The 67248-nt window shown below is 34.3% G+C and overlaps 2 protein-coding genes and 1 long non-coding RNA gene across 7 annotated transcripts; 1 reads left to right on the top strand and 2 right to left on the bottom strand.

Moving 5' to 3' along the window:
* Nucleotides 1-7095: 7095 nt before the first annotated feature.
* Nucleotides 7096-12075, top strand: LOC132059852 (uncharacterized). 2 transcript variants are annotated; one of them, XR_009415750.1, is made up of 2 exons: nt 7096-7454; nt 11723-12075. It is a non-coding gene; the product is annotated as an uncharacterized LOC132059852 (long non-coding RNA). The 2 variants fall into 2 exon arrangements; XR_009415751.1 differs by having other exon boundaries at nt 11533-12075.
* Nucleotides 12076-13033: 958 nt separating this feature from the next.
* On the bottom strand, nt 13034-26692 carry LOC132059850 (truncated transcription factor CAULIFLOWER A-like). 4 transcript variants are annotated; one of them, XM_059452660.1, is made up of 8 exons: nt 26319-26692; nt 17981-18062; nt 17469-17533; nt 17285-17384; nt 16177-16218; nt 15897-15938; nt 15654-15766; nt 13034-13517 (listed from the first exon to the last, which is right to left on the bottom strand). In XM_059452660.1, the coding sequence occupies exons 1-8, from the start codon at nt 26501-26503 to the stop codon at nt 13424-13426; spliced, it is 723 nt and encodes a 240-aa protein (XP_059308643.1). In that variant the 5' UTR covers nt 26504-26692; the 3' UTR covers nt 13034-13423. The 4 variants fall into 4 exon arrangements, with proteins under 4 accessions (XP_059308643.1, XP_059308642.1, XP_059308645.1 ...); XM_059452659.1 differs by lacking the exon at nt 13034-13517 and adding an exon at nt 14476-14844 and having other exon boundaries at nt 26319-26690; XM_059452662.1 differs by lacking the exons at nt 13034-13517; nt 26319-26692 and adding exons at nt 14476-14844; nt 19268-19465.
* A 9358-nt stretch (nt 26693-36050) lies between these two features.
* LOC132059851 (MADS-box protein 04g005320-like) lies at nt 36051-48407 on the bottom strand. The gene is made up of 8 exons (XM_059452664.1): nt 48019-48407; nt 39316-39394; nt 39026-39087; nt 38538-38637; nt 37669-37710; nt 37534-37575; nt 36882-37012; nt 36051-36339 (listed from the first exon to the last, which is right to left on the bottom strand). The coding sequence occupies exons 1-8, from the start codon at nt 48201-48203 to the stop codon at nt 36261-36263; spliced, it is 720 nt and encodes a 239-aa protein (XP_059308647.1). The 5' UTR covers nt 48204-48407; the 3' UTR covers nt 36051-36260.
* Between the last annotated feature and the right edge of the window lie 18841 nt (nt 48408-67248).

Here is a 67248-nt window from a genome sequence, read left to right as displayed (position 1 = left end):
ATGAAATTGATCAATAATTGAGCTACATTAGCAATTGGAGAGTAGAATTGAACTTCTAGAACGTTGGGTTACCTATTCCATCTTTGAAATACCCGTTTTACCCTTGTGGGCCCCATTTTCCCCTTTTACTTAGTTGAATTTCGTTTCGAACAAATGTATAGCAATATGGGTACTGTTATTCCCTATTTCTAATTGAGATTTCGATAATGAATAGACTTTGAGTAGTCAGAGGCTCTTCGGAAGGACAAGACTCACTTTTGACGGTTCGTCGCACCAGCTCGACATCGAGGTAGGTTACGACTTACTTTTTGGTTAGACTTCAGTTAGCGAAGCATAAGAAGAAGTAAATCATTGACGGAGAAAGCATTTTAAGCTTTCGGGTATGAAGTTGGGATAGATATTGACTAGGTTGGTATTGTTGATGTCTTTGGGGCGTGTCACCTCGTTTATTGTGATTTGGCTTGTTGCCTTGTGTGTGGTGTTGATCTTGTCGCTCACTTGCTATGCTGTGGTTGTGATACGTTCGTCTCTCACTTATCTTGTCATTTATCATTGATAAAGTAGGAACTTGATTCGGTATTGATATAGTGATATGTGCTCTTATAGAGGCACGACTGAGATTTGACACGATTATGATTGAGATTGATATTATGCATATCATTCATACACATTCTACATGATTCAATGATATGAACTATGATTTAATATTAATAATGATAAGAGGGAAAGTGAAACATCCGAGGCTTCTTATTATGGTGTTTGCTATATACATATTTCATAGGGCATCTCTTGCATATATTAATTGGTGTTACCTATGTGGTCCGAAGGGAAATTGTTCCGGACATGGCATTGCACAGATTTAGGAATAAGTTTGTATTGGTAGTTGATTTACGGATGTTGTTATGTTTATTCACCCTCATGATTATTGTTGAATTTGATATTCATGCATGCATTTCATCCTGCATTTCTCATGATAATGTGATGTGGTTCCCACGGAGAAAGTGAAGGATGAAAGTCATCCCTGGGTTGTGTAGAAGTGACTATGGACAGATTTGATATAGTAGCCATCTCTGGGCTGTGTGTGGAATGGCTAGTGATGTGGAAGGCACCTCTGGGCTGTGTACGGAGTGGCTAGTGTTGTGGAAGTCATCTCTAGGCTGTGTGCGGAGTGACCGGTACATGGACTTCACGGATCCCCCATGGGTCATGACTATCGAGACGTGGAGGTTTCGTCCGTAGCATGTGTGTACGGTATGAGACAGTTGGCTAGTGCATTGCATTGCATCGCACATGCATTCATATTACATCCACTCATATCTCTGATTCTGGTTTTTCCATTTATTGTATTGCAGGGTGCATTTTGGCATTGATTCCTTGGTTGATGATTCATTTGAGATGTTACTTGCTTGTTAATCACTTACCTAGACACTTGATGGATTCGAGGACTAGAGGTTTCCGCCTAGGCTATGACTGTAGATTACTGAGATCTAGTGTGGTTCACATTACTGCAAGTCTTACATGGATGTGCTTATTGACTGCATTTGACTGCTTATATGCCTATCTTTCAGTTTCTTTCTTTTATATATGTTATCTAATTGTTGTCGGCCTATAATACCTACAAGTACTTGTTGTTTGTACTGATGCTACCTTGCTGCATTCTTTTCTGAGTGCAAAGTTTGTTACAGATTCCACTTCAGGCCATCGTGGGTGAGTTCTCGAGGCAGTCAGTTGGAGTTTCCACGGTGAGCCATGTTCAGATCCGCTGCGCGGAGATTCTTCTATCCCTCTGTCGTTATTTCCAACCTGAGACAGATGTTTTATTTTCAAACTTGAATGTACTTAGTTGCTCTTGTACTATTCAGACCAGATTCCTTGGGTAGTTATTGTAATTCTGCATGATTATCTATCATTTGAGACCTTTACCCTCCTATTTACTTATTATATTGATTTGGATGTTGAGTAAGGGATGGATTCGCCTACCAGGTGGGAAAAGGTAGGTGCTCAATGTTTTGGGTCGTGACACATATATTCTTTGGAACTAAAAAATTGTGCCGTAGTATTTCCTGGAACTTTCCATCCAGTACCATACTATCATGTTTATTTGCACAAATAATTAAGAAATTGAATCTTGTATTAGGTGGACGTCAGTAACGATGCCAATGTAATAACATTATTTTGTCATTTAGATGATTGTTACATCTATTTTAACGGACATTGCTATTTTACTTAATTTATTTATTATGTAGAATTTTTTATTTATTGACACGTGCAATGCACGTACGCTAAAACTAGTTTCAAAATAAGTGGTGTTTCACATAATCTACAAGGCATTAATTATGTTCTTTCAATTTTATCCTTATTTAAATAAAGACAATCTTACATAACCAACAAATTACTATAGAGCTACATCTAAAGTATTTCTTAAGGATAAGTTTGTAAAAATAAATCTTACTTTCTAAGAACGGAAAAGGATCAGATATACCCTGTACTATTGGAAAAGTGCCAAATATACCCTCGTTATACTTGCGCTCCAAATATATCATTGCCGTTACACTATTGGTTCAAATATACCACTCCTCCATTAAAGTTATACAAGGTGGACATCAATTCTACGTGGCACTGCCATTTGATGAGGTGAATGCCACGTAGCAAATATCGAAGGCTTGTTTTGGTCCACAAATTCCAAAAGTCCTCCTTTGGTGCCAAGTCACTAAAAAATTTCTTAGTTGTGCAATCACTAAAAATTTCTTGAACTTGTCAACCCAGTATTGAATAAGAAGGGCAAAATAGGTATGAAATGGTAAATTATCTTTTGGTTTCTTAAACTGGACAATAAAAAATGGACAAATTTTTTAGTATACATGACAAGTAAAAATGAACGGAGGGAGTATATAACAAGGCTAGATACTTGATACTCTCTATATATATGTTCTCGAGTGCTTGTTTGTGATAAAGTATTATTATTAGCAAAATTTAGTACCAAGTGATGGGGAAAGAGGAAGTAGATTGGGTTGCCATAGCCGTTGTAGCATTCGGTGGATGGTTATTGTACAAGCTTTTTGGGTGGATGGGAAAAAGTGACAAGAAAAAAATGAAAGCTCCGGGAAGAGATTATTATATTTATAGGGATGACTTTGAGCGTGATCCTGCTACCTATTTTCGCAGCCATCGTTATTAAACTAGTAAGGGATTATTGTGTAATAAATAAAAAGGACTATGTGATGGATATGAAGTGGTTACTGTATTGGATTTGCTCGTATAGTTGATTTCTTGGATTGTCATCTTTTTCTTTGCCAGAGATCACGAGGTATTGTTAGGCCATTATGATCTGGTATATGTTATTTATGGAATATATATATATATATATATTAAATTCAGTAACTTGTCTCTTGTGATTAGTTATTCATTGGTTTCTTTTGTTTATGATTCTCTCATAAACAAAAGTAATTCTTATTTTTTCACAAGGAGCTCTAATAATCCTCTTCGTTTGTGAAATTAATTAGTGCGCTTTTTAGTGATCTCTTCCTTAATAGATGTTATTAACGTTAACTTGTACTCCTTTTCCCCCATATTCTAGCAGCACTTTCATCTAATCTAGCATAATACCAGCAGTCCAGCACCATTACAGCAATTGAAGCACCAATTCTAGCAATTCCAATTTCAGAAATTTGGTGTTGAGCAACAAATTATTAGGATATAATCAAGGACTCAGAAACATCACCTTTCTACGACGGTATGTTACGATTTCAGCTTTCAAAACAATTTTGGTAAAAAATAAAAAGTATGTAGAAGATTAAAAAGTGAAGGCGACACATTATGTTCATTTTGTAACTTCGTGATCAAAAATGTGAAATATTGTCATAGAGTTACACACTTTCCTTGCACTTTTGCACAAAGGTGACGCTACTATGCTATTCACAATAATTGAAAAAGATAAAAAAAATTGTTCACACGGACTTGGAAAACTTGAATTACAGCAGAAATAGATGTTCTTATGAAAATCATAAGCATCCAAGATGGGTTGGATATAAAGAATCATGATTTAGATCAAGCTCATTTCTCAGTTGGTAATAATTACCTCTGCAACCGCAATTTAACAAAATCTCCCAAATAACACACGCTCCAAAATACTCTTACACTGAAAAGTATTGCCAATATTTAGTGGGATAAAAAAGGAGGGTTGCATTAAGTTGCTGGCAATGTAAACATAGTCTAACTATGACAATTACAAGTAGCAATATTTATCCAATATTTAAAGAGTACCAATATCATTCAACAAAAAAATTTATAATTGTGGTGTCTTGGTCAGCTTGTGTGCAGCTCTACTAGTACACCAGGTACATTATACCTCCGGGCAAGCTTAGATATTGAATGACTCTATCCAACAAGACTTTATATGTGAAGACATCACCTAATATTTATAGTCTTTCTGGTATTTGCACTCTGGTCTCTCGTGAACATTTCAAATTCACTAACGAAACAAGTTGATGTTGCCTATATGAATCCTTACTTGACGTGTTTCTCCATTTAAATTCATCTCAAGCGAACACAATACAAGAATTTTTTTTAAAAAAAATAGAGAAAGAACGAGAATAAACAAAAAATAGAAAGCACTAGAAGAATAAAAAGTACATAAGATAAAAAGGTACTAGAAGAATAAGATAAAAAGTATGATACTAATCTAATTGATTGACAATCAAGAATAATAGGTCCATCAAATATGCTTATTCGTTTATGTATTTTATCAGATAATGATAGTTACCCGATGTTTAGGATTGGAATTTGTTGTGGAAAGAGGAAAGATGTCGAAGTAGGGACTTGATTTTGCTCTTGCCATTCAGTTTGATGTCCTATTCTCTTCTCCTTATTCTTGATCTGTTCAACAAATAGTTGTACAAACAATGCAAATAAGATCAGCTAACTAACAATTTAGAGATAATGAAGTTGAAAATATAAAATGCTGATCATGAGAAATTTACATAAAATAACAAGAAGGAATTTCTTTTCTGGTGATAAGGATACATTTACAACAACAACATACCCACTGTAATCCCACAAGTGCGGTCTGGGGTGATGAGGATACATTTATATTAGAAAATATGTTACATACTGCTGGGATTAGCTCCAATGCCTATATAACAAGAAGCAATTTCACCTTCTTTGTTAACATGTTATTTTCCTCTTGTATTGCCTTTCTCTGTGAAAGAGCACAACAAAAAATTGTACTTAGGTGTAATGACTGTTTGGTCGTTATTGCATTTTGACCCATTTGCCCCTGTTGACCCTTCCCCGAGCCCTGTTAGTATGATTTTGACCCGCGGGATGGCCGACATGGCTCCCGAGATAATCCGGCGAGTTTTATGGTGACTTATGAGAATTACAACCTTAAAGTGAAAAACCTTTGACCGATAGTTGACTTTTGAGTAAACGAACCTTTTTAAAAAATCTGTCAATTTCGTGAGGTCCGGAGAGTCTGTTATGACTTGGTGAAGTATTCAATTCGATTCTCGAGGCACTCGGAAGCATTTTGGGCTATTGGTTGGCAAGTTGGTTTTTGGTCGTTTGGGGGTTGACCCGGTCAAATAGACCTTAGATGGAAATTTCGAGACCATGAGTGAGTCCGTAGCATGTTTTTATGTAGGCGTGCATATCTGTTTTGTATCCGGGAGGTCTCGGGTGGATCTAGGGATTTGGGGTGAACTTGGTAAAAAACCAGAATTTCATTAGTTTCTGGTGTCTCCCTCGAGCGAGACTCGGTGCCCCCCATGAGACCCTCCTCAGCGAGGCTTGGTCCGCGGGTGCTGAAGTTTTGTCATTTTACTAGAATCCACCCCACGGATGGGCCTCCGCCAAGGCGAGTCTGCGGCAGAGGGCCTCTTTTCGCTGAAGCGAAAGATGATGAATAAGATTCATTAAATGCCTAATTCAAACCATTCATTTCCCATTCCTAGAATTTATTCTCCAAGTGACTCAAGGGTGATTTGAAGTGTCTTCTAAGTGGATTCATCTTGGGGTAAATTTCTCCCACCTTTTGTTGACACCTACTTTTGGCCCTCCAATGATTTTTATTTAATTGCCCAGGGTTCTTGGATCTCAAACGGAGTGAAGTATGTATTTTATGAACCAAAATGATTTTTAAAAACTATTTCGATAATATTTTTCCATTTCATTTGGCAAAATAATTTCAAATATATATTGTGAGTCATTTAAGAATATTTTACATCTTTTACCGTTAATATTAAAGTATTTGTCAAATTAATTTGAATTAATTTAAAACAATTAATCACTTGGTTGTTTAAATTGTTAAATATCAAATTGAAACGTATTTTACTCCGTTAATTTAAGAAAATTGGCTAGTTAAATAAAATAGTCAATTTGCATCTCAAGTTTACAGTTTATTTGACTAAATGGCATTTTCGTTCAAATTAACTACAATTAGTTATTCATTAATTGTAGCTACAATTGAGATAGTCAATTAATTGTTATATGTTAACTACGGCTTTATTTGAAATAGCCAATTGGTTGTTATGTGTTAATTATGGCTATAATTGAACTAGTGAAATTGCGTGTTAAAGGTAATTTAGGTTACGATTGCCATAAGTAGTCATTTCATGCATATGACCGTATTTTAAAGGGAATTAATTAATTAGTTTTAATTTGATCATAATTGGAATGTATAATTAATTGCCACTTTTTTAATCGGCTATTTAAGTAATTGCATATATATATATATATATATATATATATATATATATATACACACACACACCTATACACATGTATAACGTGTATATATATGCGTGTATCGTGGCCCCTTACCTTTTCTTTTAAATTAGGGCCAAGCCCAGTCCATTTTAAGGACCAGACCCGACCCACTTCCGCTTCAAATACTCCGAAACAGAGCACTAAGGTCTCGTTTGATCGAGAAACATGGGTTGAAACCCTAGCTGTCACCCCTTTTCTTTTCCTCTCTCCTTGCGTCATCTCGGCTAAAAATGGCAAAAAGGCAGAGTATGTTGCTTTTCTCAGGCGTTACATGGCCGTCTGTGGCAAGCATTAATTGCTTCCACCATGTATCAACCAAACACGGTATAACTCTTTCATTTTGCTTATTCTGCATTTTATACAGTCAAAGACTGAAATCCCTTCATGGATTTTGTTGTATTCAATTTTGATTGGCTAATATCAGTTTGAGGTGGAAATTCAAGAGAATCCCCCCCAAAACTACAAGTCCCATATCGAAAATTAGGTTTCCAATTCTCAGATTTGGGGTTCTATCAGATTCCACTATTTCACACACCACACAAGTCTGAAAAAATCAGATAATAATTTGCTGGAACCTTTGATTTTGCTGAGTTTTTAGTTTAAAAAATTAATCTTTCTTTTGGTTTGTGTCTGAGGGGTTTGAAGGATCTCCAAATTCCATTACTCGACCTAGGCTGCACATAGAGGAGGTAAATTTCTTTCCTTTTAGTTTAATATTCAATACTCTTTATTTGTATGTGTTCTTGTATGTTTTGATTAGCCTTAATGGTCTGTTTAGGGTTCATTGTAGCATAAATATGGTTTAATCTCAGAAACTAATCACCATTTGTTTTGTTTTAGCTTAAGTCAATTAGAGCTCAATATTAGTGTTAAAATCTGGATGTATATGATGATTAGTTTAGTATGTAATGCTTCATGTTATTTTTCCCCTTAATCAGTATAAGTAATTCTTTCTCTATACTCAACCCTTTATGTTTAGGAGATAAGAATGGCAGTATAAAACTACTTTATAGGCTTGTAGTCCATTTACTGTGAAATATATGTCTATGCTTAGCATGCTTGCCTTAGTTTTGTCTAATTTTGGATATGTCAATACCTATATTAGCTCTAATGGTCTTTGTTATGTGTTAGTAGTATAATATGACTATATTCAGGATTCATCTTAGGGTTTAGATGTTGCATATAGGAATTTGACAACAAAAAATGCTCCGTTCTGCAGTTTGTCAATATTTGGTCCTATTTGCCTAATCCCATCATTAGCATGTTTTAGAAGCATATTTGGTCATGATTTATTTAAGTATCTAACTGTCTGCCCTCTTAATGAATTCATGAGAGTTTTAAACTCAAAGAAAGGTGTTCAATATGTTTTTTCAAACTAACTGTAAAGAGTCCTACATGTAAAATGAACTTGAAGTATTATTTTAGGGCTTCAATATGACTGTCCAAGCTTATCATTTGCCTAGTTTAACATTATGACTGCCTTGAGTTGCTTAATACTGAGTTAACATGCCTAGGTCTTCTATTGAACATTCTCTATTTGTTTTCTCCTGTTAGTCTGAAGTCTCCTATGGTCTATGGCATATCAGTAATGGTATGGGATGTTTAAGTTTTTCATATGTGTTTGTTTTGCATCTGTTGAGATAGTCCATAACTCATTTGAAGTAAAAGCATGATTTGTTGTCATTTTGACCTATTATGCCTCTTCCTCCTTTTGCTATGCTGTGAAGTAATGGATATAAACCATAAAAAGGCTCACCATATTAAATATGAATTCTTTTCCCTGAAAGTGGAAACTTGTTTGGTTAGGTGTTGCACAACCTTGAACCTGTTCAGTTTTATTGTGATTTAGTATGTGTTTGATTAAGTCAGTTCAGTCCCTATTCTGTTCAATATTTTTTGTCTCTGTTCATGCTCTACTATTATGCCATATCTGTTTTGAAGTTAATAAATGAAGTCATGCTAGTACCAGTTGAAAGGATCGTAGCCTGTGTTTATTCTTATTTTAGAACAAAGCACTGTTGGTTTAACTCAGAATTATGAAATGCACATCTATGATGATTATCTGTTGACATCAACACGTTGTGAACTCAATAGGAACCAAGCAAGATCTATGTGTAGTGTGATACATGCTTAACACGTCATACGTCACGTTCATTTCTATCCTCTGCCTTGTACTGAGTTGTTAGTTATGCTGATATACACTCTGGTGTATACAGGAAAGTATACCCTATATATTTAACGAGTTCATTTGTAAGTTTGACAAAGACATGATACTGATTGGGCTTGTTCCTTTAATTGGTTTCATTTGGCGATTATGGGCTGTGGCTAACTTGAGATGTAAAAGATATACAATGAACTTATATGGTGTATACACTTAGAAGCATACAGGAAAGCATATATAGTGTGTATATTAGTGGATCTAGGTGGAAACATTTAACTTAACTATGTTTAGAATAATATTGTTGCGCTTGCTCTTTCCCCTTTACTACTTTGTCACTAAAAATGGGTCTGTCCTCTACCTTAGCTGATTCGCATTGCTGTTAGAATTGGGCCTTGCCCCGTGTGTTATTCTTTGCTTTAATTGGGCTTGTCTGCGATCTTTCTATTTATTTGGTCCTCTGTTTCTTTTGTTTATTCACCCAGTCATGTTAAACATGTTTACCCTACATACCTGTATACGTGAGTTATTTGTATTTTTCTACTTAAGTCCTTATTAGTTTAATGACTAAGTATAGATACCCTCTAACCGCATTTCCCCTTTTCCCACCTTCTTTATTTGCATGAAAATTCGACACGGGCCATTTGGGTCACATTCTTCCGATAAACCTGTTGGGCCAGAGGCCTAACCCTCTTTTCTTAATCGAGTCTGAATTAAAGAAAGATAATTGAAGACCCAACCATGGGTGAAAATGGCAACTGGTGGGCTTAGGTAGGCCCACTAGCCTAACTCTTCCTCATTTTTATTTTATTTTTGTCATGTATACTATTTGTATAGCTGTTGTATATATAAATAACACTTGAATGTATATTGAAACCCAAATACGTTAGAAACTTAGGAAACTCGTGTAGTTGCTAAACAATTTCTCAAAATTAAATGACTTTCAAAGTATGTCACGGTCTATTATAATTGCATGTAATCGGTAAACTTTAGATTTTTACACAGTATTTCAAGTGATAAAATCGAAAATCAATAACATATACAAGTTTAACGGATTGGGATTAGATAATGGAACTATTTGGGGCCATAAGCCCTTCGAAACTGAAAAATAAAAATGGACTGCTTTTGGACCAAAAATGATCTGTTTTGGGCCATAAGCCCCTTTCAAGGAAATAATACAGACTTTTGTTGGACTTAAACATACTTTTTGGGCCTCAGCTTTTAAAGATAGAAACTTGGACTGATTTGGACAAGTAAAAAACTGATTTCCAGAAAATTCGAAGTATGGGGGAACAGACTTTTTAACTTGTTTGAACTTAAGGTATTTTTAAAACCTTTTGGGCCCAAAGCCCAAACCTTAAGGCAATAAACAAGAGGAAATACACTTGATGACTTGAACCTATATTTGAAGTAAGATGACTTTGGTATAAAATATGGTTGACCCAATGAGCTAAAATGGAATAATATAAATAAAATCCTTTTTCTCTATTTGTACTTATAAAAAACCTATGCTATTTTCTAAAAGAGATACTCCCCTTTTTTTTTCCTAAATGTATATAAACTTTTAAGGATTCAAATCATGACATTGGACCAAATTAGTAGAAACTCTACTTAAGAGAAAATCTTAAGTGTGTTTTGGTCCGAAAATGAAATGACTTCAACCCTTATAAACGTTTTTTGAAACCAATTCTTTTCCTTAAAGATTTTGCCAAAAAGGGAGTTATGATATTAGCATGACAGTTTTTTACATGAAAGAAAACATTTTTTTAGCAAGTAATAACAATTATTCACACATTGAATTTCGAAAGTTAACCGTATTCTACGGATACTTAATACTAGGGTGCTTAAAAACTTCCTTAGGAGATCACCAGAACCCTTACCTCGAACTCTTTAAAAAGGATTTTTCTCTTATTTGAATAAACCTTTTTAACTTGGTTTTCCTAATTTCTCTTATAAATTAGGTGGCGACTCTAAAAAATATAAAATTCGAATAGAGTCCACAACCTCTTAGTAGCTTTTATGCACCTGCGTAAAAGTGAACCGTAACAGATGGTGACTCTGTTGGGAATTTTCTAGGTTCTAACCATAAGGGTTTCAATGTAATGTGATTTAATTGTGAATATTTGCTTACTTGTTTATTTTCTTGCAAACATAACTATCATGTATTCATATCATAAACTCCGCCACCACTGGCAAAAAACATGGTTTCAAAGGGGATATGCGGGCTCGTGGTCTAGCCTTCACTAATAAACCGTAACATTCTTTCTTTGGAACACGTTAAATGCGGAGTTGGTACGCGGTCGTCCAACAGCCAACAACGGTTCACCCTGGATAGTCCGCTCGGGTCCCTGTCAATTTGAAAAGCCCACTCTAGCATTGACTAGGATAGAGCCAAGTCAAATCCTAATGGACTAGCACATGCTGACCTAGACGGGTTTGGGATATACGATACGTATCTAAAACCCACTAAGGAGACTACCCTGTGTCAAGACGGTCTATGACCCGAAAGACACCACATCCCACTATGTGCTAAATGAAAACATTTTGTGTGCCTATGTGCTAAACCATTGTCCTTGGGGGTAGGGAATTAACCGTGTTTTATTTTATAGATGCATACAAATCTGAAATTCAACATGGTTCTTGAGGCCCAAAGATATGCTAAAAATTAATACCGAGGAACAAAGGAAAGTGACCAAGTGTTTAGAAAACCTTCCTTCTTGATAACATGCTTGAGTTTCAAGTCATTGGTATCCTTGTCTTTCAATGTGCAAGTTATCAAGTCCCTGTTGAATGCACCAGGTGATACCATACTTAGCAGCAATTGCTTCAGCCTGATTGTTACTGCTGCGTTCAATTGGGACTGAATAAGCAAAAATGAAATCTCCATTGTATGATCTCACAACAGCTCCCATACCTTTTTGGTGTCATTGAAGAAGCTCCCGTCAGTATTGAGTTTCACCATACTAGTGCAGGGTTCTTCCCAAGCAACTGGAGTATATCTCACCATGGGACAAAGTCTTTCCACTTTGTTGCATAAGTTTGGCCAATATTCTTCTGTTGTAAAAGAGAGAAATGCTTCTTATATCACTGCTTTGATATTTCAAGTGCACTGAGTAACCATCTTGTATTGATAAAATCTGCTTTTATCTCCATATCTACATGCAGTTCAAGATTTCTAGATTTCCCATCATATCAGCACTGGAGTAGCTTGCAGAATCAACTTATGAACTTTGTTCTTAGGCTTGAGATTCCACCAGTTGCTAATGACAGTTCTAATTGGCATATGATGATGAGTAATACCAAGAGGAGTACCCATAGCTTTCTAAAAGCATTCTGCAGCCTTACCTTCCACCTTTACATATTGCATATTTTCAGCCTGAGGAATATAACAACAATCACAGTCAATTCTGTCTTGAGTGCTAATATTAGCATTATTCCAAGCTCTAGGAAAAGGCAATTTATCCACAAACATTCTCCAAAGGAATTTCTCTATGCCAAATTCTGTTGATATAAGTGTCAATATTTCTGTGCTTTCTGATCAGTTCCCAGGCTGAACCATTTGAATAATTACCATCCTCTGTAAGGTCCCAAACTGCATAATCCCCATTGTCATCACTTCCAATTTCAATACATATAAGGGAAAAGGGTAAAAAATACCCCTCTACTTTGAAAAAAGGGCTAAAAATATCCTCCGAACTTATTTTGGGTCAAAAATACCCCTCTCATCCTTAAAGTTTTCAAATATACCCCTGTCTTGAATGAAATTATCCTCCAAAATAACCCGAAATCAGTATTTAAACACGTTCCATCATTTAAACCCCATCCAATTAAATAATAACCCATAAGATCCCCTTATTCTCCCAATTCCCTCAAACTTCAAACCTACGTATTGGGGAATAGGGGGATCTTATGGGTTATTATTTAGTTGGGTCAAATGATGGAGCGGGTTTCAAAAATGATTTCGGGTTATTTTGGGAGATAATTTCCATCAAGACAAGGGTATATTTGAAAACTTTAAGGATGGGAGGGGTATTTTTGACCCAAAATAAGTTTGGAGGATATTTTTAGCCCTTTTTCCAAAGTAGAGGGGTATTTTTTGACCCTTTTCCCTACATATAATGTGCAGAGCTACCTGACTTGGTAGTGTTCTGTACAATTTATGACCATTACACCTATTATCCGCCATGAAATCCTGCACTTTGGCTCTATAGTTGCTTTTATTGATGTAGTTTTGACAAATATGAGCAATAGGGCCAATCTTTGTCCAATTGTCCCACCAGAAACTACAAGTACCTGAATTGATGGGCCGCTGTATGTATTTCTCACTCTTGTCTCTGGCCCAAAGTAAATGTTTCCAAGCTTGTGAATTACCAGGTTGCCATTTCTTACCAACTGAGTGCATTCTGGGGCAATACTTTGCATTGAGAAAATCAACCCATATGGTTTTTTTGGTTTTGAATTGCCACCATCTTTTTACAGCAACAGTATTAGCAATATCACTCAGACTTCTTGTGCCAATTCCAGTTTCATTTTTAGGGTAACATAATTTCTCCCAAGCACTCCAATAATATTTGTTCTTTCCATTGACAACATCCTAGAAAAAATTGACAGTGTGTTTCTCTATTAGCTCCAAAGTATCTTTAGGAGGGTTAATAGCAGACAAAATATATATAGGCAAAGATTGTATGACACTTTAATTAAAACTTATCTACCACCACAAGATAACATGTTACCTTGCCAGGCATTAAGTCTCTTAACAACTTTGAAACCATGCAGTCAAAGTAGGAGATTCTTTTTCTACCTATGGAAATGGGACAACCAAGATATGTGAAAGCGAAATTTTTTTCAATAAAACTAGTACAATTCCTTACTCTATTAATACTGTAAGCACAGCTTTTGGGGCTGGTAAGAAAGAAGCTTTTATCCTTGTTTACCATTTGGCCAGAAACCTTCTCATACCTCTAATCTGCCTCATGATTAGTTTAATAAAGATGGAATTACCACTATTAAAAATAACTATATCATCAGCATAAGCAAGGTGAGTAATTTGAGGACCATTTTTATGCATACAAAAAGGAGTAAAGGTTGGATTATTCAACAGATTATTTAAGGCTCTGGACAGAACCTTAGCAGCAATGATAAAAAGTGAAGGGGATAATGGATCACCTTGTTTAAGACTTTGGGAAGATTTGAAAAAACCTTGTCTAGTTCCATTAATAATGATGGAGTACCAAACATTAGATATGCTTCTCCATATAAGGTTGATCCAGTCATCATTGAAACCAACTTTAGTTAAAACTTTAATAAGAAAGGACCAAGAAAGCCTATCATAGGCTTTGGCCATATCCAATTTCAAAATAACATTGCAGATATGGCCAAAGCCTATGATAGGCTTTCTTGGTCCTTTCTTATTAAAGTGATGTTTAGTAACCTAACATGTTATGATTTCAGCTCTTAACCTAACATCCAATCTAAAGGCAATTTTGTTAAGAGAAACCAGTTTGGAGAAGAATAAATAGCACAGCATTATAAGATAAAAAAATTCGTAGACATAAGACAATACATTATGCTACATTTTATAAATTCGTAATCAAATTAAGAAGTCAAATATTGCCAATAGAGTTACACTTCCTATGCACTATGCGCAAAGGTGACGCGACTAGCTAGCTCTCTTCACACATTAAAAGAAAAAAAAAGAATATTTATGCACTAGTAAGAGTATCTTCTTACACTCAGACAAATTCCAGATGTTAACATATAATACTTGATAAACTTGAATTCCAGCAGAACAGTTCTTATGAAAATAAGCATTTATTCCTTATACAGCAAAGTTTCCAAGATGGCTAGGATATAGAGAATCAAGATTTAGATCAAGCTCATTCCTCCGTGCCTCTACATCTCCATCATGGTAATAATTACCTCTGCACTCAATTAGCAACCATAATCTAATTATATCTTCTAAATAGCACTCTTTCAATCAACCGAATAACCAATCTGCTCTCTTTATGTAAGTTTTGAAAAGCATTGCCAATATTTTGTGGGATAAAAATGGAGGCTTGCATTAAGTTGATAGCAATTTAAACATAGTCTAATTATGAAAAATAAATAGCAATCATCCAACATTTTAAAAGAATCCAATGTCATTCAACAAAAAAAAAATTAAAATGGTTGTATTCTGGTCAGCTTATTTGCAGCTCGACTAGTCCATCAATAGATAGCTCTATCCAACGAGACTTGGATAGATGAGAAGACATCACCTAATATTTCTAGTCTCTTTTTGGTTTTGAACCTTGATTTCTTGGTCGTTTTATTTTCATTGACCACTTGATCTCGTCCTAGTATGCCAATATCCCATTCAAATTTCAATCGAAAGTGTGACTCGCTTGGGTCGCCTGTATGAATCCTCACTTGTTGTATTTCTTCATTTAAATTCAACTCAAGCGACATTAGACAAAATAACAATACATAGTACTAGACTAATTTATATAGGCGACACCAGCTTGTTTGGTAGTTATTGTTGTAGCACTAGACTAATTAATAAATATAAACTACTAGAAGAATAAAAAGTAGAAAACAAAACGCATAAAGAGGAATAAAAAGTACAATTAGAACATAAAAAGTATGATACATTCTAATTGAGATAGAGGGAGTATTTATTTTGACTTTTAAGAATAAAAGTTTTATCAGATTTGTTTATTCATATGTTGATTTTGGCAGATTATATAATTACCCGATGTTTAGGCATGGAATTTGTTGTGGGAAGAGGAAAGATGTCGAACTAGAGACTTGATTTTGCTCTTGCCATTCAGCCTGCTGTCCTATTGTCTTCTCCTTATCCTTCATCTGTTCACCAAATAGTGGAACAAACAATACAAATAAAATCAGCTAACTTAACAATTTAGAGATAATTAAGTTGAAAATGTAAATTGCTCATCATGAGAAATTTATAGAAAATAACAAGAAGCAATTTCACCTTCTTTGACAACATGTTATTTTCCTCTTGTATTGCCTTTCCCTGTGAAAGAGCACAATATATAACTGTACTTAAGACATTCATGATGCTTGCCATTTGCTACCTATGTTGCTTGAACTCTTCAATAATGTTGTCACACCTATGTCAGATCCTCCAAAATGCATACTTTTGGAGGATCCAAAACATTTCCGTCGACATTTTTGAAAAGTCCAAGGAACATAGTCTGCTACAAGCTATTTTTCTGCAACAACAAATGCGATGTTCCCACGAGGAACCAAACCTTCTTATGAAGCTCAGATATAGACTCATGCATGAGCTGATTCTGCAAGAGAGATCCAACACAAGCAGAAGTTGCATTTTAGGGAAGGTCAAAATTTGAATGGAGAAACAAGGGTTAATTTCAGGTATAACCACATAATTTTATTCACTAAAACAATATAATCATCTAACTATTTTGTTCCATATTAAAGTGATAGAACACTTTTCACTATAATAATAAAGTCATAGAACTATACCCAATGTAACAATGGGTAGAGTTGTTATATTGGGTAAAGAGTGAAGTGACTTTGTTATGATAAAGAGTAAAACTCAGTTATTATTAAGGGATAATTGCAGTCCAATACCGATGATCTAGTTTACAAAATAGCTAGCAGATGTATATTTTTGTATAATTGTCCTTCACTATACATATAATATACATATACTATACGTATAATATACATATCAGTGTATATATTTTGAATATATTTGGGCTACTGCAGGTAATTAAGTTTGGCCGTGTTGGAAATAATGATCGCACACAGGAATAATACCCACATTAAATAATAAGAATAAGAGAGTAACAACGACACCAAATCTTTTAACGTGGAGAAAATATAATATTCGAGCGGAGCAATATAATAACACTTATTACAACTTGGTAGTGTCAAAAGACTACTACACCTTCAAAAAGAAACAACACTCTTTAATTCACACTACTCACTACAATATTACTCCCACTCTCTATTTTCTCACAAACTATTTTTCTCAATAGTCTGTGTTACTCTCTCTACACTCAATAATTCTCTCTGATTTTGGTGTGAAGAAATGAAAGTATTAATGCTCCCTTTTATAGGAAATTTCTTGCTCCTCTTAACTAATTAACTGCAATGTAACTTTGCCAATTTGACAACTTGAATATGCAAACTGCTTTGCAACTTGTTCCACCTTTCATATCTTTTTTTTTTTCTTTTATTTCTTGTTGCCCATGTTTACTTTTTCATTTTCTTTTATTTGTTTTTTTATTGGTCCCACAGGCCAGAGGGATCTAAACGAAAGAATCCCTTATTTTAGTGACAAACTAATTCTGTGACTATACTGTTATACTGAATAAAGTTCAGATACCGTACTTTTCTGGATCGGATAAGTTTTAGAGAGCTATCAAGCTGTTGCTCCAAGTTTTGGAGGTCCTTCAAGCTCAATGACTCCAGATCTTCTCCCATGTAATGCCTTGAAGTGTTAAGAGGAAAAATTAATGAACAAATTGAATTCTTTTTAAGTTTTACAAAAATATTCATGGAAGCAATCTCTTACTTCTGATTTCTTTGCAGAAGAACAATCTTAGCCTTGAGTTTTGTGTATTCCAAGCTCCAATTCTCCTGCAATCAAAAGGATTGAGGATTTGAAATTTATGGACTCGATCGAGTTCATAATTCTACCGCAATACATTTGATATACTAAGGTTCGAAATCTATCATATTTGTACTTATTTACTGATCTACATTTTTTATTGAGTTTTAAGTATTATATAGGATCTAAACTAAAGTTACTAGACCAGATGAACCTGTAACTAAAGTATCTGCCTCTGCCTGCATTGAATAGTTCAACATGGCACATTTGATACTATATATACACAATATTGTTCAGATTCTCCAGAAATGCTGTTGTATCTATGTTGGATCCTCCAAAACTAGTGCAAAGATCCTTCAAAATGCAGTATTTTGGAGGATCCAACACACACCTATCGCTATTTTTGAAGAATCCGAGCAACATGGATTATAAACATCATATTCATGAAGAGGTAAAGAAAAAGATGATAGTCATACTACGGATGCTTCAGAATTGCTTGCAAGAAAACGTCTCTCTGCATATGAGTATCTTTCATATCGATCAAGAATCCTCTCCATACTGTTGCAACAAAATAGTATAACAAATTACTTCTACTTTTTTCCAAGTAAAATATAATATCCTTGGAACAAATAATTATGTCAACACATTTACGTAGAGTACTTGCAACGTAACTAATTTAATTTAATATTATCATTTTACCCTTAATAGACATGCTTTATAAATCATAAATCTCATGGCATATTTAAGATTATAAATTTCAAAAGTCTTTATTCTTTTGTAAATGCCGCATATACACCGAAAAAAAAAGGATATTATATGCTTTTTTTGCTTCCCACCAGGTGCCTGAGCCCTGATATCCGCATTAGGACCTGACTAAAGTCGGACTCGGGCGAGGAGTCCTACATAGGGGGGAAAAACCGCTTCGTAACAAATAATGTTTGTTACTTCCTCTGATTCAATTAATGTATGTCTTTCTTTCTTTTTTACCCCGTAACACAAAAAATGTCACATTTTTTTTTGACAATGGTAACATAAATAATGTCACTTTTTATATTTAATAACTTTTAAATTCTAATATCCCAATGGCATGTTTGAGACTACAAGATTCAAAAGACATTTCAATATATTATACACATTTTTAGTTTAACACCACGGTATTTAAAAGTCTTCTTTTAAAGGACTTCATACTCAGTCAAGCTAATTAAGACGCATAAAAGTTAATCGAAGGAGTATATAGTAACTGAAAACTATGTTTAATCCCCAGTTAATGGAGCTATGGATATGTAGGTGTAACCTTCCTAGCTCGTTAACTTACGGACTCCTCCCTCCGATCCAAAATAATTGAGGTTTTAGCCTTTAAAAATTGGTCCAAAATAATTGATGTTTTATAAAATCAAGAACTATTTAGCTCTCTTTTTAAAATCTGCCCCTGTCACATTCTCATATCATCATAATAATTATGCCAACCTAAAAAGCAAAGAAAAGGGTATCTTAGCCAAAAGCCCCCTTAACTTTTAGGAGTTAGTGAATTTCTTAATCCATGTGCCTAAGGTGAAAACCTCAATTATGTTGGACCAGAGGAAGTATTTTGCTAGGGTAGTCTTTACACGATGTATAAAAATTCTCTTGCCCTTTAAGGCTTTACCATCTATGAGGTATCTTAAATGATTCTGATGAGATTCTTAAAAGAAAAAGGGAAGATTGATGGGAGTATACATGTTCTCTTGTAATTAGGTTTCACAGTTTTCCCCAAGTTTCCGTACCTCCTGGAAATGTAATCTGTTGGAAATCTTACGGAAAATACTTGATCACGAATCTTGTCAGAAATACTTGATCACGAACCCTTGTAGAGAAACTCTTGAAAGCTTGAGGCATGTCAATTAAGATACTGTCTTTAAGGATATTTCACCCGGTATGGGTGTATCCCCCAGGATTCAACAAGCCTTTCTAGTATAAAACTAGGAGCCAGAATCTAACAAAGATTTCATAGAGGTAGATAAACCAGCAAAAAGAAAATGAGAAGAAGGATTTGATTCTTGGTATTTTCTATATCCGATATGATGATACAAGATCATAGATATACTCCAAAGAAAGAGATGATTTCAAATAGTATTTGCTATCGGCCAACGTTCCAAATATTTAATAGGAATTAACAGCCATAAAGATAATTAGCCATAAACACAACAAATTGAATTGTAAGATACGTTGGGCAACAAATACATTTGACCAAATTAAATGAAGGACATTAAGGATGTTAATGAAAATATTATTATTCTTTTGAGATATAATATTTTTCAACAATCCCCCATATATCTCAAAAGAATAATAAGGAATAAAATGGAATTTTGCTGGGTTTCCACATATGAGTACAATGCATCGAATCTGGTGTCGCGTAGACAATGAACCAGACCTAGATCAAATAAGATTAAACGTACAGAACAATTGGGGAAGGTTAGAACTTCTATGAACCAATAATTCTTTTGTAATCTCAGGGACTTATTCTATCATATTATATTCGCACAATCTTTATCGTTATCACGGTTTTGCGCTAAGAGGCCATACGCGTGTCCTGGAATTCATGAGTACTCTAAAAATCCGTTACAATTTCATAGGAGCGGCATCACTCCACACTCATATAGGTCCACCCGCCAAGTGTATTCTGCAGAGCAATACACCGCCTATAAAGGATATGGTAATGGATTAAGAGTTTTTAACTCAGCCTCACTTTGCCTTGCAGAACTGCACTATATTCACACATCATAGGAAGGAACATAATCTAATAGTGCACTTTTGATCAACTAATGACTTGTTATTACCCATATGAACCTAATTCATGGGATCTCCAATCACATAAGTTAGATTACCATGATTATTAATCTTCTCAAATGACAAAAAGCTCATTCCCCTTGATGTTTCTTTTCGTCCTGTGAATCAGTCAAATTCATCTCAGACTTCACACAGTTATAAAAATCATCACAACTCAGAACAACTGCTCTTATCACAATATGTCGATACAAAGAAATGTTGCTTTTGTTCAAATTTAAATACTTGCTAAGTAGCTTTTTAACCACTCAGTCTCATAACCAACAAACTCCAAAGCCTCAATTTAGATATCATTATCTATATAATTATGCTTTGTTTGGTTATTTCACCTCCACGAAAGGTGAACACACCTCATCAGAATCGAAGATCCAGTTATCATCATTGTATCTCTCTAATACAACGGATAATCCATTGAATACTATGATTCATGGTATCTCTCAAATATTATTTTTTCAAAACTAGAATTGATCCCATCATCAATGGCTTCTTTACAGAACATTATTTTAAAAACCCTTTGAATTATAATACCAAGAAAAATATTATCACTTTTAAAAAATTCTCTCAATATAATTCCAGTAAGACACATAACCCCCACATTTTTAAAAGTTTTAAGATAAGGGAACAATATTTTCATAACTCATAAGACATCGTAACCCCACATTTTCAAATATTTTATAAGGGAATAATACTTTCATAATCATAAGAAGTATTACTAATTTCTCATAAGACATTTCATCTTATAAATAACAAGTTAATAATATAACTTACACTCAAGTAATAATGTAAAATTTAGTCACACTATGTCATCATCAACAAAACAATTGAAGAAAGCAATATGAGAAAAGTAAGCATTAAAAATAAATATTTTCGTTATTTATTTGAAAATAGTAAGCACAAATAAACTATGATTACAATATTCATTGCTCATAGAAATATTATTTTGGTTTAGACAACCTTATCATACTCAAATAAAACCTTCAATTTTTTTAAAAAAAAATTTCAAATGTGAGTTTAAGAAAGAACTTTTTCTTTTCAAGTACTATCCAAGTTCTTGAATTACCAAGATAAATAAATCACTCTTCTTCTTCAACTTTGACTTGAATGACACAAAATATTTTGTAATTAGCACAAAGTAGCTTAGTAACACCAAAGTCATCTAACATCCAATGTCTCCCCCACAAGATTCTATTGAGGAATGACCACAATATTTATGTCATCCGCTTAGTCAAGTTTATTTTTACTTAGCGGGATTATCATTTCTCCGAATCTCTTTTCTACATCTAGGAGCATAGATGGCTTAGCTTGCCACACACAAAACTATTTTCCACGGTTTTGATTATTAGCTTTACACAATCTAAAAGCCACATTATTTGGCATATGGATCTATTTTGTCAAGCACAACCTCGTGATAAAATTCTCGCGTTAGTGTCAAGTTCACTTTCATATACAAATACTAATATAAAATTTTCTGAATAAAAAAGCTAGACAACGAAGAGCTTGGCTTCCACATAAACATTTCATAAGTACGAGAGGAAATTTGTCATCATTCAAACATCTCTTTACCCAAATAATCAAGCAAGATAATTTTCAAAGCCAAAATTAAATTTACCAAAAACTCATTAATGTGCAAAGAACACAACTTATACATCAAATTCAAACAGAGTCTCATAAGATAGGTCTTCAAATTCTTGCACTGTCATTAATCCATTAAGAGAAACATTAATTCCAAGCCAACTTTTCAAAAATGTCATTATAATAGATGTGTATTAATATATTTATTTGTGCTCATCTTACCATCTCAAATATAAATTATCCAGAAATACTCAAACGACTTGGACATTATTCAGGAGTTATTTAAAATAATATTACAACAACACAAATTCGTTACAGCTCCAAAACCAACGAAGTATATTCAGATAAAACTAACTGTAATTCAAGTTAGATTCCTACTCATAAGTTAAAAGTTACATCCTTTTTTTAAAAATAATGTAAAACACCATAAAGATTTTAGTAATTGAACTTAAAATTTATGCAAATCCCAAATCTAAAAACTAACCGGGGCATCACTTTAGAAAAGGAAAGGCAAAGAGTGTCAAAGTACGTTTAACTTTCATGTTTGGCAGAACCATACCTGAAACTTAGACAGATTATACTAAGTTATTTTCTATTAATTTTCCATAAGAATAGAGCGTGAGAAATATCCTTAAGATTGTTGGAAATCTTATGGAAAACACTTGATCACGAACCTTATCGGAAATACTTGATCACAAACCCTTGTAGAGAAACTCTTGAAAGCTTGAGGCATGTCAATTAAGACACTGTCCTTAAGGATATTTCACTCGGTATGGGTGTATCCCCAGAATTCAACAAGCCCTTCTAGTATAAAACTAGGAGCAAGAATCTAACAAAAATTTCACAGAGGTAGATAAATAAACCAGCAAAAAGAAAATGAGAAGAAGGATTTGATTCTTGGTATTTTCTATATCCGATATGATGACACAAGATCATAGATATACTCTAAAGAAAGAGATGATTTCTAATAGTATTTGTTATCTGCCAACGTTCCAAATATTTAATAGGAATTAACAGCCATAAAGATAATTAGCCGTAAACACAACAAATTGAATTGTAAGATACTTTGGGCAACATATACATTTGACCAAATTAAATGAAGGACATTAAGGATGTTAATGAAAATATTATTATTCTTTTGAGATATAATATATTTTCAACATAATCATGGGTAAAATGCAAATCAGAACTTGAAATAAAAGTTGATATGGACCAATATGAACAAAACGACTATTATTAAGGGCAATAGCATCCACATCCTGCGTGTAAAACCTTTCTGAATCACCAAAGTGAAGCAATTCAGTATGATTCAGAAGTTATCACCAAACGGAATAGCTCTCTTCTGCACTATTGCGTGTACCTCGACAATTAAGTAGCTTACGGTATTATTTAAGTTATCACAATTAAGTAGCTTAGGGCTCGTTTGGTTGGAAACAACTTATCCCGGGATAACTAATCCCGAGATAAGTTAACCCGGGATTAGTTATTCCACCCTCAAGGTGGGATAAAAAAAATACTCTAATCCCAGGATAACTAATCCCGGGATTAGTTATCCCGAGTTTTTTTTCCAACTAAACGTGAAATAAGGCGGTACTAATTTTTATCCCAGGACTATTTTTCTCTATCCATCATACCAAACGAGCCCTTACAGTATTATTTAAGTTGCTCGAATTCTTCACTTTCGAGGCCGCAACCGTGCATATATATATATATATATATATAAATGAGGATACGATGTGGCTGTGGGATTCGTATAGGATATGTCAACTGATTTCGGATAGACACTCGAGATAAATACAATGATTTTTGTAACCAAAAAAAAAAAAAAAAAAAAACCTAAGGTGAAATTGAAGAAAATGCAATACCTTGTATATAGAAACTTCTATGTTAGTCATTTTCCTTATATCTCCTTTTGGTATTCTCCTCTTGATCAATATTTTCTCCTTGTAAGTTTTTCACATAATTTTATTTTTAGATATTTGAATTATTTTTAGCCTAATCTCCACATCCGTATCCGTATCTGGATCCATATCCCGAATCTGAAAATTTAGATCATGAAGAATCTGACTTCTAGATCAGTACTTGAGTCGCTAATTGAAGGAAGGGAATTGAATCCCCTTAAGAAATTGTATCCCATAAATAGGGCAAAAACTAGCCTTTTTTAGTTACTGTTGAATCACGGTGACATAAAAGAAAGTTCTAACAAAGTGACCAAGAAAGTTTAAAAATGGCTTTGGGTCATAAATTCAAGCCACATTAGTTAAATTTCTAGCTCTAGCACAGATTGTTATCTCCTGTCAATATAAGCATTGTGCAAGTGACTCTGCTCCCCAGAGTTAGATAAATGGGAAGAAATTATTCCTTGTTTCAGTTAGACATTAAACTCTATCTTCCATTGGTTTCACTGAATTCGCTGGTGCTGGTAAAACTTAGTACTTCCTTTTGTCCTATTTTATATGGTGTATTTTTTTAATCAGCCAAAAATATTGATATTTTTTATATTTAAATAATAGAGCTTTAAGTCTTTTATTTTATCTTTAATGAGCTGATTTATGTCACACAAATATTTTTGTCTTTTTTAGATCACAGGTTTCAAAAATCTTTCTCACTTAAATTTTGTGCCTAGAGTACGTCGTGTACTATATTTATATACACATTCTCTTACACCAAGTTGGTATTTACTAATAAAATCCCCTTCAAGACCTTCAGCCACTTTGAAGCTCCACTCATCAGGTAATAGAAATATGTTATATTAGTTAGCGTCTGATGGATTATAGTTTTTGAGAAGACAAGATTTGTTATTTTTGGAATAATAAAAGTATTTATTTAATACGTTTATTTTAAATTAAAAAGGTTTTCGGATTTAAAGAGATGATTGTTAATAAGTGCTTATTGGTGGATAAGCATATGATGCCTGTCATCACTAAAAAATATTTATTTTCCCACTGATTTCCCATTAACAATATTTAGTGGCTATTTCTCACTAAATGTCAGTGAGAAAAATCAAAATAGTAGTGTTTTACATGGAAAAATGAGAAAGTTTCTCTGTGCTACAATGGTAACCAATTTCACACCATGCGTTTTCCCAGTGAGCTGAGTTCAGCAGGAATAAGGTGGGAAAATAATGTTTTATAGCACAAATTTCCCATTGAATGTATATGGGAAAAACGTCTATTTCTAGTACTGTATTGGGAATGTATAGATATAGGGGTGTCAAATGGGCGGGTTGGGCTGAAATTAGCCCAATCAAAATGGGCTGAAGTGATAAATGGGTTGGGCTAACATTGACCCCAAAAGTTACTTGGGCTGAAATGGGCTAAAAATGGGTTGGGTCATGACCCGCCCAACTTGACCCATTTTTTTTGAAGGGTCTATTTTCTAGAAAAACATTTTCGTGGAAAATATTTTCTAGAAATACATTTTTTGCGAAAAATATTTTCGCGGATTTTTCGAAAATATTTTTGAGGAAAACATTTTCCGTGGTATATTTTCGAGCAAAACATTTTTCGTGAAAAATATTTCCCTTCATATCAAACACACTACAAACTTATAAGATACATGATACAAGAAAAGTGTATACATAAAAAAAAATAGAGTAAACTCAAGCAATAAACCCAAATTTAAGTAAATCTTAAAACGAGCTAGAATTGGGCTAAGTTGGAGATCACTTTTAAATGGGCTATGTTGGGTTGGGCTAAAATCAGCCCAATATAAAATTATCTTGAGCCCAACCCATAAAATTTTGGGCTGGTTGGGCGGGCAATTACCTTTTGGGCCAAATTTGACACCCTATATATATAGGTCTATTAATATGAACAGACACTTAAAGGTACTTTAAATACCTATTCCTCCCCAAAAAAGAATGTAACGATCGTTCAGACTTCCTCTTTTACTGCTCTCTACAATCACAAACTGTGTTCTTGTGCGAAATTCAAATTTAATGCTAAAACTTGAATTTCATTAACTTTGTAAATCTGGAGGAATTCTGCCACAAAATTCATGCAACAACATCATGGGGGCTTAAATTACTTAAGGATAGAGATTACTATATATCTAAGACGATTTTCTTGGGAAAAAACAATTTAATTTGTGAATAGAAGCTAGAATTAATTACTAACAGAGGCAGAATCGTATTGGTCTTGGATTTTGGAAAATATAACTTATTGGGTTCTTGATAAATTATTAAGACATATTACGTAAGTCTTTAAGTATAAATACAAGATTTGAGCTAAAATTACTTAATCCTGCGGAACTCGTAGACGAAGCTCTAGCTTGACCCTCCAATTACTACGACAAGCAATAAAAGGAAACACGAATCATGCAACAAGAAACCCTAAAAGAGAGACAATTTCTTAAATAATACTCCACTTAAATAAAGTTGAATTCTAAGCATGAGTAAAAATGAAAAAGCTAGCTTACCAAGAATCAGAAGAGAAGTCAAAGAGTTTGCCATTGTTAGAGAAAATAATCAAAGCGACATCAGCATCACAAAGCACTGAGATCTCATTAGCTTTCTTCACCAAACCACCTCTTCTCTTAGAGAAAGTCACTTGTCTGTTTATCTTATTTTCTATACGCCTCACATCCACTTTCCCTCTTCCCATCTTTAGTTTCCCCAATATGACCTAAAAATGGAAACCCTGGCTTTATTTCCCTCAGCTGGCTCAACCAAAAGAAGAGATATCTCTTCTTCTTTTTCCCTTTTTAGAAAAATGAACAAAACCTCATTTTTATATAAGAAAAAAGAAAATAATCTTAGTGGTCTTGTTCGACTGAAAGACTAAATTTAAGAAAAAAAGAAAGCGAGATTTTTGAAATTTGTGATCTAAAACATATCATATTATTTGTGTGGTTATATATAAAATTTTAGAAACTTATGGTGTTAAACTGATAAATCTATCATAACATTTGCGTAGCTATAAAAACATCTCATTAAAAACAATAATTATTTTTAAATAATATCCCCTTCATCCCAATCTATGTGTAGTGTTTAATTAGACACGAAGTCTAAGATAAAAAAGAAAGGTTTTTGAAACTTATGCATGGTCTAAATAAGCCATAAAAACTTCTGTAGCTACAAATGTTTTATTAAGGATAAAATGAGAAGTTTGAAATTAACAACAACAACAATAACATACCCAGCATATTCCCACAAATAGGGTTTGGAGAGGTTGGGTGTACGCAGACCTTATTTGTACCTTTGTTGGGTAGATAGTTTGTTTCCTAGGTATCCTCAACTCAAGAAAATCATTTTTCAAACAAAAAATATTAAATTATTATTACTCCCTCCGTTCCAATTTAAGTGTCATAGTTTGACCGGGCACGAAATTCAAGAAATAAATTAATAGAGATTTTTGAATCTTATGGTCTTAAATTAAAGATGTGTGTAGCCTTTTAAATCTTGTAGTCTTAAACTTGCCTCGATATTAAAAAACTTGCTAAATATTAGAAAGAGACACTCTTTTTAGGATAAAGGGTCAAAAATGCCCCTCTACTTTGGGAAAAGGGCTCAAAATATCTTACGTAATAAATTTGAATAAAAAATACCCCTCCCGTCATAAAGTTTTCAAATATACCCCTGTATTAACTGAAAGTTTCAACATAACCCGATTTCATTTTTAAACCCGCTCCATTTAGTATTCCCTCCGTTTCAATATAAGTGTCATACTTTTCTTTTTCGTATATCCTAAAAAGAGAGGGAAAGGGTCAAAAATGCCCCTCTACTTTGGGAAAGGGTTAAAAATATCCCCCATTACAAATTTGAATAGAAAATACCCCTCCGGTCATAAAGTTTTCAAATATATCCCTGTCATATGCGGCCAACTTGTTCCCGAGTCCTACATCTGGAGCCACTAGGCACAGGAGCGGGTAACCCATATGCGTTTTTTATTTAGTTGGATTGGGTTTAAATGGAGCAAGTTTAAAAATGAAATCGGGTTACATTGGGAATTTCCGTTAAGACAAGGGTATATTTGAAAACTTTAATGACGGGAGGGGTATTTTTGACTCAAATTTGTAATGGGGATATTTTTAACCCTTTTCCCAAAGTAAATGGGCATTTTTGACCCTTTCCCCCTCTTTTTAGGACATACTAAAACGAAAAGTAAGACACTTATATTGAAACGGAGGGAGTACTAAATATGAAAACATACATATTTTTTAGACTATTTAAAAGATGTTACATAAATTGACACACATAAAATATTACACAAATTGAAACTAATAGAGGAATATTAGGTCTGGAAGGGAAAGGAGAGGTTGTCTGAAAAAGCAAGTACATAAAAAGGATAAGACAGGATATGTGAGGTGACAAATGAAACCACAATAACTAATGCACATAAGGGGAAGACGGGGTATTGAGGAACTAACTAATGTGTATTAAGGATTTGTTGTCTACTACTGATTGGCTGGACAACTTGTTTCCGTTAGTGGCTGCTGGATATAATATGAACCCTCACAGCTATTAATACAAGCTTCTGTATATCTGTGCTCTTTACACTTAAACAGTTCTTTTCTGCCTTCTCAGTGCTGTGTGTGTGCCTCGTTATTACAGTAGAGGAGTAATTTTCTATTCTCTCTTGACAAGGTCTTACTGCTCCTTTCGTCTCAATTTATGTGATCTAATTTAATTAGTCACCGAGTTTATGAAAGAAACTTTTAAAATAGGTCTAAAAGAAACTATCGGTATTTATGTGCCTGTAAAAAAATTCATTAAGGGTAAAAGAGAAATTTTAAATTAAATTATTTCTAAATATAGAAATATATCATTCTTTTTTTACATATTAAAAAGAAAAATATATCACATAAAGTCAGAGGAAAGAATTACAGTTCGTTTTTACTCTCACTTCCCTTGACTTCTTTCTCATTAAACTTTGACAGCTAGCTAGTGAACTACTCTATCTGTTTATTTTGTTGTTATGGTACAATTATTCAATTAAAGGTGTTTTGTTTAATCAGTTAAATTTACATAATTATACACTTTAACGTGGTAATAGAAAAGCCTTGGGTTCAAATCTCCCCACTACTCAAAAAATAAAAATAAAAAAAATACATTTTGAAGTGTTCGGTTCATGAAAAAGAACTAGAACTACACGCCAGGGGCGTGTGGAAAAATTAAATATAAGTAGTTGAAAGTGTGTTCTCTCTCACAACTTAAATCTTTAAATGATATGTTTATACACTTCAACATATTTTATATATTGAAAAATCAAGCTCAAAAGTAACAATATAAAGATGAAAATAAGAGAACAATATAAGATAACTTTCTTCTTTCTTTCAAGTCTATTTATGTGTGTATAATGTGAGTTCTTATGCCTTTGTTTATAGTGTTACATAGATGCATACAAAAGGTAGTCATAAACATGGCATGTCCCATGAAACTCGAGAGGAAAGATCACAGGGGAAGATCACGGGGGAGATTATGAAAGTATGAGAGTTAACTGTTATTTTATGCTGCCCCCTAATGAAGTGAAGATCGGGTTCTTCCGCCTAAGCAAGAATTAGTAAAGTGTTGAATGTAAATCACCAGAAATTTTACTGTGGAAAACGCTTTGCTTAAAGAAGTAAAAAACCACAACTTACATCAGTAGGATTTGCCCCAAATTTTCACTAACAACTCAAATAGTTTTAAGGTTACAACTCCATAACCCAAGGAACTACCAACTAAGTACTTTTCCCCTACAATGCTTCCTAATTGTAGCAACCCTTTCAAGACTCTTCCCTAGCTTGAAAGTCTTTACAACTTAATCAACAAAAACCTATTGCAAAACTTCCAATAAACTAAATAGGTTACAAATCAAGAACTAAGAACAACTTATCAACTCAAGAACTAAAGCAGCACCTTCTTCTGAAACGAGTTCTTTCGTTGATGGTTTTGACTCTCTCAAGCACTCTACACCTTCAAACAAGCACATAAACACCTCGAGTAGCAAAATTCGATGAAATCAGAGTTTGATGCTTCACCAACTAACCATACTTGGAACTTGTTCCACATGATTCATCTAAAAATATTGTATCATGTAAGTTGTTTTTTAGGACCAAAAGGAATGTTGATGGGTCTATTGACATATACAAAGTGTGCCTAGTTACAAAATGCTTCACTCAGAGGCCAGGTGTTGATTTTCACTTGATACTTAGCCCTGTCATCAAGCCTACCACAGTATGCATGGTCCTTTATGTGACATTTCTCTTCAACTGGACCCTATATCAACTTCTTGTCAACAACGCGTTCCTTTATGGTGACCTTGATGAGGAGGTGTACATGACACAATCTCTGGGACTTGCTTGTGATGATAAGCCAACTTACATATGCCAGTTGGGTAAAACGATCCATGGATTGTTACAAGCCAACAAGCTGGGTTCAATGCACTCACATGTCATCTCTCTTCCACGTGTTTTGTCAAGACTAAATTAAATCAGATAACTCATTACTTGTAAGGCATGGTCTTGCTGACACTTTGTGATAGCATCCACGGTGGCATACATTCATTAAAGGTGACAGGCTTCAACGGAAAATCAAAAAAGATGTTTTTCTGGAAAAAGAGCCCAAGAATTATGACGAAGAGTGGACTAAGTGCTACACGTATTTCTAAGTCCAAGTCCAAGAAGGAAAAGATTCGCCTCACATGATGCCCAAAAAACTGGGGCTCGCATGGAGCCCATAAAGAGCCCAAGATGGACTACTTTACACGTGAGAATCATGCCCAAAGGGGGCTGAAATTCTCACTCCCAAACATGCAGATATGGCATGTATTTAGATGCCAACATTATCCCATTATTCCCTTATTTTCTTGTTAGTTAATTTTAGGAAGAATTTTGGTATTATTTTACATGCTTTCCTAGTTTAAAGCTTCCTAGTTTAATCCTAATTAGGTTTATTAGTTATTATTTCCATAAAAGTAGAATTCGAATCCCATTCTATTTGGGATAGTTTTCCCTATAAATGGGGTGGATTTTGTTATTTTCATTATACAAATATTATTATTATTGAGAGTTTCTCTACTTTACACCTTTGTGTGTGGCTACTTTAGATTTATCTTGCAACCTTATAAGAACGATTCTTTTTAAGAGGTAAGATTAATTCGTCCTTGATATCTTTGGTTCTTATTCGTAAATTAAAGAAGGTAATAAGTCTTATACTAATTATTGTCTCTAATTTCTTCGAAATAGGGGTCTAGATCACTTTTTGATATAAGTTCTTGAATTGACTCTATTAGTATCTTAATTAGTCTTAATCCGCTAATTTTGACTACTAAGACCAATTAGGGTTCTTATCACTTAATCTTGAAATTTGGGGATTTTGTTCTTGAATTTCGCCTATCTTTATATTCTTGTCTTTAATCTTCATATTTTCGCTTCCGCATTATAATTTTGTTTTGTTCAAGTAACCTGATTCTTATCAAGTGGTATCAGAGCGATGCTATCAAGGTTCCGTTCTTGATAATCTTGGGAGTTTCGTAAAAAAATGAAAATTTCTTTTTTTATTTTAATTGTAGTTGCTTAAAGGTAAGCTACATAGCAAGAAAAAGAAAAAAAAAACGAAAATTTCTTTTTTTATTTTAATTGTAGTTGCTTAAAGGTAAGCCACATAGCAAGAAGAAAAAAAAATCTTGCAAATTAAGAAACTCCATAGTTATTGTGTTTCTTGTTTTCCCAACATCAAGAAGGAAAACCAAGAAGAGGGGAAATTTGGGATTTTTTTTTTCATACAAATTGGTCTTTTTTCTTGTTTCATCAATCCCAATTCGTCTGGGAGTTGGTAAATTATTTTTCTTTCTAAATCTTACTTCTAAAAGGTTGTTACTAATAGGGTTTATATATAAATCCTAAAAGGATTCAACCAAAGGTAGTGATTTGAGTGGAAAAAGGCAAGAGAGGGTAAGATCAATAGAGAGAGAAAAAGAGCCAAATTGAGAGATACTTGTTTCTTTGATATTTTCTTGAGATGTCTCAAACAGGTAAGGAAATTGAAGCTGGAACTCAAAACGACACCAACTTAGCTAAAGTGTCCCGTATGTTGACCACACGATTGGAGGATATGAATGTCAATGTAGCTGATTTAAGGAGGGAAAATATTTTTCATACAAGGTGTGGGATAAATGGTAGACTTTGCTCTATGATTATTGATAATGCAAGTGGTGCTAATGTGGTGAGTTCATACGTGGTGGAGAAGTTGGAACTTACATGCATCAAGCACACTACTCCTTATAAGCGGCAATGGTTGAATGATTTTGGTGAACTTAAGGTGACAAAGCAATGCGTAATTTCTTTCTCCATTGGAAAGTATTCTGATAATGTTCTTTGTGATGTAATTCCAATGCAAGATTGTCATATCATGCTTGGACGCCCATGGTTGTTTAATAGGAATGCAATTCATGACAGGGAGAAGAATAGAGTTTTTCTTGAGCTAAATAGAAGAAAACATATACTTGCACCTTTACCTCCATCAGAAGTTTATGAAGATCAGAAACGTGTTAGGGAAGCAATGAAAAATTTTGAGAGAGAAAAGAATGAGAGAAGTAAGGGAGTGCATGTTGACATCTCAAGAGAGGAAAAAGGAGAGGTTGTGTTTAGTGAAGAGAATGAGATGTCAAGTGAGAAAAAAAGTGAGAATGAGAGTGAAAAAGAAAAAGAAGGGAGTTTGAATGAGATTATTTCTTATTCTAACTCAAATCCTCTTACTTCTACTTCTAGTTGTTTTGACTCTCTTGTAGGCACTCATGGGAAATTTTGCATTGTAGAACCATCATTGGATGAAATTAATCCTAAAGTGGTCGAAACTACACATCTCATAGGGCGAGTGCATGTTGATGAGAAGGATAAAGTTGTGAACCTAACACCAATGAACAAGGAGAAACGAGGTGATATTATTTCTTTGCTGCATAAGACCAAATACGGTATGTATAATTGGTTTATTCACATTCTTGGAATTCCTAGAACACTTGAGTTCTTTCTAGAGGTAATGAACTACACTCTTATTTCTTATGTTGGTGACTTTATTAATTTTGAGGATGATGCTATGTTGCTATATAATAAGTCATTAACTAGAACCTCTAAGTTCAAGCGTAAGAGTAATTTGTTCCCTTTTAATATTGAGCATGGCGTTGTTATTTGTGGATTCTCACTTCCTGAGAAAAAACATAATGTGTGTGGGAGGAGGCATGCTAGTGAGTTAGATGATTCTTGTTCTCTTATTTTAGTGTCGAAAGAGTTTTCATGTGATAACTTGATGAAATATGGTTATTTACGTAATGAGACATAATTCTTCAATTATTGATGATTGTGAGCTTAAAAAGGTGTTTGCTACTAGTGATGAGGAGATACGCCAATTATTATGATACTAGTGATCCAATACTTTTTGTTGAATGCATCCACGATTCCTTGTTTGAGAAATTGAGCAATTACTTGAAATTCGATGATTTTGAAAAGAATGAGCTTGAATTTAATGGAGATTTTGTTTTGGAATTTAAGGGTTCTTCTAACTTTCTTGAAACCTCTATTGCTTGTGTGAATAGCTTTTATGTGGGAAAATTTGTGGGAGGTGTAATTAAGGATGCTTGGATATATCATAAAAGTGTTCAATTTGAAGAATGTTTTAGAGATTTTATGTCGTCTTTATCATGCCCATTGAAATACTTTATTGATAGAAATAAATTGGAGAGACATGTATCATTCTTTATGGCATCTAGACGAGAACCTTGTTGTGCTTATACATGTTGGGAAACTTTCTATTGGGATGATGATGTCTACATGATTTTTAAGGGTGTATTTATAAATGCTAGGGTTAATTGGGTGAAGAGGACACATGGTCACTACCTTGTTTTATTCCTACCAGTATTGCTCTCGGTTAATGGATGTTGTTTACTAATGCATGTCTTCTTGATTTTGCGAGATTCAAATTCAAGGACGAATTGTTTTTCAAGAAGAGGGGAATGATAGCATCCACGGTGGCATACATTCATTAAAGGTGAGCGAGGCTTCGACGGAAAATAAAAAGATGTTTTTCGTGGAAAAAGAGCCCAAGAATTATGACGAAGAGTGGACTAAGTGCTACACGTATTTCTAAGTCAAGTCAAGAAGGAAAAGATTAAACCGCGTGATGCCCAAAAACGGGGGCTCACATGGAGCCCGTAAAGAGCCCAAGATGGACTACTTTACACGTGAGAATCATGCCCCAAAGGGCTGAAATTCTCACTCCAAACATGCGGATATGACATGTATTTAGATGCCAAACATTATCCCATTATTCCCTTATTTTCTTGTTAGTTAATTTTAGGAAGAATTTTGGTATTATTTTACATGCTTTCTAGTTTAAAGCTTCCCTAGTTTAATCCTAGTTAGGTTTATTATTTATTATTTCCATAAAAGTAGAATTCGAATCCCATTCTATTTGGGATAGTTTTCCCTATAAATAGGGTGGATTTTGTTATTTTCATTAGACAAATATTATTATTGAGAGTTTCTCTACTTTACACCTTTGTGTGTGGCTACTTTGGATTTATCTTGCAACCTTATAAGAACGATTCTTTTTAAGAGGTAAGATTAATTCGTCCTTGATATCTTTGGTTCTTATTCGTAAATTAAAGAAGGTAATTAGTCTTATACTAATTATTGTCTCTAATTTCTTCGAAATAGGGGTCTAGATCACCTTTTGATATAAGTTCTTGAATTGACTCTATTAGTATCTTAATTAGTCTTAATCCGCTAATTTTGAATACTTAAGACCAATTAGGAGTTCTTTATCACTCAATCTTGAAATTTGGGGATTTTGTTCTTGAATTTCGCCTATCTTTATATTCTTGTCTTTAATCTTCATATTTTCGCCTCCGCATTATAATTTTGTTTTGTTCAAGTAACCCGATTCTTATCAAGCCGATTCTTATCACTTTGTTGGTCCCGGTCTATGTCGACGACATCATTGTCACTAGGATCAACCTTTCTAATATCTATCAGGTTATGCTTCCCTTGCTTCTCGCTTCTCAATTAAGATTTCAGGAATCTTCATTATTCTCTTAGCGATGACGTGATACACAGTTCTGAAGGAATAGCTCTTTCTCAGGCGAATTATGGATAAGTTGATGTTTGAATGTAAAAGTGCACAGACTCCTATTAGTGCACTGGACTGCTTAAACTCACTGATGGTGCCCACATGACATATGCAACACACTATCGTCGAGTCTTAAGCAGACTTTGATACCTGTCATTTACTAGACCAAACATCTCCTAGGTGGTCAATAAGTTATGTCAATTCATGCAATCACTTTCGGACCTTCTCTGGAAAGCTGTCAAGTGTGTCCTCAAGTAACTTCGTGGTATGATCCAATTTGGGTTGCGTGTATCTTCAATTGATGACTTCAACCTAAACATGTTCTCTGATGTACAGACATATCTTACATCTTGTTTCTTGGAAGCAATCCCATCAGCTAGTCCTCCAAAAAGCATAAAGACTATCGCTCGTTTCTCCATAGAGGCCGAATATAGGGTTGGGGCCAATGTTCTTGCTGAAACCTTGTGGGTCACCAGCCTTCTGAGTGAGATGCTATTCCGGTCCATGAGGCACCTAAAATTTATTGTGACAACATTGATCTGACATACTTGAGCAAGAATCCCATTTTTCATAGTCGCATGAAACAATTTGAGGAGGATTTCCATTTTGTATGCAAGCATGTACCGGACAAAAATAGGGTTTGTGTTATTCATGCCCATGTTGCCGATCAACTAGCTGATACACTGACCAAAGCACTAGCCAAGCCTGTGTTCGACTGAAAATTAGTTCAAGTTAGACTTAGTCACACTGACACATCGCCTAACTTGGGGGGAGAGGGGAGGATGTATTGGAACAATAACATCCTGTTACTAGATCTTATCTCAGAGGATCATTAGCATTTATCTTCTATGTTTATTCTTATTAATCTTCTATGTGTATCTTTAGTTTAGATAGAGATGTAGAGTTATCTTTTAATTAAAAGTCATCTCTTAGTTATAGTTTGATAGTATTTTGATTAGAGCAATTGGAGCATTCTTAGGAAGACTTGTATTTAAAATCAAGGTACAGTTTTCCATCGCTACATCAAGCGTTCATAAAAATCACAATGGCCTAGTAAGTGCACCTACTTGCATTAATTCCATGCAAGGCAATAAGAAAAGTACTGAAACAAGGAAGAAAGATGAGTCTAAATTAAAATTGAAGTTGTGTTTTGACTTATTACATGACCTGTATGTATTTCATTATGCCTTGCATACTCAACAGCTTACAAAACATGCAAGCAGTAGTCTTTTGAAACTTTGAAAACTCCAAGTGTATGTATGAGAGAAATTACATTTATTAGTTTCTTTTTTCCAATCTCTGACTGCATCAACTTATCAAAGCATCCATCCAGGTAAAATTCTAGTAGCATTCTGTGTTGATGGTTCTATTGTATCCGATGACGCCAGGTTGTATCTGTAAGTACATGGATTTCAGAAAGTAGAAAGAAATTGGGTAAATAGGAAGGATGATATATAAAGTTACCACACAGGCGCATCAAGTGCGACTCTGTGTTTTAACTCAGAGGCAAATTCAGGATTTTGATCTTTTAAGAATTCCAACATCGATCTAAGTTAGTATACAATAATCAAATGCTTATACATATTCAGTGGTATTTCTAATACATACATATAGTTTAGGCAAAAGCTACTGAATTTCTGTGAACCCGTAAGTCTTACTTAGAATCCACCGTTATTTTAACTTTTAACTAAATCCTTTGCTTTTGGCTTGAAGTACATAAGTCATCAATATGTGTAAATCTTTTGACATATATGAAAGGGACACGCCATCATATGGCAAAATTATATATATAAAATATACACACAAAGAAATTAATTAGAATGTATTTATTACTATAGATCTTGAATTCGCCTTTGGGTTTACAATATGGCTTACTTCAACTTGGGATGTTACAAAAAGTGTGCTATTGAAAGGACAAAAAAAGATTAAAAACTCACCTGTTTGGCACTGTATTAATGCACTGTAAAGGCTGAAAGAACCCTTCTGAGTGAACGGGTTGATGTCTGAATTGTATATTTTGCTCTCCAGTATGCCAATGTGCTTGGTGGGCTACAGAGTATTCTTCCAACTATTATAAGCATTTAAATACAGAAACAACTGTCAACTAAATATAATGGAGAAAAATTACCAGCTTCCTCTATTCAATTCATTTTTTATTCATTAGCCACCATTAATAGAAAGTCTAAACAACTCATTTCAGATCACTACAAAAGAAAACTGGAATTGGCTGAGACTTCGCCGCTAATCTGTCGCTAAATTGCTCATAGCTAATAGACATTTTTTGATAATCTGTCGCTAATTCCTCGCTAAATAGGATTAGCAATGGATTGCGCTGTTAGCTACTGAACTTATCCATCGCTATTTCCCATTTGTTTTAGTAGTGGATAAAATGGAGAACAAATGAGTCAGATAGCATAAGACAAATATTAAGTTGAATACTATCCCATAATATAAAGGGGTTAAAGGAAAACATAACACATGAAAGTAAATGGTCCAAAATGAGAAGACTATACGTATTATTAGCTTTCTGTATTTGTCCATGTTTTCTAGTTGAAAAATCAGTTGAAACATTATTCAAGATATTTTTACCTTTATCCTCAAGGATCTGTTGATTTCAAGAAGAGATTGTTCCTGTAGAAAAAGCATAAGTACACACACAATGTCACATGAACAGTTGAGCAATGCACTCATTTCTTCCTCATTACGGGATTATAGAATACATACCTGTTGTTGAAGATCAGAAAGTTGACCAAGCATGTTTTGTGTCTGAAACATGTTCAAGGAATTGGTTAACAAACTACTTTTGATAATTGCGAGTTAGTAAATCATGCAAACATTTTTTTATTACGGTATAAGCTGATGTTAGTAAAAGAGAGGAGGTAAGATCGCGACCAATTAGTTGGTATATGGAGCTCGAGAGTAGCCGTCAAGTTATTAACAACTTTTGACGGTTACTATACTTTGGGGGAGGAAAGGCATGACCGCGGCTTCAGAGAACAATATCAATTGTGTCCTTTTTTAAGAACATTTTTTCTTTATATTACACGTAACTAATTTTTCTTTTTTGTATTTGGCAGTGATTTGATTCTGATTTGGGGAAAACTCAAATTAATAGGTACTATTCTGGTTGGAGCTATGTAGAGTCAACGGACTTTCATAATATATATATATATATATATATATATATATATATATATATATATATATATATATATATATATATATATATATGTTGCACCAAATAGGGCAAAAATGAATGTATTTTGGTTATATATAAACCGTTGAATTCCCTTGACAATATTTTAGTGTACCGGCAAAGGAGTTCAAAAATTACCTTAGATTATAAGTTCAAATATGAAATATGACATTCTTTGATTACGTATAAACTGTTGAATTCCCTTGACATGAGGAAAGATTTTAGTGTACTGACAAAGGGGTTCAAAAATTATTTTAAATCATAAATTCAAATCCGAAGTATGACGTTCTGTAATATATTTGAATTATCTTGCATTAATTTTTGGCTCTGTCAGTGAATTATGATAGGTCGCCTAAAAATTGATAAATTAATAACCTATAAAGTGCATAGAACATACCCTTCTTGACCTTATTTGCCTCAAAGATGAATCCAGCTGACGCTCAAGCTGTTCCAGATCTTTTATGTTTAATTCTCCTAAGTCCTCTCCAAGTATATGCCTAAAGATTATGAAGAAGTAAATCCCATGTTATTTAAGAATTAGGGTAAAAATAATATATAGGAGATAAATAGATCATATGAAAAACCAAGTTAATGTAGAGGCTGAAGCAGTGTTAATTATTTCAATTAGGCTGCGTAGCCTGAAGACACTCTTGCTTGTCCTGTTTTGACAAGTAACCCATTTATTTCACGGGGTTTCATCTTAACACCTGAACTTGTTCAAAATTTGTATTTCGAACACTCCAATCATACATGTTCAAAATACTAGTTTTAAAAGGTTAACCCCCAAAAGTAAAGGGGGCGGCTTGTCAAAAAGGGACAATTAGGAGTGTCTGTCAGGCTATTCGCCTTTCAATTATCATATACTCTCAAGCATATATGAATAACCTTTGAGACTGCTGTAGCACTTCAACTCTTGCTTTCAGCTTCATATACTCCTGGTGGCTATTCTGTTTTATAATAATACTATTCTGTCAGACTGTAGATATATATATAGGCTGCATGACATTACTTATCAATATTATCTAGCTACTAATTATTTACCAAGAAAATAAGGCAGATAACCTGTTATAAGAAGTTAAACTACATTGATACTCTAAAAATTATTTGCACTTTCAGTGTATATAAGTGATATCTTCATTAAGTATAAATTACGAGTCTGAGGAAGATGAAGGAACCTGTGAATCCTTTGAAGACTGACCAGCTTCAAGGTCGCGATAACTGCATCTATGGTATCTCTCAAGTGTCTCGGACATACTAGAAAAAAGGCAAGTTGAAGAATAAAACAACAATCAAGAAAAAACTAATGCATACGTACTTTATCTAACTCTTGACTCTTGTAGGACCATATGTAGAGCATAACGCACAATACATGCTTGATTTTCTCTATACGAATTGTCTTTCCACAATGGCTTGTTTTTTTTTTTTTTTATATAAAGTTAGTTTATATTATTTCCAAAAAGGGGGATAATTACATGGTAAATATCCAGCATAGAATGACAGGCCATTCTTGCTCAAGAGGGGTCTCCTCCTACACCAATAAGCTTACAAAAGAGATTTTGAACAAATGTTGAATCTGAGAAAACACAATGGCTTGTTTATATGAGTACTTAAGTCTTGGGTTGCCTTCTCTTACTTTGAATTCCTCAGCTTGATTGTAAATTAGTTACAAATGCTCAAGATATAATTAAGTATTTAAAAGTGTGCTGATCTCTCTAACAGTTTAAACTTTTAGATGAGATGATCACACATATTATTAGCATAGTATTAGAGCAAACAGAGGTCCTGGGGTTCAAGTGTCATCGCCACACATTGTCAAAAAAGAATTTCAACGTGTTTTTTCCATAAAAGGAATCAAAAGATGCACGTGAGGGAGGATGTCGAAAAGATATAATTGAGTAAAAGTGTGCTTTGTAGAGCTAGCCCCGAGTTTTTGATGTCCTAAAAGAAGGTGAATATGACAAGAGACTTGGGACTATTTCTAGAGTATAAAACGACCAAGTTATATATTTGAGAACGAATGTTTTCAAATGAGCAAGAATGTAAAGCTCCATAAATTTAAACTCTAATTCGCTAATTAGTAATCCAATAACGTAATTAAGGTTTCACAAGAGTGATAATAATATCACACAATAATGGTGGTATGCTAGAAACATATATATGCGTGTTTGGAAGTGGGGAAAAGTGAATTGAAGCATCAGGTACTAAGAATGGCACAAGTTAAACAATGGTACAAGAGACTTAACCTAAAGGGAAAGGGAACAAAGAAAGGAAGACACTAGAAGATATAAGAGCTAATTCCAGCTATAACAAGAGAGGTGATTAATGAATCAAGAAAAGATTCACCTAAAATGTAGGCCCGAAAAAGTCTAGAATGTTAGGGAAAAAAAATAAAATGTGGGTGTTAGACATATTTTAAAATTATGTTAAGTTGCTCAGACTCGGGTGCGGGTGTCCGATACGAGTGTGGATCTAGAGGTCGGATCCTTCATGATCTAAATCTTAAGATTCGGGGATACGGATCCAGGTATGAATACGGGTGCGGGGATTCGGCTAAAATTAATTCAAATATCTAAAAATAGAGTTATAAAACCTTAATTATGAGATATTTTGTGGAAAACCTGATGAGAAAATATTGATTAAGAGGAAAATGCCAGAAGGAGATAAAAGGAAAAGGAGTGGCATAGAAATTTTGTATGTATAAGGTATTCCATTTTCTTTAATTTAACCTTGTCTTTTGTTTTTATTACAAAAATCATTGAATCTATCCGGAATTTCTCAGTCGATTTAGGTCAAAACCCAAAATTGTTGATCGGGTACGGATCCCACACCCACACCTGCATCGTGCCGTTACTAGTGGGGCACCAAAAGTGAAGAGTCCGAGTAACTTAGAAAATATGTTTGCAACGTCTAAAGGTAGAGGTAAGATCTGTTGGAATTAATGCATTCACAAGGATACTATCCTTGACTTTTATGTTTTCTAGGAGTTCTTTATTGTTTCAAGAATATCGTTTAGTCTTTCAATATTATCTCTTAGTTTTTCAAGAAATCTTTTAAAAGTTTGTGATGCGTGTATCTAGTGAATTGTGATACATGTATCTAGTTATTTGTGCAAGACTTTTGAATTGATTTTTTTGAGTAGTATAAATAGAGATGTAATTGATAATTGTAATCATCTCAAGTGGCCTTAAGTAGCCTAATACAACTTGAGCATTCTCTAAGAAAAATATTCTCTTCTATTCTTTCCTACAAAATTGGTATCAAAGCAGTTTCGTTCTTAATGCAGGGTTAGGTGAAGAAAAAAAAAATTATGGCATCTAAAACAAATGATGAGTGCTTTGATTCTTCGGTTGTTCTTACTCCATTTTTTGATGGAAATGACTTTGAATGTTGGAAGATAAGAATGAGAACTTATCTAAAAATTTGAAGGTTTGTGGATTATTGTTGCAAATGGCTATGAAGAGCTTGGAAGACGATGGTGAACTTTCGGTAAGCGAGAGATGAAAAATCTTGAGGCTAAGCGTCGTCAAGATGCAAAGGCTTTGAGAAAAATTCAAATGGGAGTCTCAAGAGCATTTTTGCAAAAATTGCTACTTGTGAGGCGCAAAGCAAGCTTAGCGATCTCTACAGGAAGGCTGAGTGTATGGTGACGAAAAGGTCGCACTATCAATCTTCAAACTCTTAGAAGAGAGTTTCAAAATTTGAAGATGATAGAATGCGAAAAAATCGATGAATATTGCACAAGAGTCATGAATATTGTTAATGAAATGAGAAATCATGGTGATGAAATTTCTGACCAACAAGTTGTGGAAAAGATTCTAATTAGTGTCACGGAAAAGTATGAGCATATTGTTCTTGTCATCCTTTGAGACGAAAGATCTTTCTAAGCTTTCCATCAAAGAGCTAGTTGGATCGTTTCGTGCACGCGAAGCGAAGTTTTTTTTGTGAGAATCAACCCGAAAGAAAGGCTTTCCGGTCCGAACCAATGAGAATTCTCAAAATTTCTCAAAGAATCAACAAAAAAAGAAGTACAATCCAAAAAGAAAGGATCGTGATGGCTCTACTAAGAAGGTTGAAGAAAAAGGTGAGAAAAGTACTAGTCTTTTTTGTAAAATTTGCAAAAAGACTAATCATAATAAAAAAATGTTGGCACAAAGGTAAGCCCCAATGTAACTTTTGTAAAAAGTTTGGCCATATTGAGAAGGATTGCGAGCCTGGCAATGACGGGACCAAGTAAATTTACGTGAAGGAAAAAGAGGAAGAAAAGGAAGAAAACCTTTTTTACGCTTCTCAATCTGATGCTTCAGCAAAAAACAATGAATGGTATGTTGATAGCGGTTGTACCAATCATATGACTGGAGATGAAAAGGCTTTCTTCTCAATTAATCGCAGCATCACTTCTAAAGTGAGAATGGGGAATGGAGCCTTAGTTGATACAAAAGGTAGAGGTACCGTTTCGATCAACGAAAAGGAGCGGTAAGCAAATTCATGATGTCCTTTATGTTCGACTTGGAAGAAAATTTGCTTAGTGTTGGTCGGCTATGGAAAATGATTATTCTCTTGTGTTCGGAGATAATTGTTGTAGAATTTATGATAAAATTGAGCCAAATCAAGTCATTGTTGAAGTAAAGATGATAAAAAGAAACTTTCCTTTACAACTTCATTACAATGCATTCAAAAATGAAGTTGTAGATGATTCATGGCTTTGGCACAAAAGGTTTGTCACTTGAATTTTCATGGTTTGAAGCTTCGAAGCAAAGACATGGAGCAAGGCCTTCTGAGATACATGCGAGGTGGATCCATGTGAAAGTTGTATTATGGGAAAGCAACATAGAAAGTCTTTTCCAAAAGGGAAGTCTTGGAGAGCAAGTGTACTTTTGGAACTAATCCATACAAACGTTTGTGGACGAATGAAGACTCCGTCTGGGAAGCCAAGGTACTTTCTAATTTTTATTGATTATTTTTCAAGAATGACTTGGGTTTATTTCTTGAAAGAAAAGTCGAAACATTTGCTACATTCAAGAGATTTAAAGCCTTTGTTGAGAAGCAAAAGGCACAACGACATCAAAATCATTCGCGATGACGAGAGGAGGTGAATACACAAGTCGAGAATTTGAAGAATATTGCAAAAATGAAGGCATTGAGAAGCAACTTACAGCGGGGTACACTCCTCGACAAAATGGTGTATACGAAAGGAGAAACAGAACCATTGTTGAAATGGCCAGAACGATGATGAATGAGAAAGGGCTGCCAAAATATTTTTGGGCAGAAGCAGTACATACAGCAGTGTACATCCTCAATAGGTGCCCGACAAAGGCATTGAAGGATAAGACACCAGTTGAAGCTTGGAGTGGAATGAAACCTTCTGTAAGTCATTTTAAAATTTTCGGGTGTATTTGTTATGCTCATGCACCTGCTGAAAAAAGAACAAAATTGGATGAAAATAGTCAAAAATGTATATTTCTTGGTTATAGTGATGTGACAAGAGGCTATAGGCTTCTCGATGTCAAAACTAACAAACTTGTTGTTAGTAGAGATGTCATTTTTGATGAAAAAATAGCATGGAATTGGAAAGATAAAAAGGTGGAGAATACTTCTATCATTTCTTTAAATGTGCCAAGTCGAGAAGAGGATGAGGAAGAGGAAGATGTCCCTCGAGGGGGAGAAATCTCGGATCCGGAAGATGAAGAACCACCTCAAGAGGAACAAGAATGTTGAGTGACATCTATCAAAGATGCGGCTTTTCTGTATTGAGCCAGAAAATTATGAGGAGGCAATAAAGCATGATGTTTGGAAGACAACCATGGTAGAAGAAATTCGGATGATTGAGAAAAATAATACTTGGGAGCTTGTGGATGTACCCAAAGAAAGAGAAGTTGTAAGTCTAAAATGGATTTACAAAATCAAACTCAATCGAAGGAGAAATTCAAAAGCACAAAGCAAGGTTGGTTCTAGAGGTTTCACTCAAAAGCCGGTATTGATTTCTACGAAACTTTCTCTCTCCGGTTGCACGTCTTGAGACAATTAGAACCTTGATTGTTGTTCTTCACAAAAGAAATGGAAGATTTTTCAACTTGATGTTAAGTACGCATTTCTAAATGGAAAACTTGATGAAGAAATTTATGTTGAGCAACCTCGGATTTTTTTGTTCGAGGGAGAAGAGAAGGTGTACGAGGCTAAAAAAGGCTCTTTATAGGTGAAACAAGCGCCGAGCCTGGTACAATGAAATTGATACATACTTTACGAAAAATAATTTTCAAAGAAGTAAAAAGCGAAGCCAACTTTTGTATGTGAAGCAAAAACATGGCGGCATTGTCATTGTTTGCCTCTATGTGGATGATACGATTTTTACGAAATGATGCGAAGATGATGCGAAAATTCAAGCAAGATATGATGCAAACCTATGAAATGAGTGATCTTGGGTTGCTACGTTATTTCTTGGGCATTGAAGTTTCTCAAGTGAAAGAAGGAATTTTATTTCTCAAAAAGAAGTGTACTAAAAGTATTCCTCAAAAATTTAGAATGATGGATTGCGGGTACGTGCCATACCATTAGCGACGAATGAGAAATTCGAGAAAAGATGATGGAGCAAGAAAGCTAATAGCTCACTTTTACGGGAGCTTGATTGGAAGCCCTCTTATATCTTACTTCAAAGACACGACATTATGTTCTTGCTAGTTTATTATCCGTTCATGCAAGAACCAAGCCAAGTGCATTTTGGAGGCTGCAAGCATGTTCTACGCTACTTGCAAGGAACGATGGATTATGGGATAATGTACAAATTTGATGGAGATTTGGACTTAATTGACTATTCGATAGTATTTGGTTTGAAGTATAGATGACATGAAGAGTACTTGGTTATGCTTTCTTATTTGGTTCAAGCATTTGTTCTTGGTTGTCAAAAAAGCAAAGTGTTGTTGCTCGATCCGCTTCAGAAAGCGAGAATATGTCTCGGCCGGCTAAGGCTACTCTCTCAAGCTATTTGGCTTAGGAGAATTCTTGAAGATATTGGTGAAAAAAAAAAAAAGGGACTGTTTTGTATTGCGATAACAAATCGGCGATTGTCATTACCAAAATCAGGTCAACCATGAAAGATCGAAGCATATGTCCATCAAGTACCATTTTATCCGAGAAGAAGCACAAGAGAAAGGTGAAATTCGGTTGCATTATTGCCGGACGGGAGAACAACTTCGACATCTTCACCAAAGCACTTCCTAGAGAAAAGTTTTGCTATCTTCGAGAACGCATTGGAGTTGTCAAGCAAATGCATTAAGGGAGTGTTGGAATTAATGCATTCCTAGGATACTATCCTTGACTTTTATGTTTTCTAGGAGTTCTTTATTGTTTCAAGAATATCATTTAGTCTTTCAATATTATCTCTTAGTTTTTCAAGAAATCTTTTAAAAGTTTATGATACATGTATCTAGTGAATTGTGATACATGCATCTAGTTATTTGTGCAAGACTTTTGAATTGGTTTTTTGAGTAGTATAAATAGAGATACAATTGATGACTGTAATCATCTCAAGTGGCCTTAAGTAGCCTAATACAACTTGAGCATTCTCTAAGAAAAATATTCTCTTCCTATTCTTTCCTACAAGATCTGCGTACACTCTACCCTCTCCAGACCCGGCCTGGCGGGATTATATGTTAGTTGTTGTTGTTTGTTGGCAACGTCAGGATGCATTCACAGCCAAGGAAAAAGAACTGATGATGCATACAGAAAAAATGCGAGGATAGACTTACCCCTAATGGAGGGGAATAGGACAATCAAGGTCACTTTCAAGATGTCATTTTGGTAAGAACTCATGTCTTACTAACCAGAAGGAAATTAACGAGGATTTCTATGTTACTTTCTTTGGTTTATAATAAGTCTCTACTTAGCCTTTTTATTTTGACCCAAAATAAGTGTTCATTTACATAATCAAGAAGAAATTAACTTTATTTTTTCAGATCCGCCCTTGTTTACATATGTCTTAGAACAATGACAATATACCTACTGTAACCCACAAGTGGAGTCTGAAGAGGATTTTAGAGTGTACGCAGACCTTACCCCTACCTTGAAAGGTAGAGAGGTTGTTTCCGATACATCCTCGACTCAAGAAAAAGTATTGGAAAGCATACATATCTCTCAGAAATCTTTCAAAATTTTACTCAAATTTTCTATGATATCATTAAATAAGTTCAACATTGATATGCACCAAGACTGAAAATCCTAAGTTCGTCACTTTTTTACACATTCCAAATTTGATTGCCATGAATATGATGAGACTTATTAAGCTTACTTATGGTTTCTTCTAGCCATTTGAAATTTATTCGAGGCATGTTATAATCAAGAGTCTTATTAATTCCATTTTAATTAAGGGTAGTTTAATCAAAATATCTATTTTTTTCTAGGAGTTAGTATTTTTTTAAGGGGTGTACTAAAGGCTAAGTATTTTTTTAAAGGGTGTACTAAAGGCTAAGTGGACACTTATTCTGAACCGGAGAAAGTAAAAATTAATTCACAATACAGATATTCAGAAAATCAATTGCCAAAAAAGATCTGAAGGACTGATACATGTATACATCACTCCATAACTCAATTTGAGCTAGTTTTCATATGCATGATAAAGTTAGTCTCTTTTTTTTTTTTTTTTTTTTTTTGGGTTAAAAGTTGCTATACATAACTAAGGTAAAAATGAAAATTTATTGAGGAAATTTAAAAAGTAAATGAGCCGTGAATCTATGATTATGATTTTATAGACTCAGACTGAAAGCAGAATATCAAGTCTGCAAATGTTCACCATATTTGAAGCATGAAAAAAAGAGTCTTCAAATGTTACATGCAAATCCTCAAACCACATTATTTTTCAGGCTTTTTGTGATTTTCAAATCTAAGATTATGAGGCTTTTCTTTTCTGGGTCTGTAGTTGGGGAACATATAAAGTGAGGATAATTAAAAAAAAAAAAAAAAATGGAGTTGTGGAACATCAAATCATAATCTAATTGATTAAGTTGGATCATGGAAGTGTCCTTTGGTTTCTTAGTTCATCCTTAAGATACTAATGGCATTTGTAAATCTACAAGCAAAAAAAATCTGATCAAATGAAAATTTGATCTTTATTTGACTCAGATCTAACATCAATACTCAACAACCAAAAACCAAAAAAACATAGTTAAAGGAAAAACTAACAAAACAAAACCACATTGCACATGAACATGATATATATAATACTACTCCCTCCGTTTCAATTTATGTGAATCCATTTGATTGGGCACAGAGTTTAAGAAAGTAGAGAAGACTTTTAAACTTGTGGTGTAAAATGAGTCACATATATTTTGTGTAGCTATAAATCATTGCATAAAGGTAAATTGTTTCAAAATATAGAAAAAGGTCATTCTTTTCGGCACGGACTAATAAGGAAATGAGTTCACATAAATTGAAACAAGGGAGTATCTCTTAGCTAACATTTTCAATATTTGATCTTGTGAAACTTGAAAAAAAGAAATTTGAAGTTGTGTTGAAAAAAAGGTTTTTGGAACTTGAAGTGACAAGCATTTTAGTTGAAAAATATTTGAAGTTTTAGTGAAAGAAAATTTCATCCAAAACTGGTCCAAACCCAAACCAGTTTTTGGAACTTGAAAATTTTTCTTCAAATTTATTTCAAAACTGATCAAATTCCGTGAACAAACAATGTTTTCAAATTGTGTGTGTGTGTGTGTTTTTTTTTTTTTTTTTTTTTTGGAAAAAGCTTCCAAAATATATGGCCAAACGGGAGCTTAGTTTCAGGCAGTTTTGTCCCATCCCTAGCTGAATCTTATTTTTCTGCAAATATGTTTAATTTTTAAGATTTATATATAAACGAGCTTAAATGAAAGATATGGACAGTAAAAACGTACCTCGAGCTACTGCAAAATTCATAGAGCTTTCCACGGTTGGAGAAAATGATAAGAGCAACTTCAGCTTCACAAAGAATTGAAAGTTCAGAAGCCTTTTTCAGTAATCCATTTCTTCTCTTTGCAAATGTCACTTGCCTGTTTATCTTGTTTTCTATTCTCTTCAGTTCTACCTTTCCCCTTCCCATTATACTTTAAAAATAGTAAAATATTCTTTCAAATCTAATATTTTAATCTGAAAATTTTCAATAAGAAGTGTCTGTGTGCCTATCTTTTTTGCAGTTAAAAGGCTATGTACTATATAGATAGTGCAGTTATGGCTTTGGCTCTTCTTTCTTTTGTTTTTTTCTTCGGGCAATAAATAGCTTTGCGAGGTCTTAGGTTTCCTTGTATACAACATTGTATTTTACTATACTTGAATAAATACTGTCACTTTAGACCTTGTAGAAAATGCATATTTGGCAACACTGGAAAGTGCTTTTGTTATTTCTTCAGGTTGGTCTCGCTACAACTACATATAATATGCGTAGGACGAAAATAGACAAGGCAATACTAGTATTTTCTTTACTTCTTTCTTCTTGTTTGGGTTCAGATTTGTTTGTTAAATTCGAAAGTATCCAACTTAATTACTCCATATTATACGAGCTGATGAGGAGAAATAGTTTTTAGCCCTTTACAAACTTTTTTTAGTTTTATGACTCTTTTAAAAGATCTTTATTTTTTACGTAAGAGATGCAAAAAATCATGTTCTTCTATTCAACTTGTAAGAGGGCAAGAGAGATCTCATTTCCTCTAGTTTAGTTTCTTCTTTTTCTTATTCAATTTAATATTTCGATGTTCCTTCACATTTGCCAAAGTTTGTATTTTAACAAAAAAAATCAAGATTTTAGCTAATTCTTGTTTAACTTCCCCTCGCCCAGATACGAACTCATGATTTGGAGTTTACGGGTTCCTCAAACAAACTAAATTAATTATGTCATAATAATTATTGGCTTCATAGTTAAAATATTTAGTGAATCTCTCAATACATATACCGAAACTAAGCAAAAACTATTGAATTCAAGTGAATTCGTAGGTTACACGGTAGATGCAGCCCTCCCAAAAAACAAAAAAGAGAGAGAGAGAGAGAAAGAAAAATAAACAGTTGAGACTTGGAAATAAACGCTCTCCATCTTAAAACACCAAACAAAGTTTCTTTATGTATTACACTCAATTCCATTTTATGTGAAAGTATTTGATTGGACTTATACCTTTTAAAAATAAAGAAATTTTTTTATATATAAATTAAATATACACAAAATGTCAGATTTATATTTTTAATTTATAAATTATTAGAGCTTCACATATCTTTTCAATTTTAATTTTCTTAAAATGACTTTGAACTTTTATACTATAAAGGGACCATGATATATAAATCATGTGAGTACGTAAGAATAAAACGGAGATGCACAAATTAAATAGCTTTCAAGTAAAAAAGCATGTTGTTCTTTTTGTAACATCCTAAAAAGAAAGGTTTATCATATAAATCGAACACCAAGTCGGTGAAAGTAAAACCCACAAACCATGAGTTAGATTGTTGGTAATGACTCCTTTTTATGTTCTTTATCCTACCCTTAACCGCAACTTTGGGGTTTTATCACATGGAGAAGTTGCTCTATCTTATTCTCTTTTTTTCGATTTTTCATTCGATGTTGGGTACTTATATTGAAACCAGCCGATTATATTCTGATTCACACCAAGAAGTTCATATATATTGGGATAATGTACTCTCTAGCAGAAGTGACTTCATAATCAGGGTTTGAACATGAAATCTCTAATTAAGGATAAAAGAATATTTACCACTTCACCATAACCTTGTTGGTATTTTGTCTTCTCTGTAGGACTAATTCCCTATTAAGCCGAGAAGGAAACAAAGAGATTTATGTCATACACACTAGCTAACAGTATATAAATATTTTAATTATATTTTCAGTATAATTTAACTTCATAACATGTTAGTTATTATTTTTATTAACTTATTGTTAGTTATTATTTTTATTAACTTATTGGTTGACGTGTAATGAATTATGTATGGTTAATACTTTGTAAGTAATGTGATAGTTTAAGTATGTTTGAAAATAAATTAAGTAATATTTGAAAGAAAGTAGTATTTGCAGTTAAGTTGAAAAATGTATTTGAAAGATGTTTTTGAACGTACTTTAAACTTGAAAAAATGTTGAAAAATTATAAGGGAAGTCTTTTTCTCATTTTAGTTGAAAATTATTTATAAGGAAGTCTTTTTCTCTTTTTACTTGAACGTTATTCAAGCCGATCGATTTTTAAAACTTGAAAAACTCAAGTTTGAAGTGAAAAATCGACGAATGTATCACCAACCAGGATTTTGGAAAGAAACTTGAATAAAAAGACAAAAATCAATTTATGTCTGAACGTGCCTAAATATTTTTATACAGTCTAAAATACTTACCCTCACAAAGGTAAAAGTAAAATCTGTGTATATCCTCCCTCCCCTAACTCTACTTGTGGAATTGCACTGGATATGTTATTGTTATAATAGAACATACCAATACAGGTTGGAACAAAAGAAAAACATACTGATAGAAAAACTTATTGTTTTCGTTTTCAATTTTTATATAGTCAGCCACTTAGAATTGGTCGCTGGTTGTCAAGTCGAACCAAACTTTAGATTTAGGCAGTGTAGGACAAATTAAAGCTATTCCATATGCTCCCAATTGGATTTCGAAAACATAAAAGATGAAAGAGTCTGATCATCTAGTAATGGCATCTTTTTTTAGAGTTTTCACATGACTGAAATTAACCTCTCAACTTTGCACATTAGAGATGTCAATCAATCAAGTCTCATTTCCATATTAATGGAAACTGTGAGACATTATTATGAAAGGTAGTAGGTATTTGTATCCCATTGTGGGGAGTGTTTTAAAATATCTTTATATAGAGATAATCATAGCCCCTTAGATTGGAAATACCAACATGTCTACAGCCTTTTATGACTGGAAAAAAATGTCGGAGACAAGTTATATATATTGACGGTATAATCATCACTTTTATATTATTGGTAAATTTTAATTTGTAACAGTAATTAATTATTTGTCGCTTTTACTAGATCGATGTGGGATGAGATAGAGACCACTCATCCCACGTTTTACTTAAAGCACGGCCGCAGCAGCTCTGCTATACTTGTGTGCGGTGGCGGTGCGGCTTTACAACATTTATTCTTGTAATACGATGTACAGAGAGAACACATAGTAGACCAGAACACATAGTAGACCAGGTCCCTCTGCGTTCTCCAGCTGTTTGACAAATCATCAAAACATAGAATGTAACACGACATATCAATTTCTCCCTTTTTGATGATGACAAACGCAGAATTGATGTTCCCCCTGCAAAACAGACCATTTTAAAGCAAGCAACATGTTATCAAACAACACATTTATTTCGTCTTCCCCTTACATATGACACATATCATCTTCCCCCTTACACATATCGTCTTCCCTTTCCTTTACACATCATCTACCATCCTTTTTTCCCCCTTTTGGCATCATCGAAAAGAAACAAAGTTGACAACCAAAAAGAAGTTCAATAGCATTAACTCGGAGCCGCTTGGGCAACACGGCACGAACAGTTTATGAACAAGAAAGCAAGTAACAATGCACAAGACAGAGTAACTCCCAAAACAACAGAGATGGTACCCAGGAGATAGCAGTCAGATCAATATAGTGCATAAAAATTTCAATGGTCACAGTGCCAAATCATACAGAAGAGAAAAGGAGAGAGATAGCATAAAGGCTGACTTAAGGAAGAGGGAGAACCGATCTTAGAGAATCAGGAAAGAGAGTGTCATGAGAATTGAGGGATAAAAGCCTTCAGGAGTTTATCAATACGCCCATTACTGCTGCGCTGATCTTGCAGCATTTGGTCACGAAGGGCATCAACCTTTTGCTTAAGTCATTCATTTGCGGTCTTTAGTCGCACAATTTCAGCGTTGGCAGCCTCCAAAGCACCAGAAGGGCCAGACTCCCGTGGTATTTCGGATAGCTCGGCTTTGAGAAGATCTTTTTCAGTAGTAACCCTATGAATTTCAGCATTTGCAACCTCCTAAGCTTCAAGAAGCGTAGAGATGGTAGAGACGCCGCCGACACCCCCTTTCTTGGGTACACACTAGCATTCCTCTAAGGTTGCTGCTGTGAGCATGTGCTTCTTAGACCCCTTAGTGACTTTGCCGGGCTGCATGTGGAAATGCGCCATGACTTTGGTCAAGAGGAAACCATAAGGGAGCCCATATCGCCCTTCCCGTGCATTTACTACCTTGATAATATACTGGATCCTGGTCGCTGGCAAACTGATGGGCTAAAGGGCGAACAGAGCTTCAAAAAGAACCAGGGTCTGTTACCGATGCAATAGTGCGACCTTCAGACCGCGGTAGAAGCACTTTGTTGACTAATTCGAACCTAAGCTGGTACTCAGTTTTGAGCTCTTTCTTGTGAAATCTCGCCAGGCATCTTTACCGCTCGTTTGGCGATTACACCTTTGAAGCTATCCAATGCCTCTTCTCCAGCTATGAACATGATCCCTTCGGTAGGAACCCCCATTATTTTTCCAAATGTCTCCTCATTAAGCTCGAAAGCAGTATCATTTACTGATGCAATCAGTGTGCGATCATCAGTATAGCACAGATTTGCATAAACTACAGCAGGTATACGTGGAACGAACAGGTGACTCCATTTATGGAAGTCAACTACCTCAAGCAACTCCTTCATATCATATTGATCAGCAATAGCAGGATCAAACACCCTTCCTAACAACACCTTTTGACCCTTAACTTTTCTTTTCGTTTCTTTTCAAGTTGAGTAGCACTTTTGCCACTCCGCTAGTGCTTAGAGAGACCTAATTCCCTTCGACTGCTACTTGTTCTCTTCAGTGAAGAACGAGGCCTAGTAACTCGTGGCTCGGTTAGAGTGAGTTATTGTCATTTTCAGTAGGTCTCCCCGCACTTTTTATTTTTACGTGACTTCCCTTTCTGAAGAACACCTTCTACAATATCACCGCTGTCAGAAATCTCAACATCTGCATCCAGCACGATGTCTCCATCATCCACCCTATGAGACCCAATTTGTCGTTTAGTATGCCTAGTACCCTTAACTTTATTAGCCTTTAGAGCATTATCCAAGGCAAGTGCGGCAACTAATCTGCTTTGCCTGGTTCTCGGTGCTTCGGTGGGGATGCTCTTTACAATGGTAGGCGCAGCTCTGTCCTTAGGCATCTTATGCGTAGGAGTTCTTTTTTCACTGAAAGATTATACGTATCTCATCTCCCTTAGACTCAACAGTGTGACTAGAGGAGCTAAGTTCTTTCTCATGAGACATGTCACCCAAGGGTACGACAACCATGGATATGGGTTCAGGGTTGACCATGAGTTCGAAATCTACCTTTGAGGAACCAGGTGTTCCATCCCAGATGGGGAGCATACTGAGTGCAGGAGACTCATATTCCTCTTGGGCTAAGGGATCTGGTCCCTCTTTCGAGTCCCTTATTAATTTCACAAACCCAGACTTCAAATTACCAATAACACCCTCACCGTTTTTCATGGCTTGGAAGGTTTGTGCAAAATCTCAGCTTCGTTGTGTAGGATATTTGATCCACCCTTTTCCTTCTTAGAAATACACCCATCTAACTCCATGGACGAGTCATCTATTCCCTTGTTACTTTCTATCTAATGGTCTGGGGACTAGGTGCCAGTGCCACACCTTGTTTCTTTCAAATTGGTAGAGCTCTTTTTGCATAGCAGCTATCCAGTCAGCATCCTTCAAGGCTTTTTTGATATTTTTGGGCTCAGTTTGGGATAGGAAGGCAGAAAATGTAAACATATTTCTCGGGTTGGATCTTGTTTAAATACCTGAGTCCAAGGGAGTAATCACATTGTGAAGAGGATGGGATCCTCTGTGCTTCTAATTAGAGGCTTGAACCGCAGAAATGGATGGACCAATTTTCTCGGTGTTGGATCCATCATTAGCATTGACTGATACGTGGCTTCCACCTCCTTGATTAGCTTCAGGAGTGCCTGAGACAACATCTGCCACTCTATGTTCTGCTTCAAGTGTAGTAATCTGAGAATCAGGTCCCTCTGCACCTTTTGGGGGACTATCAGCATCTTCTTCATCAACTTGTTTGATTCGATTCATCAACTCCGTCTTTCCATTTGAGATCTCAATGGCTTCAGTTGGTCCTTTTGGAAAGACTCTATCTTCATCTTCATCATTTGGAGTCCTATCATTTAATTGGGAATTTGACTCATCGAAGATCACGTGCACACTTTCCTTTACACATTGGGTCCTGCTGTTTTAGACTTTGTATGCTTTGTTGTGGGATGAGTAACCAAGGAAGATACCTTCATCACTTTTAGCATCAAACTTTCCCAAGGCTTCCCTGCCGTTGTTTAGGACAAAATATTTGCAGCCAAATGCTCGTAAGTATGTCAGCTTGGGCTTTCTTCCATTTAATAGCTCATAATGAGTCTTTTCAAGTAGAGACCTGATCATGCATCTGTTTATTACATGACAGGTTGTGTTGACAGCTTCAGCCCAGAAATTTTTAGACACACCACTAGCTATTAACATTGTTCTGGCCATATCTTCAAGAGTTCTGTCTTTTTGCTCCACAACACCATTTTGTTGAGGTGTTCTAGGGGCAGAAAATTTGTGACTGATACCATTTTTAGCACAGAACTCTTCACACTTAGAATTTTTGAATTTAGTACCGTGATCAGATCTAATACTCACAATGTGCGTGCCAAGTTTTACTTGGATCTGTTTTACGAAGGCATAAAACACAGGGAATGTTTCATCCATACTTTTCAATAGCAGAGTACAGGTAAATCTGGAATAGTCATCCACAATCACAAAAATGTGTTTCTTTCCTCCTCTGCTCGGTATTCTCATCGGTCCACATAGATTCATGTGAAGATGTTCAAGTGGCCTTGAGGTACTTACTTCTTTCTTTGGTTTGAAAGGAGGATCTCACTTGCTTCCCTTTTATGCAAGAGTCACAAGTCTTGTGATCTTTAAATTTTGTTTTTGGTAGTCCACGGACCAGGTCCTTCACAGAAAGTTTGTTTAGTAGCAAAAAGCTTGCATGCCCCAGTCGTCTGTGTGCAAGTTTATTTAGTAACGAAAAGCTTGCATGCCCTAGTCGTATGTGCCAAAGCTAAGGGTCATCCTCCATTGCACTTAGACAGGTCAGGTCATTTTCATTTTGAGAGCCAAAAGTCTAGAATATATACATTCTTGAATCTTTTAGCAGTCAGCACCACTTCACCAGTTTTGAGATTTGTGAAGGCGTGCAAGAGCATGACAGGAACTTTACTTCATTCCCTTTTTCACAGATTTGGGACAAACTTAACAAGCTATATTTCAAACCATTTACATAGTACACATTTTTAATAGCATGAGAAAGTGTCCTTCCAACTTTACCCACTCCAAGAATGTACCCTTTGTTGTCGTTTCCAACGGACACACTCCCATCTTTAAAGGCTTTGAGTGAAAGAAAATCATCCTTTTTACCGGTCATGTGCTTTGAGTAGCCACTATCCATGTACCATCTTTGACCGGCTCCGTTTACCTCAACCTTATCTTGATCATCGTTACTATCTGCATCTTGGCCATGAGTGCAAGGATTGACTCATATTCATCGTGAGCTCGCTGTAAAGAGGACCCTCTTTGCTGGAGCGACCGGATTTCCTGCTGGTGTTTCCGATTCTTTTAACCATCATTTGGAATTTGCGAGTGAGACATTCCATGTCTGGTTCATCATCGCTTGATACACACCATCTGTATTACTTTCCACTAACCCCTGGTGGTCTTGTAATCGATTGTCCTTCCTCTAAGTTTGGTGGAGCAGCCATTTGAACGCCTCTTTCTAGATGTTAACCTCTTAGAAAGCACCTGCTCTGGTACCAATTGATGAAACCTATGTGTCCACCAAACAACATATGAAGGGGCCTGGTTGTCTACCAGTTCCCTCAGACAGTGCAATAAGTAAATAACACAGATATTCACGTGGAAAACTCCTTGCTCAAGGGATTAAAAATCACGACCTACCATGTAGGATTTCAACTCCACTACACTGAGCAACTTCAGATTACAACCTGTTGTAACCTAGGAATTAAACCCTTAATCTCTCACCCTTACAATAACCCTATTGTAAGCTACATGCTATGACTAATTACGCCACACACTCAACTAAGTTTGACTACCTCTGGCCAAACCAACTAATACACCTTGACTAACTCTAGCCAAGAGTACCACTAAATAGATTGAATAAGTAAACTGCCTACACACACCTACTGAGAATTTAAGCTACCTACAACAGCTTCTTTAAAGAAGAGTAGGTTTTCAAGTTAAAGAACATAAACAAAGCTCAAAACAAACTAAGAGACGTTGACATCTTCAGTTGTTGGGATCTTGTCCTTCAGTTTGTGGTCAGCTTTGTTTTGAACACTTGGAGAATCTCGTGACGGCTGCACTTTAAAGTTATTCTAGGTTTTCCAAGTGATGCTTAATGTGTTGTAACATGTTGCATATATATTGGAGAGCATGTGGGATGAGATAGAGACCACTCATCCCACATTTGACTTAAAGCACGGCCGCAGCAGCTCTGTTGTACTTGTGTGCGAAGAGCGAACACTACAACATTCATCGTTGGATCGTACGATGTACAGAGAGAACACATAGTAGACCAGGTCCCTCTCTGGTTCTCCAGCTATTTGACAAATCATCAAAACATAGAATGTAACACAACTTATCAATTATTAATCAAACCTGATTTAAATGTGTGTACTTATTTAATAAGTGATTTGATTATGTAAATCTCTAATTTTTACATTATCAATGCATAGAATTTAAACTAAAGTATTTGTACGTAGTTGAGAGTTACAAGATTTTTTTGGTTTTAATAAAATGCGTAACAACCTAAAATGTTTGTTATTGTTCCTTAACAAGACTTTTCACCTTCCTGATGCAACTTTTGGGGACATATCACATGGTATAAAGACACGTCGAAGTAAGAAGTTTGAAGTATTATTACATGTGTTAGACGTGCTTCATGCGATCGTCTGGTTTGCGAACTAAATTATCTCAGAATTATAGTCCTGGAATTATATACGTGGGACTCATTTATTCCACCCAAGTTGGATGCATGGGATAATTAAGGTGGGATATTTCAGATTAAGCTTGGGATAAATTTTATACTGTGTTTGGTTGACGGTATAATTTATATCATCAACTAAACACAGCATAAATTTTATCCCAAACTTAATCTTGAAATATCTCATCTTATCCTGCGTACAAAACGATCCCTTAAGGTTTTGACAGTAGATTCCTAGTGAGAATGTCACGTTACTCCATACAGGTCAAACAATACCTTACTTCAACTGGAATATTTAAAATCGAGATATGTGATTACATAAAAGCTACTAATAAATAAACATTGGTTTATATTATTAAATCAAGCGTTCAAAATTGAAGGCTAAGTAGATATATATAGACCAAATATTTAACTATACTTTCTTCATCAAATTACTAGTTGAGTTAATTTCTATATTGTCACAATCTCAAACTGGGGTGAGATGTGATTGACAACCACCTGTATAATTAACCGCAGAGTGACCTTGTACTAACTAGCTGAAAGCCTCAATTGAACTAAGAATATATCCAAAATTATTCCCCCTAATATTCGATTTTGTTCAAAATCTTATAATATATTCTCTGTCACAAACTGAATTCGTCACTTTAGTTTGAGTATCAACATAATCTTCAGTTTCACATTCAACTATTAAATAAAGCTTAATTACAATAAATAATTTCATACATATATATATATATATATATATATATATATATATATATATATATAACAAATTAATTAAATTCAGTGTGAGGCAATAGATGTCTTTTTTTTTTTCTTTTTTTTTTAATGCACTTGCTTGTCTACGAAAAGTAACTAGATCTTTCAAGACTTGGCTTGTAGTATAAGAACTGCTTTAGAAGTGGAAGGATCTTATGGGTCGTTTGGTTTGAAGATAATTAAGTTATGTCGGGATTATTTATGTTGGGATTAGTTATATTGAGATTAATTATATTGGGATTAATTATTCTGGTATTACTTTTTTATTGACTATTTAGTTTGTTGTATTAAAAATAACATGTATTGCATAATTTCTAAGAAGAAGTTGTTTGTTTACAAAAATACCCTCCCCTTATTTAGTAGAAAAATGGTTTGATCAGGGACTCAGAGTATTTTTGTCATTTTCATTGTTTTATTCAGGGATAACTAATTATGGTACTATTATTCCACCATCTGGAAAGGTTAACTTATCCCATTACTATTTCTAATTCTGGTGTAACTTATCCCAAAATTAGTAACCAAACAAAGTATAAGACAATACTAATTTTTTACCCAAGGACTATTTATACTTGTACAGGATACCAAACGACCCCTTATAGTCTTCGTGAAATTTTATCCAATGACAAAGTAGATTGTGTTCCCTTTATTTTTCTTTTTTTCCAACAGTAGTTGTGTTAGGGGTATTCATGATTCGGTTGCATCAGCTTTCCTCTAATAAATAATTAAACTAATTAAGTTGTTTTTTCAAGTATTGAAATCAAAGTGAGCCTATTAAGTTGATTTTCAGCACTTTGGTTTTGGGGTTTTTTATTTTATTTTTTCAGTTTTCACCGAGTTTTTTACAAAATATACGATAATATACATATTAAAGTGACTATATTCCAGCATAGCACTATCAAATAAATTATTCTTTGGAAAAAAAAAAAGGAATTGCATTAAAAAAATGGTAGTCTGGTGCACAAAGCATGCTCTCCGCATTAGTTGGGTCCGGGAAAGGGTCACGCCCCAAGGAACTGTATATGTAATTAAGTAATGTGTGCAGCTTCTTCTAGAAAATCGTATCCATTGTCCTAAAATTTAGCCATTTTCTAGAAATTTAAAACTTCTCACCATGAACTTTTTTTTGCGCAAAAAGTTGTGATTTACCAATTGATATTTTGACGTTACATTAATTAAATTAAATAATGGTGAATTACATGACTCAAATACGGGCTATTTTAAACATGAAGTAGATTCTTAAACTTATTAAAATAAAGACAACAAATTAAACTAGAAAGTAAAGGCAAAGAATTGATTACTAGAAGGCAAACACTTAGATTACGAATCAAAAGTGCAATAGATCAATATGTACCATTAAATTTTATATAAAATAGATATATGTATGTGCAATTATAAATTTTAAATAGGTATTTATCTACATACTAGCTTTTCCGGTTATATTTTTCTTCGATTTTTCAATTTTCGGTGAACGCTGTAGATTAACCTAATGCATACTAGGATCTTGAATATGATAATCTTACAGAGAGATGTTACATGAAACATACCTGATGCGGAAGACAGAGATGTTACATGAAACATACCTGATGCGGAAGACATTATCGTAGAGAAGGGCGGAAGCGTTACTTGTAGAAATTGGTTTCTACCTCCTTGCCCTTGCCTTACGTTACCACGGCCGTCAGTGATGAAAAAGATGTAGAGATTTTGTGGTAACCCTAATGGGTGGAGGAAGGACCAATTTATATAAGTTGTGACTTAATCTGGCACGTCCATCAAGTAACCGATCTAACAAACGAGATTTATTCTTCATTAAATATTAGTTATGGGCTTTACATTAATTGGGTCACATATAAGAATAATAAAATTCTAATATTCTCCCACTTGGCCCAATGACTACATAACACTAATATTAAATGACATAAACATTAGCTGCGCATAAAATAAATCTCTTCTATAATGTCCATCATGCATACCACAATATGACAAACCACTAATGCGAGTTATGGCGGTTATACATAATTTTGTGCTACGTACTCCCTTCCATATACTACAACACTAGCAATTTATCATACCAGGTTCATAAGCTATAAAACATTTAACATTATGGTCCACAATAATGTCTCATTGAGACTTATCCTGTAATATCTCAAAACAATAATGTGTACACCCTTATGAGAAATAGGAAATTCATTAATGTATATCAGAAACACATAATTGAGCTCAGAGTGTGAAAACATCATAAGTACATCAGTCATAAGTACAATCAAGACTCATTATATGTACATATTAATTCTTTAAATGTCTTTGGTTGAAAACGTTCATTAATAGATCTACAATCATGAGATCATTTTAGTAGACACTCTTTGTTTCTGAATTGTCTTCTCTTTGATGATAAGGTACTTTTATTTCCTTAAGTCTGGTACCTCTAGAGTAATTTTCATTCTTAGAGAAGAACACTACTGCAGACCAATCACCATAAGTTTCAGCGGCTTGGTAATGGCGTCGACAACCCCAAGTACTGAAACGAAGTTCTGCAACCATAAGCGTGAATAGTGACTTCAAACATAATGTCACAAATTTCACTTCCATTCTTGATGATATAACGATAGTTTACTTAACATTATTCCACATTATTTTTCCTTCACATAATAGAAACAAAATATTAAGTGTGGTTTTATTTGTTATATTTAACTGTCAAAATATTTGGTAAAGCTGAATCAGAGTATCCAATCAACTTTCATTATATTGGACCTCATATACATAAACATTTATCCCTTGTTTCTTTCAGGTACCACAACACTTTATGCATCTTTTAAGTGATAAATTATAGGTGAATACTTATGCAATCTCTCTAGAATTTTAAGAGACGCAACTTCTGAGACAATCCATCAATTACATGACTTATTCTGAAATATCTTATTCATGTCAAAAGATGTCTCACTTGTATCTTTCATTCAAAAATTCTTTGAGAGAAAACTTTCATGCAAAATCACCAAATCATTAGCAGCAAGTTGTAGATTATCAACATATGGGTTAAACATAATCATACTCCCACTGATCTTCTGGTATATTCACCGATTAACGGTACTTTTCTTAAATCCAAAAGATATTACAGTATTATTAAACTTAATATACCATAGTCATGAGATATATTTAAGCCCATACATTGACTCCTTTCATTAACACACCATCTGGCCTTTTCATTTGATTTTGAAACCCTCTGGTTGGTCCATACAAACTTTCTCCTCAAGGTTTACGTTAAGAAAGGCAGTTTTCACATCCATTTGGTGTAACTCTAAATCATAATGAGCCACCAAAGCCATAATAATTCTTAACGAGTCTTTATTTGAGACGGGTGAAAAGGTCTCTTTATAATCAATGCCTCCTTTCTAAGTATAACCCTTGGAAACAAGTCTAGCTTTAGATCGTTCAATTTTGCCATTAAATCACGTTTGGTCTTAAAGACCCATCTACAATCGATTCTTTTAGAACTTTCTGGCAATTTAACGAGATCCCAAACTATGTTGTATCCATGGATTTTAACTCTTCTTTCATGGCATCAATCCAGTTATCAGACTCGGTACTTTGTATGGCTTGTGAAATGAAACCGGATCTCTTAAGTCCAGTGTCAAAAATCTGACTCTTGTAAATTAACCACATAATCATTTTTCATTTGTGTCAGATATTTATGAGTTCCTTCCTGGAGTGTTTCATTCAAATGTTGTTCAATATTGTCAAAGTGTTCTTTGACAACAGGAACAATATTTGTTATTGGTGTGGAAGTAGGCACATTCATGGTTAATGAAACATTAATCCTCACCTCATTTATTTCCACACTTTGTCGTTCAACACTCCCACTAACTTCACCATTTTCAATGAATCTTGTATTACCGGTTTCAACAATTCTTGAGCTATGGTCCAGACAGTAATACCTATACCCTTTAGATTTCTCTGGGTAACCAATAAAGTAACCACTTATTGTTCGAGAAACTAATTTAATTTTTTTTTTATGTGGATTATAAATTCTAGCCTTCGCTAGGCAAACCTGAACATGCAGATGCCTTAAACTAGGTTCCTTTCCAGTCCACAGTTCAAAAAGAATCTTTGGAATTGCCTTACTAGGAATCTTGTTTAATAAATACACAGCGGTACTAAGAGAATACATCCACAAATATTTGGATAACGAGGAATTACTTATCATACTCCTAACAATATCCATAAGTGCCCGACTACACCTTTCTGTAACACCATTTTGTTGTTCTGGCATAGTATACTGTGCACATATGCCATGTTCATCGAGGAACTTTGAAAATGGACCCACACATTGTCCCGATTCGTTATTTCTTCCATAATATTCACCACCCCTATCTGACCTAATGATTTTCACCTTTCTATCTAATTGCCTTCAACCTCATTAACATACACTTTGAGGGTGTCCGTTGCTTGAGATTTTTCTTTCAGCAAATAGATATATCCATAACACGAAAAATCGTTGATAAAAGTGATAAAATATTTTTCTCCACAAAAAGATGAAACATCAAAAGGATCCGCAAATATCAGTGTGTATAATTTCAAGAAGCTGGTGCTTCTTGTGGCACCTTTCTTACTATGCTTGGTTTACTTTCCCTTAATGCAATCCAAACATATATCAAGATCAGTAAAATCTAGATTCAGGAGAATCTCATTTTTTACTAATTTTTCTATCCTTTCTTTGGATATATGACCCAAGCGTTTGTTCCACAAGTAAAGCGAACTTTCATCCAGTGAACTACGTTTAATTTCAATATTTTGATGAAGAGCAAGAAGTTCAAAAAAAAACATTATCGAGTTTCAATTTATATAAACCATCAATAAGAACACCAAAATAAAAAAGAATAGTATTCTTATATAAAATGAAACATTCATGTCCAAACTTAAAATCAAATCCATAACATCAAGTCTTGAAAAAGAAATCAAATTCCTAAAATTGAAGGAATTTAAGGAGTCTGTAATAGATCAAGATGACGTCCAGTCCAAGATCAAGCAGTAAGTCCTTATGCCTTCAATTGGAATCTTTATATGACTTTTCATGAACAAGAAATTCTTATTTGGATTTGTGATTCGGATCGTAATGAATCCCTGCAACATAGTGGATACATGAGTAGTTGCACCAGAATCAAGCCGCCAAGTATTATTAGAAACTTCCACTTAATTTGATTCGAAACATACAAAAGCACTAAAATTACCTTTCTTTTCGAATGAAATTTTACGTTTCAGGCAATCTTTCTGATAGTGTCCTTCCTTTCTACATAAACGACACACATCTGCCTTGAGTTCCTTATGAGCATTCTGTTGAACTTTAGCAGGTGCTTTATTCTTCTTGAACTTGTTGGCCTTCACTTTAAGTCCTTTACCAGCTTTTAGACCCATGAGGTTAATAGAATGACTTCCTTATTTCTTAAGTCTTGGTTCCTCCTGAATAAGCATACTGGACAATTCACTAAAATTCTACTTAATCTTAAGAGTAGTTAATTTCAAATTGTCCATAGTCAAGAGACAATGAGTTTAGAATAACTGAATCAAGAAGGTGTCATCTGCCTTCATCCCCAAAGTCTGAAGTCTTGCTGCAATATCACTCATCTAGATGATACGATTTTACATACTATGCGACCCATCAAACTTCATGGTCGTGAGTTCAGCCATTAGTGTACCAGCGAGAGACTTTTCAGCAGAACAAAAACGTTCTTCCACAAACTTCAGGTATTCCCTGGCACTTTCTGTCTGTGGAATCGTACTTTTAATGTTGTTGGCAATAGTCATTCGCATAAACATAAGGCTCAATCTGTTAAAGCGTTCCCATGCTTTATGGGAAGACTTTTCATCCTTACTGCTCATATCAGTAATAGCAGTAAGTTTTTCTTTCAGCAGAGCCAAGTCAAGATCCATCATACCTAAGTGGAACTGGACTTGTTCATGTCATTCAGAGAAGTTCAATCCGTTGAACATTGTAATAGATGAAGCAAGCGAATGAAGAAGAATAGATGCAAAATAGAGATACAATAATATGGATTCAGCAAACAATAAAAGTAAATCGTAATTCTCCTTTGGGTAGATACTACGACACACAATCATAATTTAAATGCCATTTAATCTTTAATAGGCAATTAAATAGTTTTAATCAAACATATACGACATCTTTGGATATACAATATATATTTAACTAATAAATTTACCTCATTATATTCACTATCCATAGAATAATTGATTTACCTTTGGGTAAATTCTTAACTTCTAGCAATAGTGAATGTAAATTGTCCATTTATTTTCAATAATAGGCATTTCATTAGTTTAATGGACAAACGACAATATTTATATATGCACGTCTTTCATAAACATACTATTTTGGCCACTTTGGTGACTAACAAACTATATAGACATTAATACACGCATAAAATAAATATACTACTTATGTACGTACATTTTAAACATTCTAGTTTGGCCACTTTGGCGACTAACAAACTATAAAACCATAATCACGTACATAATATAAACAATAAATAACTTGATGCATGTAAAATTAATAAACAATCTAGTTCGGCCACTTTGGTGACTAACAAACTATATAAACATAATACGTGCATAAAGTTAACATGGAGATAATGTATGTGTAGACATTAAACATTCTAGTTTGGCCACTTTGGTGACTAACAAACTATATAACATTAAGCGCACACATATCATTTACTATTTGGTACAATTCGGACCACTTCAATTTGTTGCACAATACAAAACAACCATAATTATCACATTATGTGAAACTTTAAACTGTAACTGTCTAATTTGTGCAAAATAAACTTCACTAATTGGGCTTCATTAACTTAATAGTCCAAGCACTTTAACTAGTTCAATACCAATTTACTCTACTGCAAAAGGAATTCAACAGTAAACTTAAGCACTTAATTAGATTTTTATTGGACAAAAATTCAACTTTCAAGGAATCATAAGAAATCAAACAAAATGATCACTAATGATTTTTCCACTGACGATATATTGGAGTAAATTTCCCCACAGGTTCATCCCCCGAACAATTAGATTCCCTTAGATTCTTTATTAGCTAATCATCAGCAGTACGTAAACGACACTTAACATAAAAAATGTTAACTTTAGATGTCAAAGAAGCCCTAATAAAAATATATAATCACATAGTTGGCGGTAGCTTAAAGCAAGGAGTATTTTTGGCATTTAATCCGTCATAAATTTCATCATGTGAGAAAAAAAATATAATGACTGCATAATATACTAATCGACAGATTATATTTATAATCATTGTAGAAAATATATTTCTTATAAACGAAGATTATCAATTCAAATATCCAGGCTCTGATACCACATGTAAGATTAACCTAATGCATACTAGGATCTTGAACATGAAAATCTTACAGAGAGATGTTACATGAAATATACCTGATGCGGAAGATATTATCGCAGAGAAGAGCGGAAGCGTTACTTGTAGAAATTGGTTTCTACCTCCTTGCCTTAGCCTTACGTTACCACAGCCGTCAGTGATGGAAAAGATGTAGAGATTTTGTGGTAACCCTAATGGGTGGAGGGAGGACCAATTTATATAAGTTGTGACTTAATCCGGTACGTCCATCAAGTAACCGATCTAACATACGAGATTTATTCTTCATTAAATATTAGTTATGGACTTTAAATTAATTGGACCACACATAAGAATAATAAAATTCTAACAAACAACCCTAATTGTATACTTATGTATTTTTCTCGTACTAAAACTCTGTCAAGTATCAACTTGTCGAAAGGAGCAGATCTTCTTGCACACCCTACCAGGGGCGGTCCTACCTTGGTGCAAGTGGGATCAGTTGAACCCACTTTGCTCAAAATGTTTTATATTACTTATTTGTGGAAATTAGTTTTTGAAGAACTAACTGCAGTATATTAACGAGGATTGAACCCACATGATAAAAGGTGAGGCGCGGCGTAATGGTTAATGTGGGTTCATTTTGACCGAAAGGTTAAAAGCTCGAAAATGGATTTCAACACTTTTGTGCATGCATTTTTCATATTTTTTCAGAAAAATGGATAGATTTGCTACTCTTAAATTCCTATTTGTGGCCTCTTATATTAAGATTATTAATGGTATAGTTTAGTTTATATTCTCTTTTGTTGTTATTGTTTGCAATTTGTTGTTCGTCAAAATAAAAATTTCAGAGCTTTTAATTTTTTTAGTATAAAAAAATAGTAGGTTTAGCATTTTGGTATAGATCACTTGATGTTTGTTAAGTAAAATATTCTTTTTCTTATAAATTTTGATAGATTATTAAATTTTACAAAGTAAATATATTTGTAAAATCTTGATTTATGATTTTCATATTTTAAAGCGTGGCCTAGAAAAAGAGTTGTCGGCAAAACCATTTTGAGGTTTTGTTATGAACCAAAATAAAGAGCGGAAGTTGAAACCCATTACGTTATGCCTAGTATTGCTTTTACGGTGAGTTACTATCGTGGACCTTTTTTTTTTTTGAACTCCCTTGCATTAAATCCTAGGTCCGCCACTGCACCCTACAATTTCTTGTCATCAAATTATATAGATGTTATGTTGACACAATATTTATAGAATTCTAACAAAGCAAATTGCTTAAGTTGAAGGAGTTCCATAAGGAGTACCCTCTGTCCTACATTTCAGATGAAAAAAAGAACATTCAATTTTTTATTTGTGAAGAAGGAAAACAACCTAAATTATAAAGTTCTTGTTTGCATGATAGATAGATGCGAGCGCGCGCAAAGCAATATCTATCTATATAGAATAGAAGAAGCAAAAGAATGGTAGGATGACAAGTGTCATCGCCAAAAAAAACATAACTTAAAGATACAAATTAACCAAACAATTTAAAAGGCTGCAAACTCACAAAAAAACGTTTTATGTTATGGAATTTGAAAATTCAAAAACAAAAAAAACTGCCAATTCAAAAAAAGTTAAAACTGCCGATTCAAAAAATTAAAACTTCCTCCTAGATTATGCCATAACTGTGAATTTTAAAGAGAAATATGAGTTTGTATGCCTTCTATTTTGGGACGTGCGTCTCAAATTTAGGATTCTCTTCCTCCCATTTAAAACCAATTTTCTCTTCTCTCTTTTTTATATTTTATTTTTACAGTCTCTCTCTTTCTCACATCAATTTGCATCAATATTCTTCTATCCTTTGGTGATTTACTGGATTCTTCAATTTTCACAAAAGTGCTCAATTTTTGCATTTTCATTGTAGATGGTGATGATTGTATTACATGAAATGATGGCTTCATATTCTAAATTATTTTATT

The sequence above is a fragment of the Lycium ferocissimum genome, chromosome 6 (genome assembly GCF_029784015.1).
Source record: "Lycium ferocissimum isolate CSIRO_LF1 chromosome 6, AGI_CSIRO_Lferr_CH_V1, whole genome shotgun sequence".
Lineage (NCBI taxonomy): Eukaryota > Viridiplantae > Streptophyta > Magnoliopsida > Solanales > Solanaceae > Lycium > Lycium ferocissimum.
This window is presented reverse-complemented; position numbering and strand designations above follow the sequence as displayed.

Excerpts from the sequence above, each read along its gene's own strand:
- LOC132059851 (XM_059452664.1), bottom strand. The coding sequence starts at position 48,203 with ATGGGAAGGGGAAAGGTAGAACTGAAGAGAATAGAAAACAAGATAAAC. Across the intron at positions 38,638-39,025 it reads GTGCTACAGCAGTCTCAAAG|GCATATACTTGGAGAGGACT; the intron begins GTTATTCATATA and ends CATAATCTTTAG. Across the intron at positions 37,576-37,668 it reads TTTCTGATCTTCAACAACAG|GAACAATCTCTTCTTGAAAT; the intron begins GTATGTATTCTA and ends CTTTTTCTACAG.
- LOC132059850 (XM_059452659.1), bottom strand. The coding sequence starts at position 26,503 with ATGGGAAGAGGGAAAGTGGATGTGAGGCGTATAGAAAATAAGATAAAC. Across the intron at positions 16,219-17,284 it reads AACTTATCCGATCCAGAAAA|AATCAGCTCATGCATGAGTC; the intron begins GTACGGTATCTG and ends TCTCTCTTGCAG. Across the intron at positions 15,939-16,176 it reads TATCTGAGCTTCATAAGAAG|GGAAAGGCAATACAAGAGGA; the intron begins GTTTGGTTCCTC and ends GCTCTTTCACAG.